The sequence below is a fragment of the Coffea arabica genome, chromosome 4c (genome assembly GCF_036785885.1).
Source record: "Coffea arabica cultivar ET-39 chromosome 4c, Coffea Arabica ET-39 HiFi, whole genome shotgun sequence".
Lineage (NCBI taxonomy): Eukaryota > Viridiplantae > Streptophyta > Magnoliopsida > Gentianales > Rubiaceae > Coffea > Coffea arabica.
The window spans coordinates 7141299-7213387 of record NC_092316.1 but is presented as its reverse complement, the minus strand read 5'-3'; the positions used below and the strand labels follow the sequence as shown (position 1 = coordinate 7213387).

Here is a 72089-nt window from a genome sequence, read left to right as displayed (position 1 = left end):
TTTGTCCCGCCAGTAAACATTTCATTTACATCACCACTGGAGCGTGGGTTTGTCCCGCCAGTAAGCATTTCATTTTCATTACTACTGGAGTTGGGTTTGTCCCGTCAGTAAGCATTTCATTTTCATTACTACTGGAGCTGGGTTTGTCCCGCCGGTAAGCATTTCATTTTCATCGCCACTAGCTGTGGGTCAGTCCCACTAGTGCGCATTTTCATTTACTCAGTCGCTAGCCGTGGGTCAGTCCCACTAGTGTGCATTTTCATTTTACTCAGCCACTAGCCGTGGGTCAGTCCCACTAGTGAGCATTTCATTTTCGTTAAGCCACTAGTCGTGGGTCAGTCCCACTAGTGCGCATTTCATTTTGTATCGCCACTAGCCGTGGGTCAGTCCCACTAGTGCGCGTTTTATTTTGCACAGCCACTAGCCGTGGGTCAGTCCCACTAGTGAGCATTTTCTTTTTGCACCGCCACTAGCCGTGGGTCAGTCCCACTAATGAGCACTCCATGATTTTATTTTATTCGGGCCAGTCCCATGATTTTCGTTCTGTTCGGGTCAGTCCCGTTTAAATTCTGTTCGGGTCAGTCCCGTTTAAATTCTTGTTCGGATTAGTCCCGTTTAAATTCTTGTTCGGGTCAGTCCCATTTAAATTTCTGTTCGGGTCAGTCCCGTTTTAAATTTCCTGTTCAGGTCTATCCCGTTTTAAATTTCCTGTTCGGGTCTATCCCGTTTTAAATTTCCTATTCAGGTCAGTCCCGTTTTAAATTTCTTGTTCAGATAGTCCATTAAAAATTTCTCGTCCCAGTTAATCTCATCAAAAGGGGTCAGTCCCCATCGTTCGAGTCGTTCACAGCCAAATAACACAGGTAAGTATTTGGTGTCTACTTCTTTGTCTCAAATTTTTCCAAAACTCAGACAAAAAGGGGCAAACTGTAGACACCAAATTTTTGATTTTTTGACTTTATTTGTTTAATTAATTTAATCTTAGCTTTATTTGTTTCAATTTTAGGGTTTTCATTTATTATTATTTTATTATTATTGTTATTTATTTTATTTTTTGTTCTAGTGTATTTTTTGGCTTCACATTAAATTTCAGAAAAAACAAAAGAAAAAGAGAAAAGGAAAAAGAAAAAAGGTGAAAATGACAAGTGGGACTGCATGCACTTGGACAAGTGTCTTTTCTATGTTTTAGACAACTAAACACCTAAGGGGTGAGGTGTTAGAGACATTTGGGAAGTTAAGGAATTTTTGAGGGTCAAAGTAGAATTTTGTGAGGGCTAAAAAATAAAAACAAGGGGAAACGGAAGAAAAAGGCGAGAGAGAGTAGAGAAAAATTCAGGAGGGCGGCGGATGAAAAAATGAAAGGGCCGCAAGAGAGAAAAGGGAAGAGGTTTTCGTCTGGGGGAAGCTGGGCCGAACAACAAAAAAAGAAAACTGGGGAAAACTTGGGCAGCTTGGCGGCTGAGGGTCAAAAACTGAGAGCAAGAAAATAGAAAAGGCTCGGGCTGAAAAAAAGAGGGGACGGCCAAAAAAGCTTGGGATGGAAAAAAAACCATTTTTAAACTATAATTTTGAGTCAAATCGTCGCATTCTCAAACCCCCATTTAGACCCATTTTTCTTTTAAATCACAATTCATTTTTCAATCACAAATTGAATCAAAAAATACATTTTTTAAACCATTTATTTATTTATCAAAAAATGGGGCGCGATAAGTTGATCCCTTCGGGATAAATTGCCTACCATCTGGCATTTATCACATGCCTTACAAAACAAGTAAGCATCCTTAAATAAGGTAGACCAATAAAATCCACTCTCCAACACTTTTCTAGCAGTCCGTTTAGGTCCAAAATGACCCCCACATGCAAAAGAGTGACAGAAAGTCAATATAGATTGGAATTCACCTTCACTTACACATCGCCTCATTATTTGGTCAGCACCTTGTTTCCACAGATAGGGATCATCCCAGACATAGTACTTTGCATCGCTTTTTAGTTTGTCCTTTTTTGCCTTGGGCCAACCTGCGGGCAATTTGTCAGTAACCAAATAATTCACAATATCTGCAAACCAAGGAGGAGATGAATTGATAGAAAGTAAATGCTCTTCAGGAAAAGAGTCCCTTAATGGTAATTCTTCCTCCGCTACCAGTATTCGACTTAGGTGGTCAGCTACTAGATTCTCCGCTCCTTTTTTGTCTCTGATTTCCAAGTCAAATTCCTGCAGGAGCAATATCCATCTTATCAAGCGGGGTTTAGCGTCCTTCTTGGTCAGTAGGTACCTCAAAGCTGCATGGTCAGAATACACAATTACTTGAGCACCTAACAAATAAGGTCTAAACTTTTCTAAAGCAAAAATAACAGCTAAGAGTTCTTTCTCTGTAGTAGAGTAATTGAGTTGGGTGCCATTTAAAGCTCTAGAGGCATAAAATATTGCGTGCGCCGCTTTCTCCACCCTTTGTCCCAAAACTGCTCCCACGGAGTAGTCGCTGGCATTACACATAATTTCGAATGGGCGATTCCAATCAGGAGGTTGGATGATAGGTGGAAAAGTGAGTAATTTCTTCAACTTCTCGAACGCTTCTTTGCACTCCTCGTTGAATTCAAAACTGACATCCTTTTGCAAAAGCCTAAAAAGTGGTGTCCCGATCTTTGAGAAATCCTTGATAAATCTGCGATAGAAACCTGCATGTCCTAGAAAAGAATGAACTTTCCGTACAGTTACGGGGTAAGGTAAAGCAGATATCACATCTATTTTAGGTTTATCAACATCAATTCCTCTAAATGACACTACATGTCCTAGAACTATCCCGTGCTCAACCATGAAGTGACATTTTTCCCAATTGAGCACTAGGTTAGTCTCGATGCATCTCTTTAAAATTAATGTCAGGTTATCTAAGCAATCATCAAAACTATCACCATAGACACTGAAGTCATCCATGAATACCTCAATTATTCTCTCCACATACTCAGAAAAAATGCTAATCATGCACTTCTGGAATGTTGCAGGGGCATTACACAATCCAAAAGGCATCCTTCGATAGGCAAAAGTGTCAAAGGGGCAAGTGAAAGTTGTTTTCTCTTGATCCTCTGGCGCAATTGCTATCTGAAAATAACCAGAGAAATCATCTAAAAAACAATCATAGGCACGACAAGCTAACCTTTCAACCATTTGATCGATGAATGGAAAGGGAAAATGATCCTTCTTGGTCACTGCGTTCAATTTACGGTAATCGATGCACTGGCGCCAACCCGTAGGCTTTCGAATTGGAACCAGGTCCCCTTCATGATTTTCTTCCGCAGTTACCCCTGCTTTCTTTGGCACCACTTGGACCGGACTCACCCATGGGCTGTCTGAGATAGAGATAATAATTCCTACGTCCAGAAGCTTGATTACCTCTTTCTTGACCACTTCCATCATGATGGGGTTCAATCTCCTTTGTGGTTGTCTTATCGGCCTAGCATCCTCTTCCAGGCGAATTCGATGCATGCACATGGACGGGCTTATACCCTTGATGTCCGCAATTGTCCAACCTATAGTTTCCTTATGCTCCCTTAAAACCCGTAGCAGCTTATCCTCCTCCGTGGGTGATAATTTGGATGAGATTATCACTGGTAACGTCTCTTTTTCACCTAAAAATGCATACTTTAAATGCTCGGACAGGGGTTTCAACTCCACTTCAGGTGCCTGCACGATAGAAGGTAATAGCTTTAGGTGTGGTTCAGACACAAATATAGGAGCAACATCATACCTTAGAGGACTTTGGCCTAGTGAATGCAAGGCTCCAACCATTCTTTGCAAACTGATGCCTAACTCCATTTCACAGGTTGCTTCCAGATCCAAATGTTTGGTGATTGCTACCTCTAGTTCATCCCTGCCATTAATCTCAAATACTTCTTGCACGAAAGGGTCAATTATACTCACAGCAAAAACAACATTAGAATGACACGGATATTTCATGGCCTCAAATATATTGAAATGAACTATTTTTCCATCAAATTCCATCGTTAGGGTGCCCTCACTAACATCAATTTTTGTACGAGCCGTGCTCAAGAAGGGCCTCCCCAACAAAATTGGTGATAGATTTGGAGAACGTTCATTACCCATATCAAGAATATAAAAATCAGCAGGGAACACTAAGTTGTTCACTTGTACTAACACATCTTTTATCACCCCATCAGGATAAGCATTAGTCCTATCAGTCAATTGAATTATAATGCCAGTTTCCTTTAAGGGACCCAAATTTAGAGAAGCATAAATAGCCTTGGGCATCACATTTATCGAGGCTCCTAAATCTAACATGGCATTCCTAATGCTAGTGTTCCCTATTTTACAAGGAATAGTGAACATACCTGGGTCTCCACACTTGGGTGGAAGTTTTCTTTAAAGCACTGCGGATACGTTCTCTCCCACAATTATCCTTTCATCTCCCCTCAATTTCTTCCTATTGATGCATAGGTCCTTCAAAAATTTGGTATACCGGGGTACTTGCTTAATTGTGTCAAATAAGGGGATATTTATCTCCACCTTTCTAAACATCTCCAGAATTTCCTTTTCCTTGTCTTGCTTTTTAGGCCTTTCCAACCTGCTCGGAAAAGGTGGTGGGTTAGGCTTAACTGGAACCACCGGGTTACGTATTACCTCTTTATTTGTGCCGGGAGTTCCTTCTTCCTCAAGCTCCTTCTCAATGCGGTCCTCATTCTTGTCCTTCGGAGCCACTGGTACTGGTCCTTCAACCTCTTTCCCACTTCTGAGGGTCATTGCACTTACATTCTTGGGATTCACCTCAGGTTGGGATGGAAGTTTTCCCTTCCCCTGGGAGTCTAGTCGGTTGACAATTGAGGCTAATTGACTCATTTGATTTTTCAAGTTTTGCATACGTGCTTTCATCTCTTGATTGCTGGCCTCAGTGTCCTGTTGAAATTTCATAGTATTAGAGGCTATGGTTTTAACCATGTCTTCTAGGGACATACCTGAGGCAGAGGAGGGTTGATTCCTTGTTTGATATTGTTGCTGGAAACCCTGCTGTCTATTGGGGATGAAGTTTTGTTGCTTATTTCCCCCATAGCTCAGATTTGGATGATCCCTCCAATCCGGATTATATGAGTTGGAATAGGGGTTATACTGTCTACGTGGCATGGGCATGTTACCAGCCATGTGTGCTTGCTCAGTTCACTCCTTTTGCAACTGTGGGCATGAGTCAGCGGTATGACCAATATTCGCACAAATCCCACACACTTTGGCCTGCTGTGCATTTCCTACAGCTATCTGTCGAATAAATGAGGTTAATTCAGATAACTGCTGTTGAATGGAAGATGAACTTACCTCGTTGACCTTTCTCGTAGGAACATCTGCTCTCGTACCAAACTGCTGGCAATTCTCTGCCATTCGCTCGATTAGGTCCCATGCCTCTTGGGTAGTCTTATTCACCAGTGCACCACCACTTGCTGCATCAATGATATTTCTATCGTTCAGCAGTAGTCCCTCGTAGAAATACTAAATGAGCAGTTGATCACTTATTTGGTGATGCGGGCATCGGGTACGCAGCCTGGTGAACCTCTCCCAATATTCATACAAGGATTCCCCGTGAAATTGCTTGATGCCACATATTTCCTTTCGTAAACTAGCAGCTCTGGATGCAGGGAAATATTTTTCAAAAAAAATTTTCTGCATCTCTGGCCACGTGGCGATAATGCCTGCAGGTAGACAGTATAACCAGTCCTTTGCCGAGTCCTTTAGAGAGAAAGGGAAGGCCCTTAATTTAATTTGTTCATCAGTTACTCCCGAAGGCTTCATACTCGAACACACCACATCAAATTCCTGCATGTGTTTGTGGGGTTCCTCTCCTGGCAGACCATGAAAAACAGGCAACAAATGTATCAAATCAGGTTTTAATTCAAAAGCTGCATTCTCACTAAGGCGAGGAAAAGTTATGCAAAGAGGTTGTTGGGTCAAGTTTGGAGCAGCCAACTCCCTTAATGTTTGTGTGTTTGCCATGGCGACGTTCTCTTAGTGCGAATCACTTGAAGTGTCACCAAACGAATCTGATGGTTCAACTTCGGGCTCAGATCTCTGAGATGCAGCACTGGAGTGCTCCTTTCTGAGCTGTCTGGTTTCCTTTCTCGTTCTACGCGCGATCTTCTCTACTTCAGGGTCAAAAATCAATTCACCTGTACGAGAAGACCTAGGCATACACTAGAAAAATACCAGAAAATTAGAGCAAAAATGAACTTAATAAAGAAACAAATAATAACGCCAGTCCCCGGCAACGGCGCCAAAAATTGACAGGGCGTCAAACCTGCGCAATAGTAATAATAATAATAACCTAAATACCACTAAAGAGCTGTCAATAATTAATCCTAGGTACTGGAGCAGGGACTCTAGGTGTGCAATGGGTTACTTGATTCACCCTGTTCCCGAAGAGTTTGCTGAATCCAATATACCAGAATTAATTAGTTGACAAAAATTACTGAATAGTAGACAGTGGCAAATAGGGTCGTCTCCTCAAGGACTGGAGATATTTGTCTCTTTTAAATGCTAATTAGTAAGGGGGGATTTCACCGAAATGAAACTAAAAATAATTAAATAATTTACTAAAAATGAACAAATAACTAGCACAAATTGAGCAGGAATTAAATCAAGACTAAATAAATTCTAGCCAAGGATGCAACTACTTGGGCACAGTCCATTTATCCGATCATTGATGCAAGAGAGGTTTACTTAATTCATTAATAGACTAGTTATAGCCATCGAGGAGCTCTAATGACCAATTTTTCCTTATTTTATAGATGACCAAGGTACGATCATTAATCACCCCTAACCAGAAAAGTATTCCTAGGTACGACCGTAGGAATTAATTTTCCAATTGCATTAATAACTAGCAAAACCTAGCCCTAATCAATAACACGCTACGAGATTTATTTAAATTAGATTACACGTTCCCCTAATGTGTAAACACACCAGTTGCCACTAATATTAATCAATTAAACAATTACGGATTTAATTGATTAAATTGGCAAGAGATTAATAAATCACATTGAATATCGGACCCTTGACATCCAATTAATAAAATAATCCCATGAAAATTCAAGCAGACAACGTGCAAATATTAATAAATAAAAGAACACGTGAAAACTAATTAGATCTCACAGATTTTCGGGACTGCGCCGTCGAGTTGACCCTTGACTAGATGGAAGGTTTAGCCACGCCGCATAATTAAATCACCACATAAATTAATAGATTGCAAAGGCATTGCGTTTTCTATTAAGAAGCAAGGAATAAAAGGTGTTTTTTCCGTTGGGGAATATTGTCGAACACCTGGCGTGTGTCAGAGGCCAGTCAGGAGAGAGAAAAGAAAAAACTAAAGACTAGGCTAAGAACTAAACTAAAAGGTGGTGTCTTCCTTCCCTACGTTATCCCTATTTAAGAAACAAAAGAAAGATAGACTAAAGCTATCTAGGTGGTCCCCACACATGTGGACAAAGCCTCCAAAGTACTTCTTCTTCCAAGTCTCTCTACGTTGCTTTCTTTGAAGAGCCCAAATGATTAAATGCCTTCCACTAACTTGTGGTCCCCCACCAATTCAAGGGCCCAAGAACTGAAACCCTTAGAAGTCTCCAATGTTTCATAAAGTCCCTCCTTTTTGATAGTTTTCTGCTTCATTCCTGAAATTAAGTCCAGATACTAAATATGAGTAAATATCAGCAATTAACACAATATTTATCAGGGATAAAAGGGAAAATAAATAATAAAATTACTAACAAATTATACCCTATCAATACCACTTGTCAGGCTACTGACTCCATGGATGGCCTTAGTCAGGCGTTGAGTTGGAGATTGGGGAAGAATTTGGCAGAGAAGGGAAGAGAGGAAAGAGGTCTGGGAAAGAGAGGGAAGATTAGAGAGAGAAAGTGAGAGGGGAAAGAAATGAATTTCTGTTATTTCATCTGATGCCTTCTTGGCCAATCGTACGCGTACAAATAAGCTGGACAACCGACTCAATGAAATTGTGTAACTAATTCTGTTACAGTGCCGCGACGTCGTTTTCATAGGTTCTAAACTATACGGCGCCGTTACACTTATTCTAGTACAATCAAACCTAATTTGCTCAAATAAATGCAAACGACAACGTTTTGGCTTCAATTGGGGAAATTATTGTGTTCCTGACAAACGACAAAGTTTTGGCTTCAATTGGGTTGTGTTCCTGACAGTGAGTGATAACAAGCAACAGCAAATTAGACACTCTAACCTACAAGACAAATTCCTCAAAAAAAAAAAATCCTACAAGACAAATATAGGACGGATAGAACTATGAGATTTGGACAAAATAATATTATTAACTAGCTAGTAAAAAAATAGTTTTCTCATTAAGTGGAGATTCAAAAACTAAATACTAATATTTATTTATTATCTAAATGAACATATTTAGGAACGCATAATGCAATGACAATGTGGCATGTTAAATAAGGAAGATTTAATGGGGTCAGATGTTTAACAAGAAACTCGTTATTCACTATGTATGATTCATTCCCACTTTTACTCTGGAAATTTTGCATGACTTGCTTCTAGGATAATGCTATAGTGACGATCATATTATCATAACTTGTGAATATTTTACATTAAAATACTCGTACAACTGCTTAATAGTGGTCCCAACATCCAAGATCGGGATCTTTAACGACAATTGCACAACTGTTCGTTCAGGTTATCAATATTCAAAGTAACATCAGATGGTAATATGGTAAATTTGGTAATAAAATTGGTAACTTATAAATGTGATATAAATTTACTCTTTAAATACCGAACATTACTACTTCTCCAACGAAACTTAGTACTTTATAATTAGTAAGTTTAATTGATAGTGTGTTAATTGTTGATTATTTTATTATTAATTTCCCCTTTGTCCTTGCCAAATATTGTTTTAATTATTAATATTTACTTATATTTGGTATCTGGACTTAATTTCAGGAAATGGAGCAGAAAACTACAAAAAAGGAGATATTTTCTGGAGAAAATAGAGACTTCTAAATACTCCACAGACCTGGCCCACATTGCTGAGAAGAATCGGACGTTCATTTCCCTTTTTCTTTTGCTGACTAAGAGTCCTACCAAGAGAAAACGTAATACAAGGAATTTGGCAGGGCTTTCTTCTTGCACTTTGACTCTCATTGGTGCGGGGACCACGGATAAGAAGCATGAGTCATTTGGACTCTAGGAAAAGAAACGTACAAAGCTTGTGAAATGGAATTGGACTTTGAATTTGGTGGGGGGACCACTAGAGATAGCATTAGACTTCCTTTTGGCTTTAAAAAGGGAGAAACGTACGAGAGGTTTGGGGATCAATAGTTTTAGTTTAGGCTTTTAGCATAGTTTTAGTTTTCTTTTCTTAGCTCTTTCGCATGGTTGTTCTCCATTAATGGAGGACTAACCTCTTAATTCTAGTCAAGGGGACAACTGAAGACTTGATTCAACAATTACTGTGAGATCGAAGTTATTTTAATCGCTTCCTCATTTATTGGTATTTATGTGTTTCCTGTTTTTAATTGTTTTAGTCCTTATGTATGATTGATTAGTGCGCAATAATTAATTATTCATATAGGCTATTTTGCTAAATAGAGGTAATTGAATCCATAATTGTTCGTTATCTCTATCTTAGTAGCAACTGGCGTAATTGGATTTATGTCAGGGGAGCATACGATCTAACTTAAACAAACCCTCGTAGCGTGTTTGTTAGTTAGGATTGGGCCTTTCTAATTATTAATGCAATCTAGAAATTAAATCCTACGGTCGTACCTAGGGTTGTTTTTGGGTTAGAGAAATAGTTAACGGTCGTACCTTAACTATCGAGAAATTAAGGAAATGTTGGTTATTTATCGCGTGCATGACAACTATAACTAATCTATTAATAAATGTGGAATTATCTGTGAATCAATGATCAGTGTCTGAACCATTTCTGAAGTGTACCCTTGGCTAGAGTTTTCCCTTAATTATTTCTCTTAATCAATTATTTTCTGCAGTTAATTTATTTAGTTAGCATTTAATCCAAAACCCCCCATACTTTGAACTCTAGAAGAAACGAATTATCCCCAGTCCCTGTGGATTCGACCCTACTCACCGCTATATACAAAATCTGTATTTTTTTCGAGTAGGTATTTATTATTGTACAGGTTCGGCACCTGTCATTAATTCAAATAATAGTAAGTTTTTGTTGAAAAATGATAAGTTTTACAAATAAAATGGTAAATTGGTGAATTGTCCAAATTTACTACTTTATTTCATAAATTTACCATTTTACTTAAGAAAGTTACAATAATTATAATTAGTAAGTTGAATTCAAATAATGGTAAGTTTTTGTTGAAAAATGGTAAGTTTTACAAATAAAATGGTAAATTGGTGAATTGTTCAAACTTACTGCTTTATTTCACAAACTTACCATTTTACTTAAGAAAGTTACAACAATTATAATTAGTAAGTTTAACTCAAATAATGGTGAGTTTTTGTTAAAAAAATGGTAAGTTTTACAAATAAAATGGTAAATTAATGAATTGTCCAAACTTACTACTTTATTTCGCAAACTTACCATTTTACTTACGAAAGCTACAACAATTATAATTTGTAAGTTTAATTCAAATAACAGTACGCTTTTGTTAAAAATGATAATTTTTACAAATAAATTGGTAAATTTGATGAATGATTAAAGTTACTACAAATTTAGTGAACAAACTTACCATTTTAATTAAAAAACTTACATAGAATTTATAATTATTATTTTAATGGAATCCGAAAAGATGTTAAAGGATCAAAATTGTCGCTAATGGTGAGTAACTTAGACGACTACCAGTAACTAGCATTATTTTAGTATTCCAGTGGCAGCAGCATACAACGACATTTGATGTACACTTAGATGATTAATAATAGAGTGAGTGGCTCAACAAAATTTGTTAAATATTGCCCAAGAGTTATCGAATTATGATCAGCCTTCTGAAATTAAGTTCAAGTTCGTGGACTCAGCAGCAAAATCTAGCACCACAAGTTTGTACCAGCTTGGTCATATTCTCACCATTCCCTTAACATGCTATGCAGACATAGAAGAATTGGGGAAAATGAAGAAAGAAAGTGTACGGTCTAATAGTGCCCTTTGATAAACGAGTGCTTGACTGCTATCAAGACAAACCATCAAGACACTTGACTGTTATCTTCGGGCCATTACTTAGTGCCCCTTCATAAACAGAACCAAATCCAACTTCCCCAAGTTTTTTGCTAAAATCTTCTGACATTGCTTTCAAGTTCTCACGAGAATATCTTGCAGGCATTCCTGATAACTTGTTCAAAAAGTCCCCCTCAATTTCTTCGGATACCCTGAAATTTTTGCTTACAAAAAACCAGGCAAGAGCCGATTAAACGCATATCACCCCAGAAAAAAGGCCCCAAATGTAGAGGCCAGTATAACTGTTTTACGCCTTGATGCTTTGACAGAAGCATTTTGTGCCTTAACAAGAAGAGTTGTGTTATAGGTTGATCCGCCAAAATTCTCATTGGTAATAATAGGAAAAACTTCATTTAGCAATAAGCAACGTCCGTTGCTTCTTAAATGTTTAAGCCACGGATCTGTATAGGAAAACGCAGCTGCTTTGCATGAACAGTTACTTAGACACCTACTTTTGCACTCCTCCATGATGGTGTGCATTTTGTCCAAGCCACTTTTAACTGCAAAACTAGTTTGAAATGCAAAGTATGATGCATTCTTTAGCTCCAAAAGGCTATGATCGTGGACGTGATCACTAGAAATTGGAGTGAGCAGAGAACATCCAAGTTCTGGTTGTCAAAAATTTATTTGGCTCTCGTGGGCATTTGTTGCTTCAATACAACCACGTTGCCTCTTCGTACAGACCCCATAGTTGCCACACACCGTAGGGTATCCACAATCATCGGCATATGTGTTCAAAAGATCAATTACCTCCGTAAATCCCACAGTTCCCCACTGGCATACCTTTAATTGCCCATCAGGCCCAACCACTGTACCCGTGCCAATGAGCAACACGGCCCCAGAGGCATGGTTAACCCACGAAGCGGGAAGATGGGCAGTTGCAATATAATTTCTTTTTCGGATCATTCAGAGATGATGAGGACGACAGAAGCAGACTAGCAAGAAAAAAAGGCAAAACATAATCTCTGCTCTACAACCATCATTGCTTGACTTAAGCTGGTTGTTCTGGCTTATGAGCTTGCATAAAGAATATACGGAAGCAAGGTTTGCCTTTGCTCAAAGTACAAACTGAGCCAATTTAGGATAGACAATCTCTTTCTTCATCATATTATGTGAATTCTCTGTTTGGCCGTCATCTGCGGTGATCTTTATTTTTCAGCTGGTTGACGCGTGCTTGTTTCTCACCGTATACTTGGCTTGTGCTTGACTTCTCCCGTGTTTACTTTGAATAATAGAGAAATGCATGTTTGGCTTTTCAAATTCTTAGTTGAATAAGTGTTATTAATAAATTCTTCCATTTTATTATAAAAAAGGGATAATTTCAGAAACCTCCCTTGAGGTTTTTAACAATTTCACTTAGCTCTTCCCAATTTTAGAAAATTACACTAACCTCCCTTGGTTCAATAAAATGACTACAATACCCTCTACTTAATAGATAATTTACTACGTATGTGGGATACAAAAACCAAACCAAAAGTAAAAGAAAATATAAAAACCTACAATAACTCGTCATCATCTCCAACCCTACTTTAATTAACTACAGTTTCTTTTCTCTTTCCCTCCCTTTTTTTCTACCTCTTATGATTCTCTCTTTCCTACCGATAATCCCACCGTCTCTTCCACTCATCAACTACAATACCATACAAACCTACCCGAAGTGTTTATTTCTTGTCTATTTCTCTTTTTTCGTAGTACTTAACTATCAACCTCCTTGTTTATTTCTTCTCGTATAATAATTTGCATCTATTAAAGAATCAAAATTTCCAAATTATAAATTGAGGGTGCAAATGAAAATTTCATGGTCAAATTAGCGGAGATGATGAAGATGGTTGTGAGAGAGAGAAAAAAAATGAAATTGATGGGCTATGGTTGGAAGAGAAAAAGGGATGACTCTGAGTTATGCTATTATGTCTATTACGCACTAGATCATTTAGTTTGATTTTTGTTTGAGTTACAAGTATTGGTGGTGGTTTGTCATAAAGATTAGTTTCTCTATTCCTAATGCCATTGGAGTATGGGGTTACTTTTGGTATAAACATCAATAGTGGTTGGCTAGATCTTTTATTCAAGGAAGGTGATATGCGATAGGTGTTGGATTCATAATTTGAGGTGTGAGATTAGCCAATAAACAAAATATAGTGTTAATTTGGGGCAAGAAACTTTTGAAGGTATTTTAGTTGTTGGTGGTGGTTATGGTCTATTTGTAAAGTGATTCGGGTAGAATTTGGGATTTTGATGATGCCAAAATTGATAGAATTTGGGGATTAAGTTGGAATACGATTTTGGTAAAATTTGGAATTTTAGTGATACCAAAATTGATAGAATTTGGGAATTAAATTGGAGTTTGCTTGAACGGTTGATGAGATTTTGGGTTTACAATTATCGTGAAAGCATAGCAAATTTGGATAAAAGTGTTGGTTACTTTTTTTTTGGTTAAATTGATCACTAAATCTTCTTTCACTTTCTTTTGATGTTATGATATTGCACAAGGGTATTTTATGATACTTAAGTATAATTCTAGCCTAATGGGTCTATAATGTTACTTAAATAGTAAAAGCAATGAAGGTCAGTATAATTTTTTAAAATTGGGAGAAGCTGAGTAAAATTGTCAGAAATCTCAAGGAAGGTTTCTGAAATTATCCCAAAAAAAATTCTTAGTTGAAAGACTGGGCAATTGCGATAGTTGCCATAACACCGTATGGATTGGGTTGGATAAATGCCTTTTGAAACAGAGAAAGTTCTTAGAAGCCCTTCATTCCTTTATTCCTCATTCATACAAGTACCGGGAAAACAAAAAAAAAAAAATTTTTTGACGAAATATCCCATGGTAGGAGTCAAGTCAACCAAAAGAAAAGGATGCGTAACTTGAGCATTTATAGGTCATGTAATTCTTCAAATGGTATTCCACTTTATCTTTTTGAGTTGCAAATTAACTAGCTTTTCAATTCTGCAAAAGCACCTTTTTCATAGCGAGATGATATTAATCACAGTTAATTTCATCACCAGAATCTAGCATCCTAAGCAGACATGCTACACTTGATGGCAGAAATTTAAATCTCAGAAAATAAAACAAACTTTTAAATATTAAAAATTTTCATCCCCCAAATTAGACATAATTGGGTATGCATTTGCAAGTTGCAATAGCCAATAAGGTTTGTTATAATTGTATCAAGAGCAAATTGTGTAGCAAGTCAACGTTATGAAGGATAACGAATATATATGCCTTTTACTGTTGTAAGCTAAGATGGAATAGTTAGTGGATTTCCTACCGACTTTTTTAGCTTCAATCAATACTTCCTACTACATTTTAATTTCTAAATAAGAAATGGCCGAATAGTACAATAATTTTCCCAAGATATTATTTGACAAGAAAACCAGGTAAAAGTAACAAAATCATGCTTCAAAAACCTCAAAAACTAAACCACAAAGCATCAATTGTGACAACATCTCTTGGGTGCATATGCCGTTTTTCCGCATTCAATGATCAATCCATCACGCCTTCTTGAATGCAACCTTGAAAGGATCATGATCACTCAGAGCCAAACTCTCTTGCTATTCTGGAAATAGAATAGGCTGTTTGGATAGTAGATTACTCGGAGCTACTCGGAGAAAAAGGGTGTTTGAAAGGATCATGATTACTCAGAGCCAAACTCTCTTATGGTTTTTAACTAAGATTATAACTTTTAAATATTAAACTAAAAAATAGTAGAGATTGTTTAACTGATTTAGGGCTTGCCTTTTGTGATTTTGCATAGAAAAGAATTTCTAATTTTCCTTTTCTTCTACCACTTTTCTCAACCACTTCCACGAAATTACTCTAATGAAAAGACCATCTCTTTAGTTTTTAAACCAAGGGAAAAAATCCTTAAGAACATACTTGTTTTTCTATTTCTCTCCTCTGTGCTTCTTTCATTTTGCCCGAGCCTTTCTTGTATATGATTGAAATTTGGTTATGTCAAATCCAGTCAATCACAAAATTGAGCCAATTGGTGTAGCAAATTCGCAGCATTTTATATCTTCCACAATACTATTTATGCTGTTAGCAGATAATTCTGTTAATTAGTTGATTTGTGCCTTAATTACTTAATTCTTAGATTCTATTTCTAATCTAAGATAATATGTTGGGGTATATGAGTAATTTCAAGCTAAGTGATGTGAGCAAATGAGTCTTTTATTCTACTAAAGGAGATCAGTATAACTTTTCATAACTCAAGGAATGCCAGTGAAATTGTTAGAAACTTCACGAGAGGTTTCTGAAATTAACCCTTCTTGATTCCATATTGTCAACCTTACGAAGAATAAAGAATGGGCCCATGAGGCCATGACCTGTTGGAAGATGATAGTTACTGGGTTTCCTAACCAACTTTTCTTTTTTTTGCTTCAATGCTTCCCACTATATATTTAATTTCTAAAAGGCACCCGAGTAATTCAAAATTTTGGACATTTTCTGTAGTTACAATTATTGCCTTATTATGAATTTAAGAAACAAGGAAGAGCAAGCAACTTCAGATAGTTTACTTGCATATTTTATACATCAACAAAAGCACTTGAATGCTTTCTTATTACATGGTTTTTCCCATTTTTCCAGGGAGGCTTCTTTATCACCAGTGTTTTATACCTAAAACTAGGGAGGGACAGCCCCCGCGACGCGCGGGAATTTGGTGCTTGTGATTCAAGATAATTAATAATTATCGTCAATTCATTTGATCAATTTATCCTTTTTAGGGTCATTTGACCAATTTACCCTTTTTAGGGTCACCTGGTCGATTTTGACAATTCATTTGATCAATTTACCCTTTTTTAGGGTCATTTGACCAATTTACCCTTTTTAGGGTCACCTGGTCAATTTTGAATAAATCGTCAATTCATTTGACCAATTTACCCTTTTCAGGGTCATTTGACCAATTTACCCTTTTTAGGGTCATCCGGTCGATTTTGAATAAATTGTCAATTCATTTGACCAATTTACCCTTTTTAGGGTCATTCGGCCGATTTGTGAATAAATCACTAATTCAATTTCATTCATTTGGCCGATTTACCCATTTTTAGGGCAACCGAGCCGATTTTGAATAAATCAAGTTTCGTTCAATCTATTTGATCAATTTACCCTTTTTAGGGTGATCTGATTAATTTTGGATAAGTTAAATTTCATTCAATTCATTTGACCTGTTTCCCTTTTTAGGGTAATCCGGTCGATTTTTAATAAATTGTCAATTTCATTTGACCAATTAGAATTTCAATGTCGAATTTCAAAATGGAAAACCTAGTCGATTTTGAGAAAAACATCCATTGCATCCAGCCATTTTGATCAGTTGGAGTTTTGACCCGTGCTTCACTGAGAAAAGTTGTCAAAACGAATTCCAATTTCTTCGATAGGAAGTTCGTCAAGGTCAAACCCGTGCGTTTTTGCAAGTTCTTGTATCGAATAAAAGTGATCAATCTCTTCGGACGAGGTCCTCATTTTGACAAACGTCTCTTCTCATTCCAATGGGCCAAATTTTTCAAATTATTTTTTACTCCATAAGCTGATTGGATCCGTCAGGTATTGTATAGTGCTTGCTCTGGAGGATTGCATTTTCATGCTAGGCCTACCCTTGGCATAAAAGGGTTCCCCCATAGGACATGCATACCGATTTTATATTCTTTCTTACTAATTCAGGGTATTTTTCTTTTGTCTTCCCCCTTCCCTGCATTCATAAAAATACTTCAATAAATGGAAAATATTTTTCTATATCTGATGGCACTTCCGATCTAATAAAGTGTCAAAACTGCAAGTGTTATTTGATTCTTGGGTAGATCCTACAATGAAAACATAAATGATCTATCTAGAAGCTCTATGCTAAAGCCTCTGAGAGATTTTGTAATTATTTTCCAAAAGGAAATTCTGTTTTGTTAATACATTTTGTTCCAAAAGAAAAGGAGATGAAAAGTGTATATGTGGAGCCCTTTACAAGTTTCTCTTTTCTCATTTGTATCATAATTGAATGAGGAATTTTGTTTCAAACTTTTTCAACAATAAAATTTTTGGACAATTATTGTTTTGTGTATATTTATGTACATTTCATTCTTTATTCTTACTCATTGGAGATTTCATGATGAATTTTGAGAAATAAAACTAAATTGAGATTTTTTCAACCTCCAGCCTGAAAATTCACAAGTGTATGCTTCCTAAAATCCTTACACTCGATTGGTGATCCGAGTCATATAATAAGAGTGCTCAGAAAAAGGTGAATGGTCACTCCAAAGGCCTCATGAGATACATTTTCTCATTCACTGTACAATTCACTGTACAATTCATATTTTGCCCATTTCATTAAACCCCAAAAGAAAATCAGTCACATTGATTGATAAATTACAAATTGGGGCCATCCTTGCTTGAAAAATGCCTATTGGTTTAACCAGATTCAATTCACATCTAAGTGAATGCAAAAATGTGCATTATTCTTGTTTGTTTTGAAAATTTGGAATGATACTTCGAGCATTCGTTTCTCTACCTATACACATTTTATCATTTGCTCTCCCATTTGAGCTTTTGAAAGAATAATTTCGTTTCAATTAAGAGCCCTAATGATTACTACCCTTCATTGGAAAATTTTCAAATATCAAAAGAGGAATGGATTTTCAATGACCATTTCGTTACTTTGGTTGTCATGAGGTGTAAGAATGATACTTTGGCCGTCATTTCTACAATCTAAACACTGATCATCCCTTGCATCCTCATTTGAGCTAAAAATTGATGGTTCTTTTCGAGTGCACATATGATCGCACTCCGCATTGGGGAGGGAGATTGCAGAATTTTTCCAAAAAGGGGAAAAGCAAAAATGCTAGAATAAGGAGGGAACCGCAAATTGGGAAATTTGATTCCACTTGGGTTTCAATTTTGAAAAAAAGGAAGAAAGGGAAGAGTTTTGTTCGCGTAGATCGCCTACGTTTCACCAATATGGACGAACAAGGGTCTTCCTCAGTCATTTAATTTAGATATATGCAAGAAATTTCCCATCAATGGAAGTTTCCTTTCAGAGTTATTGTAAGGAACGGAATACAAGTCAGGCCATCTTCTTTTCCAATCGGACATTCTATCCCTAGTTATCCCTTTTGAGCTTTCAGAATAAGTTATTTCGTTTGGCAACCCCAGAGAATCGCCAACCCCACACTGGGGCAAGTTTGAAAAAGAAAGAAAAGTCCCAAGAGGTAAAAAGTGATAAAGCAACAAAATCAAAAGGGAAAAAGAAAACATCGGTTAAGCATAAACTGGGGCAAAATTTTGCAAAAATTCAAAAGAATGGCAAAAGGCCGAAAAATCAAAAGAAGAAAGAAAATGAAAGAGAAAAAGCCTCAATTGAGCATAAATTGGGGCAAATTCTGATTTAACCGTAAAATAGGGTTGGCGTAACAATGCGATCTCAGATTCTTTAAACCACTCTTGAAATCTGCCTTCAAGCCTTAACTTTTCTAAACACCCCACCAGACCCCATTACAAAAGCCGAAAGTCCTGACTTCTGTTCTTTGCAATGGTCCTGTCAAAAAAATTTCTGATGCCGGAAAATTTTAGCTGTATTTCTAAATTGCTTGGGTATGGGGTTGACGCTACTCACCATGTGAAAACCCATCAGCTCGAGGGAAAAGAAAAGAAGCGAAAGAAAAGCAAGAAAAGAAAATGCAGAAAAATTCGACGCTGAAATCCCCAGTGAATGATAAGAAAAATGCAATCAAAGTCTGAGATCTTTGAGTTCCAACGTAGGGGCAATTTTGAGAAAAGTGCGATCTTCGGTGCAATGTCCTTAAAATCTTATTTCTTTAGCTATCGTTTTTAAACCACATTACAAGCTAACAAAGTCCATCGTTGACTTATTCCTTCATGACAATCCAAAGTGAGTATTATGCTCATAAGAAATCCATCAGTCATTTGTGATCATAAGGGTATAACCAGTCTTCGCATGTTTAGCTATCGTTCTTACCCATTTGTTGCAAACTTAAAACTTATATGTTGACTCAATTTTCTTAAGAAATGAGGGTGACAAACTATTTGCTTTCACTAAGATGTGGCATTGAATAGATTACATACAACTGGGGCACAAAAATGAAACAAATTCTGACCTCCCATTTCCTTAGCCATTTCAAAAATAAAGTCACTTGATTGGTCCTGAAAAGATGAGTCAACCAGAAGTGGTGACTCGTTACCCCAAGCACCAATGCAAAAAGTGAGGAAAAAATCTTCTTGAATTTGGTGTTATTTCGAGGAATTCATCATGAAATTTCTGCATGAGTTCAAACTTGACGTTTAAAGTTTCTTCACATTGTTGTATTTGTGCACTCTTTTCTAAATTTTAGAAAGTGCAGTTTTTCTTTGTTCAAATAAATGGGAAATCATCTGAAATAAATTTTTGCAATTAAGGGAGCCCACACTGGGGCAAAATTTTATTTGTGAGATTTCGTGAAATAAGCCCATACTGGGGCAATTTTTTTTTTTTTTTGTAATACATTTGAGATTTTTGTCCAAAAATCAAATAATAACATTTTTCGAAACAATCCTGCAGCTCTTTTCATGGAATTTAAGTGCATGTCATGCTTTGTTAAGCCCCCCTGTGCAGGTATTCATGGTTCAAAATGACGAAAAGCATCCAGTGAGGCGGAAGGCCGATACTACAAAGAGAAACAAGAAGGAGGAGGAAAATGGACTTGACACTGGAGCAAATTATCTTTTGAAAAAAAATCAAAAAAAGCAAAAATCAAAAAATCAAAAAATCAAAAATCAAATCAAGTTCATCACGGCAAGCTCGGGTTTTATCCCACTGACCGCTTTGATTTTCGGCAAGCTCGGGTTTTATCCCACTGACCGCTTTTATCCTCGGCAGAACTGGGTTCTATCCCGCTGACAGCTTATATCACGTTGGAACTGGGTTTTATACCGCCAACCTCGGCAGAACTGGGTTCTATCCCGCTGACCGCTTATCACGTTGGAACTGGATTTTATCCCGCCAACCTCGGCAGAACTGGGTTCTATCCCGCTGACCGCTTACATCACGTTGGAACTGGGTTTTATCCCGCCAACCTCGGCAGAACTGGGTTCTATCCCGCTGACCGCTTATATCACGTTGGAACTGGGTTTTATCCCGCCAACCTCGGCAGAACTGGGTTCTATCCCACTGAACAATTCATTACACTGGGGCAAATTTTTGGATAATTTTCCAAACACGTCTTATACAGCTTTTTCAAACATACCAACATTTCATTTACATCGCTACTGGAGCGTGGGTTTGTCCCGCCAGTAAACATTTCATTTACATCACCACTGGAGCGTGGGTTTGTCCCGCCAGTAAGCATTTCATTTTCATTACTACTGGAGTTGGGTTTGTCCCGTCAGTAAGCATTTCATTTTCATTACTACTGGAGCTGGGTTTGTCCCGCCGGTAAGCATTTCATTTTCATCGCCACTAGCTGTGGGTCAGTCCCACTAGTGCGCATTTTCATTTACTCAGTCGCTAGCCGTGGGTCAGTCCCACTAGTGTGCATTTTCATTTTACTCAGCCACTAGCCGTGGGTCAGTCCCACTAGTGAGCATTTCATTTTCGTTAAGCCACTAGTCGTGGGTCAGTCCCACTAGTGCGCATTTCATTTTGTATCGCCACTAGCCGTGGGTCAGTCCCACTAGTGCGCGTTTTATTTTGCACAGCCACTAGCCGTGGGTCAGTCCCACTAGTGAGCATTTTCTTTTTGCACCGCCACTAGCCGTGGGTCAGTCCCACTAATGAGCACTCCATGATTTTATTTTATTCGGGCCAGTCCCATGATTTTCGTTCTGTTCGGGTCAGTCCCGTTTAAATTCTGTTCGGGTCAGTCCCGTTTAAATTCTTGTTCGGATTAGTCCCGTTTAAATTCTTGTTCGGGTCAGTCCCATTTAAATTTCTGTTCGGGTCAGTCCCGTTTTAAATTTCCTGTTCAGGTCTATCCCGTTTTAAATTTCCTGTTCGGGTCTATCCCGTTTTAAATTTCCTATTCAGGTCAGTCCCGTTTTAAATTTCTTGTTCAGATAGTCCATTAAAAATTTCTCGTCCCAGTTAATCTCATCAAAAGGGGTCAGTCCCCATCGTTCGAGTCGTTCACAGCCAAATAACACAGGTAAGTATTTGGTGTCTACTTCTTTGTCTCAAATTTTTCCAAAACTCAGACAAAAAGGGGCAAACTGTAGACACCAAATTTTTGATTTTTTGACTTTATTTGTTTAATTAATTTAATCTTAGCTTTATTTGTTTCAATTTTAGGGTTTTCATTTATTATTATTTTATTATTATTGTTATTTATTTTATTTTTTGTTCTAGTGTATTTTTTGGCTTCACATTAAATTTCAGAAAAAACAAAAGAAAAAGAGAAAAGGAAAAAGAAAAAAGGTGAAAATGACAAGTGGGACTGCATGCACTTGGACAAGTGTCTTTTCTATGTTTTAGACAACTAAACACCTAAGGGGTGAGGTGTTAGAGACATTTGGGAAGTTAAGGAATTTTTGAGGGTCAAAGTAGAATTTTGTGAGGGCTAAAAAATAAAAACAAGGGGAAACGGAAGAAAAAGGCGAGAGAGAGTAGAGAAAAATTCAGGAGGGCGGCGGATGAAAAAATGAAAGGGCCGCAAGAGAGAAAAGGGAAGAGGTTTTCGTCTGGGGGAAGCTGGGCCGAACAACAAAAAAAGAAAACTGGGGAAAACTTGGGCAGCTTGGCGGCTGAGGGTCAAAAACTGAGAGCAAGAAAATAGAAAAGGCTCGGGCTGAAAAAAAGAGGGGACGGCCAAAAAAGCTTGGGATGGAAAAAAAACCATTTTTAAACTATAATTTTGAGTCAAATCGTCGCATTCTCAAACCCCCATTTAGACCCATTTTTCTTTTAAATCACAATTCATTTTTCAATCACAAATTGAATCAAAAAATACATTTTTTAAACCATTTATTTATTTATCAAAAAATGGGGCGCGATAAGTTGATCCCTTCGGGATAAATTGCCTACCATCTGGCATTTATCACATGCCTTACAAAACAAGTAAGCATCCTTAAATAAGGTAGACCAATAAAATCCACTCTCCAACACTTTTCTAGCAGTCCGTTTAGGTCCAAAATGACCCCCACATGCAAAAGAGTGACAGAAAGTCAATATAGATTGGAATTCACCTTCACTTACACATCGCCTCATTATTTGGTCAGCACCTTGTTTCCACAGATAGGGATCATCCCAGACATAGTACTTTGCATCGCTTTTTAGTTTGTCCTTTTTTGCCTTGGGCCAACCTGCGGGCAATTTGTCAGTAACCAAATAATTCACAATATCTGCAAACCAAGGAGGAGATGAATTGATAGAAAGTAAATGCTCTTCAGGAAAAGAGTCCCTTAATGGTAATTCTTCCTCCGCTACCAGTATTCGACTTAGGTGGTCAGCTACTAGATTCTCCGCTCCTTTTTTGTCTCTGATTTCCAAGTCAAATTCCTGCAGGAGCAATATCCATCTTATCAAGCGGGGTTTAGCGTCCTTCTTGGTCAGTAGGTACCTCAAAGCTGCATGGTCAGAATACACAATTACTTGAGCACCTAACAAATAAGGTCTAAACTTTTCTAAAGCAAAAATAACAGCTAAGAGTTCTTTCTCTGTAGTAGAGTAATTGAGTTGGGTGCCATTTAAAGCTCTAGAGGCATAAAATATTGCGTGCGCCGCTTTCTCCACCCTTTGTCCCAAAACTGCTCCCACGGAGTAGTCGCTGGCATTACACATAATTTCGAATGGGCGATTCCAATCAGGAGGTTGGATGATAGGTGGAAAAGTGAGTAATTTCTTCAACTTCTCGAACGCTTCTTTGCACTCCTCGTTGAATTCAAAACTGACATCCTTTTGCAAAAGCCTAAAAAGTGGTGTCCCGATCTTTGAGAAATCCTTGATAAATCTGCGATAGAAACCTGCATGTCCTAGAAAAGAATGAACTTTCCGTACAGTTACGGGGTAAGGTAAAGCAGATATCACATCTATTTTAGGTTTATCAACATCAATTCCTCTAAATGACACTACATGTCCTAGAACTATCCCGTGCTCAACCATGAAGTGACATTTTTCCCAATTGAGCACTAGGTTAGTCTCGATGCATCTCTTTAAAATTAATGTCAGGTTATCTAAGCAATCATCAAAACTATCACCATAGACACTGAAGTCATCCATGAATACCTCAATTATTCTCTCCACATACTCAGAAAAAATGCTAATCATGCACTTCTGGAATGTTGCAGGGGCATTACACAATCCAAAAGGCATCCTTCGATAGGCAAAAGTGTCAAAGGGGCAAGTGAAAGTTGTTTTCTCTTGATCCTCTGGCGCAATTGCTATCTGAAAATAACCAGAGAAATCATCTAAAAAACAATCATAGGCACGACAAGCTAACCTTTCAACCATTTGATCGATGAATGGAAAGGGAAAATGATCCTTCTTGGTCACTGCGTTCAATTTACGGTAATCGATGCACTGGCGCCAACCCGTAGGCTTTCGAATTGGAACCAGGTCCCCTTCATGATTTTCTTCCGCAGTTACCCCTGCTTTCTTTGGCACCACTTGGACCGGACTCACCCATGGGCTGTCTGAGATAGAGATAATAATTCCTACGTCCAGAAGCTTGATTACCTCTTTCTTGACCACTTCCATCATGATGGGGTTCAATCTCCTTTGTGGTTGTCTTATCGGCCTAGCATCCTCTTCCAGGCGAATTCGATGCATGCACATGGACGGGCTTATACCCTTGATGTCCGCAATTGTCCAACCTATAGTTTCCTTATGCTCCCTTAAAACCCGTAGCAGCTTATCCTCCTCCGTGGGTGATAATTTGGATGAGATTATCACTGGTAACGTCTCTTTTTCACCTAAAAATGCATACTTTAAATGCTCGGACAGGGGTTTCAACTCCACTTCAGGTGCCTGCACGATAGAAGGTAATAGCTTTAGGTGTGGTTCAGACACAAATATAGGAGCAACATCATACCTTAGAGGACTTTGGCCTAGTGAATGCAAGGCTCCAACCATTCTTTGCAAACTGATGCCTAACTCCATTTCACAGGTTGCTTCCAGATCCAAATGTTTGGTGATTGCTACCTCTAGTTCATCCCTGCCATTAATCTCAAATACTTCTTGCACGAAAGGGTCAATTATACTCACAGCAAAAACAGCATTAGAATGACACGGATATTTCATGGCCTCAAATATATTGAAATGAACTATTTTTCCATCAAATTCCATCGTTAGGGTGCCCTCACTAACATCAATTTTTGTACGAGCCGTGCTCAAGAAGGGCCTCCCCAACAAAATTGGTGATGGATTTGGAGAACGTTCATTACCCATATCAAGAATATAAAAATCAGCAGGGAACACTAAGTTGTTCACTTGTACTAACACATCTTTTATCACCCCATCAGGATAAGCATTAGTCCTATCAGTCAATTGAATTATAATGCCAGTTTCCTTTAAGGGACCCAAATTTAGAGAAGCATAAATAGCCTTGGGCATCACATTTATCGAGGCTCCTAAATCTAACATGGCATTCCTAATGCTAGTGTTCCCTATTTTACAAGGAATAGTGAACATACCTGGGTCTCCACACTTGGGTGGAAGTTTTCTTTAAAGCACTGCGGATACGTTCTCTCCCACAATTATCCTTTCATCTCCCCTCAATTTCTTCCTATTGATGCATAGGTCCTTCAAAAATTTGGTATACCGGGGTACTTGCTTAATTGTGTCAAATAAGGGGATATTTATCTCCACCTTTCTAAACATCTCCAGAATTTTCTTTTCCTTGTCTTGCTTTTTAGGCCTTTCCAACCTGCTCGGAAAAGGTGGTGGGTTAGGCTTAACTGGAACCACCGGGTTACGTATTACCTCTTTATTTGTGCCGGGAGTTCCTTCTTCCTCAAGCTCCTTCTCAATGCGGTCCTCATTCTTGTCCTTCGGAGCCACTGGTACTGGTCCTTCAACCTCTTTCCCACTTCTGAGGGTCATTGCACTTACATTCTTGGGATTCACCTCAGGTTGGGATGGAAGTTTTCCCTTCCCCTGGGAGTCTAGTCGGTTGACAATTGAGGCTAATTGACTCATTTGATTTTTCAAGTTTTGCATACGTGCTTTCATCTCTTGATTGCTGGCCTCAGTGTCCTGTTGAAATTTCATAGTATTAGAGGCTATGGTTTTAACCATGTCTTCTAGGGACATACCTGAGGCAGAGGAGGGTTGATTCCTTGTTTGATATTGTTGCTGGAAACCCTGCTGTCTATTGGGGATGAAGTTTTGTTGCTTATTTCCCCCATAGCTCAGATTTGGATGATCCCTCCAATCCGGATTATATGAGTTGGAATAGGGGTCATACTGTCTACGTGGCATGGGCATGTTACCAGCCATGTGTGCTTGCTCAGTTCACTCCTTTTGCAACTGTGGGCATGAGTCAGCGGTATGACCAATATTCGCACAAATCCCACACACTTTGGCCTGCTGTGCATTTCCTACAGCTATCTGTCGAATAAATGAGGTTAATTCAGATAACTGCTGTTGAATGGAAGATGAACTTACCTCGTTGACCTTTCTCGTAGGAACATCTGCTCTCGTACCAAACTGCTGGCAATTCTCTGCCATTCGCTCGATTAGGTCCCATGCCTCTTGGGTAGTCTTATTCACCAGTGCACCACCACTTGCTGCATCAATGATATTTCTATCGTTCAGCAGTAGTCCCTCGTAGAAATACTAAATGAGCAGTTGATCACTTATTTGGTGATGCGGGCATCGGGTACGCAGCCTGGTGAACCTCTCCCAATATTCATACAAGGATTCCCCGTGAAATTGCTTGATGCCACATATTTCCTTTCGTAAACTAGCAGCTCTGGATGCAGGGAAATATTTTTCAAAAAAAATTTTCTGCATCTCTGGCCACGTGGCGATAATGCCTGCAGGTAGACAGTATAACCAGTCCTTTGCCGAGTCCTTTAGAGAGAAAGGGAAGGCCCTTAATTTAATTTGTTCATCAGTTACTCCCGAAGGCTTCATACTCGAACACACCACATCAAATTCCTGCATGTGTTTGTGGGGTTCCTCTCCTGGCAGACCATGAAAAACAGGCAACAAATGTATCAAATCAGGTTTTAATTCAAAAGCTGCATTCTCACTAAGGCGAGGAAAAGTTATGCAAAGAGGTTGTTGGGTCAAGTTTGGAGCAGCCAACTCCCTTAATGTTTGTGTGTTTGCCATGGCGACGTTCTCTTAGTGCGAATCACTTGAAGTGTCACCAAACGAATCTGATGGTTCAACTTCGGGCTCAGATCTCTGAGATGCAGCACTGGAGTGCTCCTTTCTGAGCTGTCTGGTTTCCTTTCTCGTTCTACGCGCGATCTTCTCTACTTCAGGGTCAAAAATCAATTCACCTGTACGAGAAGACCTAGGCATACACTAGAAAAATACCAGAAAATTAGAGCAAAAATGAACTTAATAAAGAAACAAATAATAACGCCAGTCCCCGGCAACGGCGCCAAAAATTGACAGGGCGTCAAACCTGCGCAATAGTAATAATAATAATAACCTAAATACCACTAAAGAGCTGTCAATAATTAATCCTAGGTACTGGAGCAGGGACTCTAGGTGTGCAATGGGTTACTTGATTCACCCTGTTCCCGAAGAGTTTGCTGAATCCAATATACCAGAATTAATTAGTTGACAAAAATTACTGAATAGTAGACAGTGGCAAATAGGGTCGTCTCCTCAAGGACTGGAGATATTTGTCTCTTTTAAATGCTAATTAGTAAGGGGGGATTTCACCGAAATGAAACTAAAAATAATTAAATAATTTACTAAAAATGAACAAATAACTAGCACAAATTGAGCAGGAATTAAATCAAGACTAAATAAATTCTAGCCAAGGATGCAACTACTTGGGCACAGTCCATTTATCCGATCATTGATGCAAGAGAGGTTTACTTAATTCATTAATAGACTAGTTATAGCCATCGAGGAGCTCTAATGACCAATTTTTCCTTATTTTATAGATGACCAAGGTACGATCATTAATCACCCCTAACCAGAAAAGTATTCCTAGGTACGACCGTAGGAATTAATTTTCCAATTGCATTAATAACTAGCAAAACCTAGCCCTAATCAATAACACGCTACGAGATTTATTTAAATTAGATTACACGTTCCCCTAATGTGTAAACACACCAGTTGCCACTAATATTAATCAATTAAACAATTACGGATTTAATTGATTAAATTGGCAAGAGATTAATAAATCACATTGAATATCGGACCCTTGACATCCAATTAATAAAATAATCCCATGAAAATTCAAGCAGACAACGTGCAAATATTAATAAATAAAAGAACACGTGAAAACTAATTAGATCTCACAGATTTTCGGGACTGCGCCGTCGAGTTGACCCTTGACTAGATGGAAGGTTTAGCCACGCCGCATAATTAAATCACCACATAAATTAATAGATTGCAAAGGCATTGCGTTTTCTATTAAGAAGCAAGGAATAAAAGGTGTTTTTTCCGTTGGGGAATATTGTCGAACACCTGGCGTGTGTCAGAGGCCAGTCAGGAGAGAGAAAAGAAAAAACTAAAGACTAGGCTAAGAACTAAACTAAAAGGTGGTGTCTTCCTTCCCTACGTTATCCCTATTTAAGAAACAAAAGAAAGATAGACTAAAGCTATCTAGGTGGTCCCCACACATGTGGACAAAGCCTCCAAAGTACTTCTTCTTCCAAGTCTCTCTACGTTGCTTTCTTTGAAGAGCCCAAATGATTAAATGCCTTCCACTAACTTGTGGTCCCCCACCAATTCAAGGGCCCAAGAACTGAAACCCTTAGAAGTCTCCAATGTTTCATAAAGTCCCTCCTTTTTGATAGTTTTCTGCTTCATTCCTGAAATTAAGTCCAGATACTAAATATGAGTAAATATCAGCAATTAACACAATATTTATCAGGGATAAAAGGGAAAATAAATAATAAAATTACTAACAAATTATACCCTATCAATACCACTTGTCAGGCTACTGACTCCATGGATGGCCTTAGTCAGGCGTTGAGTTGGAGATTGGGGAAGAATTTGGCAGAGAAGGGAAGAGAGGAAAGAGGTCTGGGAAAGAGAGGGAAGATTAGAGAGAGAAAGTGAGAGGGAAAGAAATGAATTTCTGTTATTTCATCTGATGCCTTCTTGGCCAATCGTACGCGTACAAATAAGCTGGACAACCGACTCAATGAAATTGTGTAACTAATTCTGTTACAGTGCCGCGACGTCGTTTTCATAGGTTCTAAACTATACGGCGCCGTTACACTTATTCTAGTACAATCAAACCTAATTTGCTCAAATAAATGCAAACGACAACGTTTTGGCTTCAATTGGGGAAATTATTGTGTTCCTGACAAACGACAAAGTTTTGGCTTCAATTGGGTTGTGTTCCTGACAGTGAGTGATAACAAGCAACAGCAAATTAGACACTCTAACCTACAAGACAAATTCCTCAAAAAAAAAAATCCTACAAGACAAATATAGGACGGATAGAACTATGAGATTTGGACAAAATAATATTATTAACTAGCTAGTAAAAAAATAGTTTTCTCATTAAGTGGAGATTCAAAAACTAAATACTAATATTTATTTATTATCTAAATGAACATATTTAGGAACGCATAATGCAATGACAATGTGGCATGTTAAATAAGGAAGATTTAATGGGGTCAGATGTTTAACAAGAAACTCGTTATTCACTATGTATGATTCATTCCCACTTTTACTCTGGAAATTTTGCATGACTTGCTTCTAGGATAATGCTATAGTGACGATCATATTATCATAACTTGTGAATATTTTACATTAAAATACTCGTACAACTGCTTAATAGTGGTCCCAACATCCAAGATCGGGATCTTTAACGACAATTGCACAACTGTTCGTTCAGGTTATCAATATTCAAAGTAACATCAGATGGTAATATGGTAAATTTGGTAATAAAATTGGTAACTTATAAATGTGATATAAATTTACTCTTTAAATACCGAACATTACTACTTCTCCAACGAAACTTAGTACTTTATAATTAGTAAGTTTAATTGATAGTGTGTTAATTGTTGATTATTTTATTATTAATTTCCCCTTTGTCCTTGCCAAATATTGTTTTAATTATTAATATTTACTTATATTTGGTATCTGGACTTAATTTCAGGAAATGGAGCAGAAAACTACAAAAAAGGAGATATTTTCTGGAGAAAATAGAGACTTCTAAATACTCCACAGACCTGGCCCACATTGCTGAGAAGAATCGGACGTTCATTTCCCTTTTTCTTTTGCTGACTAAGAGTCCTACCAAGAGAAAACGTAATACAAGGAATTTGGCAGGGCTTTCTTCTTGCACTTTGACTCTCATTGGTGCGGGGACCACGGATAAGAAGCATGAGTCATTTGGACTCTAGGAAAAGAAACGTACAAAGCTTGTGAAATGGAATTGGACTTTGAATTTGGTGGGGGGACCACTAGAGATAGCATTAGACTTCCTTTTGGCTTTAAAAAGGGAGAAACGTACGAGAGGTTTGGGGATCAATAGTTTTAGTTTAGGCTTTTAGCATAGTTTTAGTTTTCTTTTCTTAGCTCTTTCGCATGGTTGTTCTCCATTAATGGAGGACTAACCTCTTAATTCTAGTCAAGGGGACAACTAAAGACTTGATTCAACAATTACTGTGAGATCGAAGTTATTTTAATCGCTTCCTCATTTATTGGTATTTATGTGTTTCCTGTTTTTAATTGTTTTAGTCCTTATGTATGATTGATTAGTGCGCAATAATTAATTATTCATATAGGCTATTTTGCTAAATAGAGGTAATTGAATCCATAATTGTTCGTTATCTCTATCTTAGTAGCAACTGGCGTAATTGGATTTATGTCAGGGGAGCATACGATCTAACTTAAACAAACCCTCGTAGCGTGTTTGTTAGTTAGGATTGGGCCTTTCTAATTATTAATGCAATCTAGAAATTAAATCCTACGGTCATACCTAGGGTTGTTTTTGGGTTAGAGAAATAGTTAACGGTCGTACCTTAACTATCGAGAAATTAAGGAAATGTTGGTTATTTATCGCGTGCATGACAACTATAACTAATCTATTAATAAATGTGGAATTATCTGTGAATCAATGATCAGTGTCTGAACCATTTCTGAAGTGTACCCTTGGCTAGAGTTTTCCCTTAATTATTTCTCTTAATCAATTATTTTCTGCAGTTAATTTATTTAGTTAGCATTTAATCCAAAACCCCCCATACTTTGAACTCTAGAAGAAACGAATTATCCCCAGTCCCTGTGGATTCGACCCTACTCACCGCTATATACAAAATCTGTATTTTTTTCGAGTAGGTATTTATTATTGTACAGGTTCGGCACCTGTCATTAATTCAAATAATAGTAAGTTTTTGTTGAAAAATGATAAGTTTTACAAATAAAATGGTAAATTGGTGAATTGTCCAAATTTACTACTTTATTTCATAAATTTACCATTTTACTTAAGAAAGTTACAATAATTATAATTAGTAAGTTGAATTCAAATAATGGTAAGTTTTTGTTGAAAAATGGTAAGTTTTACAAATAAAATGGTAAATTGGTGAATTGTTCAAACTTACTGCTTTATTTCACAAACTTACCATTTTACTTAAGAAAGTTACAACAATTATAATTAGTAAGTTTAACTCAAATAATGGTGAGTTTTTGTTAAAAAAATGGTAAGTTTTACAAATAAAATGGTAAATTAATGAATTGTCCAAACTTACTACTTTATTTCGCAAACTTACCATTTTACTTACGAAAGCTACAACAATTATAATTTGTAAGTTTAATTCAAATAACAGTACGCTTTTGTTAAAAATGATAATTTTTACAAATAAATTGGTAAATTTGATGAATGATTAAAGTTACTACAAATTTAGTGAACAAACTTACCATTTTAATTAAAAAACTTACATAGAATTTATAATTATTATTTTAATGGAATCCGAAAAGATGTTAAAGGATCAAAATTGTCGCTAATGGTGAGTAACTTAGACGACTACCAGTAACTAGCATTATTTTAGTATTCCAGTGGCAGCAGCATACAACGACATTTGATGTACACTTAGATGATTAATAATAGAGTGAGTGGCTCAACAAAATTTGTTAAATATTGCCCAAGAGTTATCGAATTATGATCAGCCTTCTGAAATTAAGTTCAAGTTCGTGGACTCAGCAGCAAAATCTAGCACCACAAGTTTGTACCAGCTTGGTCATATTCTCACCATTCCCTTAACATGCTATGCAGACATAGAAGAATTGGGGAAAATGAAGAAAGAAAGTGTACGGTCTAATAGTGCCCTTTGATAAACGAGTGCTTGACTGCTATCAAGACAAACCATCAAGACACTTGACTGTTATCTTCGGGCCATTACTTAGTGCCCCTTCATAAACAGAACCAAATCCAACTTCCCCAAGTTTTTTGCTAAAATCTTCTGACATTGCTTTCAAGTTCTCACGAGAATATCTTGCAGGCATTCCTGATAACTTGTTCAAAAAGTCCCCCTCAATTTCTTCGGATACCCTGAAATTTTTGCTTACAAAAAACCAGGCAAGAGCCGATTAAACGCATATCACCCCAGAAAAAAGGCCCCAAATGTAGAGGCCAGTATAACTGTTTTACGCCTTGATGCTTTGACAGAAGCATTTTGTGCCTTAACAAGAAGAGTTGTGTTATAGGTTGATCCGCCAAAATTCTCATTGGTAATAATAGGAAAAACTTCATTTAGCAATAAGCAACGTCCGTTGCTTCTTAAATGTTTAAGCCACGGATCTGTATAGGAAAACGCAGCTGCTTTGCATGAACAGTTACTTAGACACCTACTTTTGCACTCCTCCATGATGGTGTGCATTTTGTCCAAGCCACTTTTAACTGCAAAACTAGTTTGAAATGCAAAGTATGATGCATTCTTTAGCTCCAAAAGGCTATGATCGTGGACGTGATCACTAGAAATTGGAGTGAGCAGAGAACATCCAAGTTCTGGTTGTCAAAAATTTATTTGGCTCTCGTGGGCATTTGTTGCTTCAATACAACCACGTTGCCTCTTCGTACAGACCCCATAGTTGCCACACACCGTAGGGTATCCACAATCATCGGCATATGTGTTCAAAAGATCAATTACCTCCGTAAATCCCACAGTTCCCCACTGGCATACCTTTAATTGCCCATCAGGCCCAACCACTGTACCCGTGCCAATGAGCAACACGGCCCCAGAGGCATGGTTAACCCACGAAGCGGGAAGATGGGCAGTTGCAATATAATTTCTTTTTCGGATCATTCAGAGATGATGAGGACGACAGAAGCAGACTAGCAAGAAAAAAAGGCAAAACATAATCTCTGCTCTACAACCATCATTGCTTGACTTAAGCTGGTTGTTCTGGCTTATGAGCTTGCATAAAGAATATACGGAAGCAAGGTTTGCCTTTGCTCAAAGTACAAACTGAGCCAATTTAGGATAGACAATCTCTTTCTTCATCATATTATGTGAATTCTCTGTTTGGCCGTCATCTGCGGTGATCTTTATTTTTCAGCTGGTTGACGCGTGCTTGTTTCTCACCGTATACTTGGCTTGTGCTTGACTTCTCCCGTGTTTACTTTGAATAATAGAGAAATGCATGTTTGGCTTTTCAAATTCTTAGTTGAATAAGTGTTATTAATAAATTCTTCCATTTTATTATAAAAAAGGGATAATTTCAGAAACCTCCCTTGAGGTTTTTAACAATTTCACTTAGCTCTTCCCAATTTTAGAAAATTACACTAACCTCCCTTGGTTCAATAAAATGACTACAATACCCTCTACTTAATAGATAATTTACTACGTATGTGGGATACAAAAACCAAACCAAAAGTAAAAGAAAATATAAAAACCTACAATAACTCGTCATCATCTCCAACCCTACTTTAATTAACTACAGTTTCTTTTCTCTTTCCCTCCCTTTTTTTCTACCTCTTATGATTCTCTCTTTCCTACCGATAATCCCACCGTCTCTTCCACTCATCAACTACAATACCATACAAACCTACCCGAAGTGTTTATTTCTTGTCTATTTCTCTTTTTTCGTAGTACTTAACTATCAACCTCCTTGTTTATTTCTTCTCGTATAATAATTTGCATCTATTAAAGAATCAAAATTTCCAAATTATAAATTGAGGGTGCAAATGAAAATTTCATGGTCAAATTAGCGGAGATGATGAAGATGGTTGTGAGAGAGAGAAAAAAAATGAAATTGATGGGCTATGGTTGGAAGAGAAAAAGGGATGACTCTGAGTTATGCTATTATGTCTATTACGCACTAGATCATTTAGTTTGATTTTTGTTTGAGTTACAAGTATTGGTGGTGGTTTGTCATAAAGATTAGTTTCTCTATTCCTAATGCCATTGGAGTATGGGGTTACTTTTGGTATAAACATCAATAGTGGTTGGCTAGATCTTTTATTCAAGGAAGGTGATATGCGATAGGTGTTGGATTCATAATTTGAGGTGTGAGATTAGCCAATAAACAAAATATAGTGTTAATTTGGGGCAAGAAACTTTTGAAGGTATTTTAGTTGTTGGTGGTGGTTATGGTCTATTTGTAAAGTGATTCGGGTAGAATTTGGGATTTTGATGATGCCAAAATTGATAGAATTTGGGGATTAAGTTGGAATACGATTTTGGTAAAATTTGGAATTTTAGTGATACCAAAATTGATAGAATTTGGGAATTAAATTGGAGTTTGCTTGAACGGTTGATGAGATTTTGGGTTTACAATTATCGTGAAAGCATAGCAAATTTGGATAAAAGTGTTGGTTACTTTTTTTTTGGTTAAATTGATCACTAAATCTTCTTTCACTTTCTTTTGATGTTATGATATTGCACAAGGGTATTTTATGATACTTAAGTATAATTCTAGCCTAATGGGTCTATAATGTTACTTAAATAGTAAAAGCAATGAAGGTCAGTATAATTTTTTAAAATTGGGAGAAGCTGAGTAAAATTGTCAGAAATCTCAAGGAAGGTTTCTGAAATTATCCCAAAAAAAATTCTTAGTTGAAAGACTGGGCAATTGCGATAGTTGCCATAACACCGTATGGATTGGGTTGGATAAATGCCTTTTGAAACAGAGAAAGTTCTTAGAAGCCCTTCATTCCTTTATTCCTCATTCATACAAGTACCGGGAAAACAAAAAAAAAAAAATTTTTTGACGAAATATCCCATGGTAGGAGTCAAGTCAACCAAAAGAAAAGGATGCGTAACTTGAGCATTTATAGGTCATGTAATTCTTCAAATGGTATTCCACTTTATCTTTTTGAGTTGCAAATTAACTAGCTTTTCAATTCTGCAAAAGCACCTTTTTCATAGCGAGATGATATTAATCACAGTTAATTTCATCACCAGAATCTAGCATCCTAAGCAGACATGCTACACTTGATGGCAGAAATTTAAATCTCAGAAAATAAAACAAACTTTTAAATATTAAAAATTTTCATCCCCCAAATTAGACATAATTGGGTATGCATTTGCAAGTTGCAATAGCCAATAAGGTTTGTTATAATTGTATCAAGAGCAAATTGTGTAGCAAGTCAACGTTATGAAGGATAACGAATATATATGCCTTTTACTGTTGTAAGCTAAGATGGAATAGTTAGTGGATTTCCTACCGACTTTTTTAGCTTCAATCAATACTTCCTACTACATTTTAATTTCTAAATAAGAAATGGCCGAATAGTACAATAATTTTCCCAAGATATTATTTGACAAGAAAACCAGGTAAAAGTAACAAAATCATGCTTCAAAAACCTCAAAAACTAAACCACAAAGCATCAATTGTGACAACATCTCTTGGGTGCATATGCCGTTTTTCCGCATTCAATGATCAATCCATCACGCCTTCTTGAATGCAACCTTGAAAGGATCATGATCACTCAGAGCCAAACTCTCTTGCTATTCTGGAAATAGAATAGGCTGTTTGGATAGTAGATTACTCGGAGCTACTCGGAGAAAAAGGGTGTTTGAAAAGATCATGATTACTCAGAGCCAAACTCTCTTATGGTTTTTAACTAAGATTATAACTTTTAAATATTAAACTAAAAAATAGTAGAGATTGTTTAACTGATTTAGGGCTTGCCTTTTGTGATTTTGCATAGAAAAGAATTTCTAATTTTCCTTTTCTTCTACCACTTTTCTCAACCACTTCCACGAAATTACTCTAATGAAAAGACCATCTCTTTAGTTTTTAAACCAAGGGAAAAAATCCTTAAGAACATACTTGTTTTTCTATTTCTCTCCTCTGTGCTTCTTTCATTTTGCCCGAGCCTTTCTTGTATATGATTGAAATTTGGTTATGTCAAATCCAGTCAATCACAAAATTGAGCCAATTGGTGTAGCAAATTCGCAGCATTTTATATCTTCCACAATACTATTTATGCTGTTAGCAGATAATTCTGTTAATTAGTTGATTTGTGCCTTAATTACTTAATTCTTAGATTCTATTTCTAATCTAAGATAATATGTTGGGGTATATGAGTAATTTCAAGCTAAGTGATGTGAGCAAATGAGTCTTTTATTCTACTAAAGGAGATCAGTATAACTTTTCATAACTCAAGGAATGCCAGTGAAATTGTTAGAAACTTCACGAGAGGTTTCTGAAATTAACCCTTCTTGATTCCATATTGTCAACCTTACGAAGAATAAAGAATGGGCCCATGAGGCCATGACCTGTTGGAAGATGATAGTTACTGGGTTTCCTAACCAACTTTTCTTTTTTTTGCTTCAATGCTTCCCACTATATATTTAATTTCTAAAAGGCACCCGAGTAATTCAAAATTTTGGACATTTTCTGTAGTTACAATTATTGCCTTATTATGAATTTAAGAAACAAGGAAGAGCAAGCAACTTCAGATAGTTTACTTGCATATTTTATACATCAACAAAAGCACTTGAATGCTTTCTTATTACATGGTTTTTCCCATTTTTCCAGGGAGGCTTCTTTATCACCAGTGTTTTATACCTAAAACTAGGGAGGGACAGCCCCCGCGACGCGCGGGAATTTGGTGCTTGTGATTCAAGATAATTAATAATTATTGTTTAATATTTTGTAGTATAGGAACTGAAGTCTGATGTTTTATCGTGTGATTTTAATAGAAAAATGATAAGTTACATAGTGAGTCAGTAAAAATAATGTGCAATAAAACATCCTTATCATTATACTATATAAGAATCCGTTGTGATCAAAGGTTATGTTTGAATTTCAACTGCAAAGATAAAGGTAGTTTGAAAATGTAAAAATGTTTGAAGTGCAATTGAAAAGTATCCAAATGTCTCTTCTAAAACTTATCCAAGATGATAAAATATTTTAAAGTATCAATTGGACCCTTCATCTCTCAAATCTATATATATTCGTGAAAGATCCCTCAAGCAATGCTTCTGATTTCTCCCTCGACTTAAACTCAACCTGAATTATCAAGTCAAGTTTATCCATCAATCATTTTGCGTCCAATCTAATCTAAAATAATTTTATTTTTCACTAACTATTTATATAATTTGGTGGGTATAATACGACTTAATCACATGTTTCTTACAGAGATAATAATATCCAAAAATGATAGATAGATAAGAAACTTAAGTGGTATTTTTCAAAATTTTGTAGAAACTATTCAGATTTGATGTTTTTTGCTAGGGGCATTTCTTTATAATCTCATAAATAAGTTCAAATCTGCATAATTGTTAAAGATCTAAATGAAACTATCTTGATTATAAAAAATTGGTGCAAATAATATTCTCTAAATTTGAAATTGTAGAAAATGGTAAGTAAAATTAGAAGAAATTCCTCATACGAATTCGAATTGCAAATTATAGGTAGAAACTGCTTAATGATATTTTTCAATGTTTACTTGTATAAGTATCCAATATAACATCTCTACTTAATTGACTCGTTTGAACTATGGATAATAGTTGCTTCAATCAAATCAAGAAACATTATTTATCATTGTACAACATACAATTACGAGTAAATGAATTAATACAATGCAATCAAAATGGTGCTGTAGTTAAAGCATTTAAACTCATCAAGTTCCATTACAAATTCTTTTACATGGTATAAAAAAGCAAATTTTTTGTATTTGAAACTATATAAACAGTATAATACAAGAACGAGATCATAACATGGAAAGCAAATAGAGTGCAAATGACATCTTAGTACTATGTAAGATGATTAATTTTCTTTTTTAGTTTCAATGAAGTACAAAATTCTAAGCTAATAAATTTTACAATCATAAAATTCTCAATTAAAATAAACACAAGCTGAATTTCAAATCATATTACATGGAAAAATAACTACTTGAACCATAACTGCTGGAATGTAGTTAACAGATCCCTGGAGTCAAGAATAATATGAGAAAGTTCATGAGAAATAAGGTTATTTGACTTAAATAAAGAGATAATACTTTGGCTGAGGAGGAAAAGATGATAAAATTGCTTTTCTGATTATTTTAGAAAGTGACAACATTATCTCAAATTATACTTTGACCAGAGACAGAATCTCTGGGATCTACTAAGAAAAACAATACAATTAGTCAGTTTTTGGAATTAGAAGTATCAAAAGGCAAACTATATGGAGTTTTTGAATAAATCAATCATCAGAAAAAAAAACTACAATCGAAGAAGACAAACCCAAAGAACTCACCTCAATTTAAAGGAAACCGAAAAAGAAGAAAGGGTATTGGCTAAACATGGGGACATAAATATGATAATGATTGTTCAGATAATAATTAAGTTAATTAATTGTAATTAAAAATCCAATTATGTAATCATCCAATTAATTCCTTAACAGATGAGAAAGGTTTCAGGACATTGGAAGGCTTGGATGTTAGTATAATAAATGATTAAAAGGACATTTATGTAATTCTATCAAAATACAAGCTTTATTCAGTTGTACTTGATACTCAACTTGATACTAAACATTGTAACATACCAAACCTGCCCCGAACCTTAAATGTCTGAAAGGTTATGAAAGTAATTATAGTGAAATTAAAGCTATAATGACTTGTACTCAATGTTCCAATTACTTTTCAAATACTCTCACATTCTCAAAATAGCCTCACCCGGTTGAAATCTAGTTCTAAACTCGTTCTTATATAGTATAAGGATCTCATCTTTATGCCTTCTTGAATACGACCCTGAGTGGATAATCAGTTGTGAGATGCAAACGTCTTTTGCCATTCTGGTACTCTATGCCAACATCTTTGCAAATAACTCTACAATAGCTGCATACCGCGGGACAATAAACCAGCTTGTAATCCTGATAGCCAAATTTTTCAATCTTGAACCAGCTGCTTAAAGTCTTAGGACCAGGATTTCCAACAACGCCACCGATGTTGACAAAGCTGTCACCGGATGGATAAACATAATTATCAATGCTCCAAACTGGAGATTGGCCACAGGTTTCTGGATAAGCAAATTTGATGTTTAAATCTGTGGAGACTCGAACCACACCTTTTTTCGGGTTCACAGGCAAAAATGCCAAGGGGATGCCATTTTTTTGCTCAGACGTTTCTTGAAACACAGCCGCTGGGCAAGTGTTCTTGCCAATGCCGGATAGTGTAAGACCTCCGCCTCTGAATTTGTCAAAGACATTGGCTGCTGGTAATATGTAGTAGTGGCGGTCAGTTCGCAGCATCTTTCCAGCTACATCGCGCACTGGCTCGGGTGCTTCAGCAGCTGAAGTAAAGGAGGAGTTTGTGGAAACGGAAATGGAAAAGACAAGGAATGAAAGGATAAAGAGTAGTGATGCCTTCATCATTAGTAGCACTTCTTAGCTTATCACTTAACAAGTAATGATTTGAGTGTTTGATGATGTAGAAAATGGCTCCTACCTTCTGCTTATATAGCTACTGCCTGTTCAAAAAAAATTCAGGTTGCATGTACTGTACCTACGACAATGGAGCTGTGGGCTGCCTGAAACTGATTTTCCGAACACAGTTTCTTCCATTCCAGTTTTGATTGGACGGAATTTAACTCGTTTTATTGCTTTAAGCTAATGAATTCTGTCCAATTTGTCAAAGAAACAGGTAGATTCAGAAACAATACAAAGCTACGGGCGGGCTTTAACTACTGTTTTAACTCCTTCAGGATCATTTTTTTTATATTTCTTCAGGTCAGCCACAAGTACGTACTCAGGATTAACATCTTCGCTGGCCTAAAGTCAATTGGAGTAATATTCTTGTGTAATTATTTAAGTAATAATATGCAAATCTATCTTTTAAACTGGTCCAAATCTTAATACTTCAGCCAATAGTACTGTGGAACGCGTCCCAAGGAGCTGCATTTAGTCAAAGAAGTTGGTCCTTGGTGCATGTTTTTCGGCTTCACAACTTACTGCTTTACTCTTTCTTTCTTTCTTTTTCTTTTTTTTTTTTTTGGGGAACCCCCGGTAGTTTTTTTGTTTGTTTGGATTTGGGGGGGGGGGGGGGGGGGGGGGGGGGGGGGGGGGGGCGTGGAGGTCCTTGGTGTGGGTTGGAATTGCTTCATTATTGTTTTTGAAGTAATTTTAAACTAAATTTGACCCCTACATATTTTAGTGTTTGATGTTTAATTTCTCAATCTCTCTCAACGGTTTGTGCTGCAGGCTAACTTCATCTCTTATTCCTGATTCTAAAATGGAATCAAAAAATTAGATTTTACAAAAAAAAGAAAAAAACAATGGGGGATACATTTATTAATATTAATATTAATAGAATTATCTTTCTATTTATTAATATTAATAGAATTATCAAGAAGAAAGAGATTAATACATTTGATTGTTTTCTTGATACTAAAAAGGTGAAGAGCTATTCCAAATTTTTTATTATTTTTATTATACAAAGAGGGGGATATTTTCTTTTAAAATTTTTTAACTTAATAAGTTGGTTAAATGGTGGGATAAATTGCCTAAAAAATAATTCTATGGAGTAAGTTGATAATAAGACTATAGTTTACGGGGATAAAGTGATAATAACTTTATGGGTTAAACATGTCTTTTCACTTTAATTAACAAACTTCGTTAAATTTGACCGTTAATTTTGGAGGTAAAGTGACTAAAAAATAACGTTAAAAGAAGAAATTGATAATGACTCATAATGTTAAAAGGATAAAATGATAGTAACCCTAAGAGTTACCATGCACGAGATATGCGATATGTAACACTAACACATATGCTACGAAACTAGTACTTAAGAAAAAAGCACTTAGAATTCTTCCTTATTACATGGTTTTCCCCCATTTTCCAGGGAGATTTCCTTATTACCAGCAATACAGAGAATACATCCAAGAAAATCAACTGATCTCGAATCTCATGATTTTCATGCCTGCTTGAATACGACCCTGAGTGGATAATCGATCAGAAACAAACGTCTTTCCCCATTCTGGTACAATATGCCAACATCTTTGCAAATAACATCACAATAGCTGCAGACTGTGGGACAATAAACAAGCTTGTAGTCATAGCCAAATTTTTGAATTTTGAACCAGCTGCCTAAAGTCGCAGGACCAGGATTTCCAACAACTCCACCGATGGATACAAAACTATCAGCCGATGGGTCAACATAATTATCAACCCTCCAAACTGGAGATTCGCCACAGGTTTCTGGATAAGCAAATTCGATGTTTAAATCTGTCGAGATACGAACAACACCATTTCTCGGTTTCACAGGCGAAAATGTCACAGGGATGCCATTTCTTTGCGCAGACAATTCTTGAAACACACCTACTGGGCAAGTGTCATTGCCAATGCTCGATAATGTAAGCCCTCCACCTCTGAACCTACCGCGGACATTGGCAGGTAATATGTAATAGTAGAGGTCAGTTCGAAGCACATTTCCAGCAACATCGAGCACCGGCTCGGGTTCAGCAGCTGAAGCGAAGGAGGAGACTGTGGAAATGAAAAATGGAAGGAATGAAATCAAGAAGAGTAGAGATATCTTCATTGCTAGTACTTCTTAGCTTATCAATCAACCAAGAAAAGATTGCAGTGTTTGAGGATGTGGAAAATGGCTACAATCTTCTGCTTAAATAGCTGATGCCAGTCCAAATGGGTTAAGTATGTCATGTACTATAAAAACACTGGAGGGTGTGGGCTGCCCGAAATTGATTTTCCGAATACATTTGTTACATTTCCATTTTCATTGGATAGATTTTGACTGATTTTATCGCTCTGAACTGATTAATTCTATCAACTTTGTATAAACAAACAGGTAGATTCAAAACCAATTAAAAGCTACAGGCGGGCTTTAGCCACCGTTTGAACTTGTTCAGGGATGGATTGCAGTCTTTTAGGTCAGCCAGCACTCAGGAGTAAGATCTTCATTGCCTAAATGTCGCAGTAATATTACTGTGAACAAGAAGTATGCCAATTTATCTTTTAAGCCGGTCCATATCTTAGTACTTCGGCCAATTGTAACATGTGGAGTGCGTTTGCATCAAGTCAAAGAAATTGATACTTGGTGCACTTCGTTTTCGGCTTCAGAAGTCTTAACCTTTTTGCCAGTGCGATTGGAACCACTTCATGTTGTATTTTTTAGTGATGTAAATAATGCAAAAACTGGTCTACTAAACGAAATAAACACGTGTTCAAATTAAAAACATAAATTTTAGAATTTAATCTTCGAAACGAAATGAATGTCATTTCTCAATCTCTATTTTAGTTGTCACGATGCCTGCAAACTATAGGGCATTAAACAAGCTTACATCAAAGCAATGTTGGTTGTTAAACTCGGATCAGATAGCGACTCAGCTAAACTATTAGGTCAGGAATTAACTGCTCAAATCGGTCGAATCTTTCTTGAAAAAATTTGTCAGCGTTAGCATGATGTCATAATTATTTTTTATTTTATAATTTTCAGAAATATTGAAATTAAGCTCTTGGTTATATTCTTTTAATCATACAAAATTTGCCAAAAATATTAGACTTGCAATCAAATATACACCTAATAATTATGTATAAAAATGTAAATTCATAGCTAAAATATGTCCATTCTCGAAAACTACTTGAAAAACTAAATTAAAACAAATTAATGCAAACTAGAATCACTGGTACTAAACTGATAAGATGATAGGGATGAAAACATATTGATTTAGAGATCATTCATGAAAGCGAGTAATTTTGGTATTTTCACTAACTGGATGGCGTTTTCTTATTCCTCTTAATAAATAAAAGTGTTAAAATTTGGGTAAATCAAATTATGTTTGGAAAAAAACAAGAAAGAAAAATTTGAGAAACGGGTCAATCAGTCAAATTGGGTCATTAGTTAACCGATTTTTAATGATTTTGAATAATTTTTTATCAAAACGATTTTGTACTCAAACCAGTTCAAAAAGAAAGCTGGTTTACAATCGGACCGACCATACCAGTCAGTCCAGTCTGAATTTAACAATACTGGATCAAAGCCCAAAATCTTGTCAATCTTCAGCCAACTTCTGTAATAAATATGATTTGGGTCGGTCCATGTGATATGGTATTGGACCTGGTTTTCCTTTCTATCCTTGCCACCTATTTTAGGAATACTGTCGACAGCTGAAGAATCAAAATGATCAATATGGATAGACGTTACAAGTTTTGTTGAGAACATAATTATTGTTTAGGTCTATTGAGATCCGAATTGGACATTTCTTGTAGTTTACTAAAGTAGAGTTGCAAACGAATCGATTCAGTTCAAATTGCAACCTAATCAAATCGAGTTTCGATTCAATTTTACAAATTTGAGTTCAACGAACTCTCAATGTAACACTGAACTCGAGTTCAACCTCATATTCAAGTCGAATAGCGTTCGAACTCGAGTCTACTCGAGCTTTCAAAAATAAAATATAATTATTTTATTTTTTAATAAATAAATAAAATGGCAATTTTTTCTTTAATAAATAATAAAATAGTAGGGATATATATGTAATTTTACTAATAAAATAAAAAATAATATGTATACATATATAAAATATCAAGCGGCTCGTGATCTAACGTGCTAAGTTTTTCTAAGCTCGAGCTCGAGCTTGAGCTCGAATTCAATTCGAGTTCAATGTTATCCGTGCTCGAATCGAGGTTTGATCGAACCGAATTACTAGCACGAATGAGCGGCTTGACTTATTTGCAATCCTACCTGGAGAATTTGCCACTAGGAGAGCTGGTTGGCTCACCCGTTGAGTCTTGGATAACCTCGAGTGGGTTACTTTTATCCCCAAGATAACATGACTTTTTAAAAATTTATATTTTAAACTAATTTTTAAATTATCTTTTAGAGTACATTTCAAAAATTTTATTGTATTTAAAAAAATTAGTTTTTGAAAAATAATCCCATCCAAACAGTGGTGGGCAAGTTTGTATGAGTTAATGATGCAACGTGAGTGATAACAAGCAACAACAAATTAGACACACCAGCCTACAAGACAAATTCCTCAAAAACAAAAAAAAAAAAAAAAAAGCCTACAAGACAAATATTAGACGGATAGAACTATGAGATTTGGACAAAATAATATTATTAACTAGCTAGTAAAAAAATAGTTTTCTCATTAAGTGGAGATTCAAAAACTAAATACTAATAGTTATTTATTATCTAAATGAACATACTTAGGAACGCATACTGCAATGATAAGGTGGCATGTTAAATAAGGAAGATTTAATGGGGGTCAGATGTTTAACAAGAAACTCGTTATTCACTATGTATGATTCATTCCCACTTTTACTCCGGAAAGTAACATTAGATGGTAATATGGTAAATTTGGTAATAAAATTGGCAACTTATAAGTGTGATATGAAATTTACTCTTTAAATATCCAACATTACTACTGCTCCAACGAAACTTAGTACTTTATAATTAGTAAGTTTAATTCAAATAATAGTAAGTTTTTGTTGAAAAATGATAAGTTTTACAAATAAAATGGTAAATTGGTGAATTGTCCAAACTTACTGCTTTATTTCACAAACTTACCATTTTACTTAAGAAAGTTACAACAATTATAATTAGTAAGTTTAACTCAAATAATGGTGAGTTTTTGTTAAAAAAAATGGTAAGTTTTACAAATAAAATGGTAAAGTGGTAAATTGTCCAAACTTACTACTTTATTTCACAAACTTACCATTTTACTTAAGAAAGTTACAACAATTATAATTAGTAAGTTTAATTCAAATAATGGTGAGTTTTTGTTAAAAAAATGGTAAGTTTTACAAATAAAATGGTAAATTAATGAATTGTCCAAACTTACTACTTTATTTTGCAAACTTACCATTTTACTTATGAAAGCTACAACAATTATAATTTGTAAGTTTAATTCAAATAACGGTAAGCTTTTGTTAAAAAATGATAATTTTTACAAATAAATTGGTGATTTACAACATCGTTGGTGGTCGAAGTGTCCCATTTTATAAGGGTTTAGGGATTTAAGTGTCCCATTTTATAAGTTTAGGGACTTAAGTGGGAGGTATTTATAAGTTTAGGGACTTAAGTGTTCCATTTTGAAATTTAGGGACCGAAATGGATAATCGTCCAAAGTTTGGGGGGACAAAGTGGTATTAACCCCTTCAAAAACCTCCAAAACTAAACCGCAAAGCATCAAATTGTGACAACATCTCTTCGGTGCACATGCCGTTTTTCTGCATTCAATGATCAATCCATCATGCCTTCTTGAATGCAACATTGGAAGGATCATGATCACGCAGAGCGAAACTCTCTTGCCGTTCTGGAAAAGAATAAGGTGTTTGGATAGTAGATTACTTGGAGCTACTCGGAGTAAAAAGGTGTTTGAAGGAATCATGATCACTTGGAGCCAAACTCTCTTATGTGTTTGTATAATAGATTATTTGAAATAATTTTGTGAAAAAATAATGTAGCTTTTTTTTTTTACATGATGTATGTGAGATAAAAGGGTGGGTATTGATGATGCAAGCAAATCAGTGTGTGTAAATAAGGTGTAAATAATATGTAATCTAAACAAACTAGGCCAATGTCTTTGCAATTCACTTATGAAGGATAACTGCCTTTTGAGACAAAAAATTTCTTAGCAATCCTTCATTCTTAATAGGGATAATTTTAGAAACCTTTCCTGAGATTTCTAACAATTTCACTAACTGCTTCTAAAATTTGAAAAATCACACCAACCTCTTTTCTTCTAATTTTAGAAATTAGGGTTCGCCATTTGTGATTTTGCACAGAAAAGAATTTCTAATTTTGCCTTTCTTCTTCCTCTTTTCTCAACCACTTACACGAAATTACTCTGATGAAAAGACCATCTTTAGTTTTTAAACCAAGGGAAAAATCCTTAAGAACATATTTGTTTTTCTATTTTTTTCCTCCGTGCTTCTTTTGTTTTGATCGAGTCTTTCTTGTGTACGATTGAAATGTGATCATGCCAAGTCCTATAAATCACAAAATGAAGCCAATTGGTATAGCAAATTCGCACCATTTTATATCTTCCACAATACAATTTATGCTGTTCGCAGATAATTCTGTTAATTAGTTGATTGTGCCATAATTACTTAATTCTTAGATTATAGTTTCTAATCTCAGATAACGTGTTTGGGTTCATGAGTAATTTCATGCTAAGTGATGTCAGCAAATGTGCCCCTTATTCTACCACGAGAGATCAGTGTAATTTTTCATACCTCAAGAGAGGTCAGTGAAATTATTAAAAATCTCAAGGGAAGTTTCTGAAATTATCCCTTCTTAATTCCATACAGTCAACCTTATGAAGAATAAAGAATGGGCCCATGAGGCAATAACGCGTTGGAATATGATCTTCATTTTTTAACTCTTGTAAGCGGCAATGGAATAGTTACTGGATTTCCTAACGAACCTTTTTTATTTTTATTTTTTTGCTTCGATACTTCCCACAATATATTTAATTTCTAAAAGGCACCCAAGTAATACAAAATTTTTCTCAAGAAATTATCGAACAAGAATTGAGTAGGAAACCAAATAAGTAGCAAAATAATGTTTCAAGAACCTTACAATAGTGATAACTTTCATATTTAGTCACTAAAGTAATAAAAACCTATACTTTTCGGCTGCAAAATGTATGTTCCAATTAATTGAATGCCACTTTCGGCTAAATATAAACTTTAATGGCCAAAATAAAAAAATTTTAAATAGTTTAGTGATAATTTTGAACATTTTCTGTAGTTATAATTATTGCCTTATTATGAACTTACGAAACAAGAAAGAGCAAGCAACTTCAGATAGTTTACTTGCACATTTTATACATCAACAAAAGCACTTGAATGCTTCCTTATTACATGGTTTTTTCCCATTTTTCCAGGGAGGCTTCTTTATTACCAGTGTTTTATGTATGCAAGTATGTAACGCATTTAAAATCTCATCTTTATGCCTGCTTGAACACGACCCTGAGTGGATAATCAGTCGTGAGATGCAAACGTCTTTTGCCATTCTGGTACTCTATGCCAACATCTTTGCAAATAACTTTACAATAGCTGCATACCGCGGGACAATAGACGAGCTTGTAATCCTGATAGCCAAATTTTTCAATCTTGAACCAGCTGCTTAAAGTCTTAGGACCAGGATTTCCAACAACGCCACCGATGTTGACAAAGCTGTCACCGGATGGATAAACATAATTATCAATGCTCCAAACTGGAGATTGGCCACAGGTTTCTGGATAAGCAAATTTGATGTTTAAATCTGTGGAGACTCGAACCACACCTTTTTTCGGGTTCACAGGCAAAAATGCCAAGGGGATGCCATTTTTTTGCTCAGACGTTTCTTGAAACACAGCCGCTGGGCAAGTGTTCTTGCCAATGCCGGATAGTGTTAGACCTCCGCCTCTGAATTTGTCAAAGACATTGGCTGCTGGTAATATGTAGTAGTGGCGGTCAGTTCGCAGAATCTTTCCAGCTACATCGCGCACTGGCTCGGGTGCTTCAGCAGCTGAAGTAAAGGAGGAGTTTGTGGAAACGGAAATGGAAAAGACAAGGAATGAAAGGATAAAGAGTAGTGATGCCTTCATCATTAGTAGCACTTCTTAGCTTATCACTTAACAAGTAATGATTTGAGTGTTTGATGATGTAGAAAATGGCTCCTACCTTCTGCTTATATAGCTACTGCCTGTTCAAAAAAAATTCAGGTTGCATGTACTGTATCTACGACAATGGAGCTGTGGGCTGCCTGAAACTGATTTTCCGAACACAGTTTCTTCCATTCCAGTTTTGATTGGACGGAATTTAACTCGTTTTATTGCTTTAAGCTAATGAATTCTGTCCAATTTGTCAAAGAAACAGGTAGATTCAGAAACAATACAAAGCTACGGGCGGGCTTTAACTACTGTTTTAACTCCTTCAGGATCATTTTTTTTATATTTCTTCAGGTCAGCCACAAGTACGTACTCAGGATTAACATCTTCGCTGGCCTAAAGTCAATTGGAGTAATATTCTTGTGTAATTATTTAAGTAATAATATGCAAATCTATCTTTTAAACTGGTCCAAATCTTAATACTTCAGCCAATAGTACTGTGGAACGCGTCCCAAGGAGCTGCATTTAGTCAAAGAAGTTGGTCCTTGGTGCATGTTTTTCGGCTTCACAACTTACTGCTTTACTCTTTCTTTCTTTCTTTTTCTTTTTTTTTTTTTTGGGGAACCCCCGGTAGTTTTTTTGTTTGTTTGGATTTGGGGGGGGGGGGGGGGGGGGGGCGTGGAGGTCCTTGGTGTGGGTTGGAATTGCTTCATTATTGTTTTTGAAGTAATTTTAAACTAAATTTGACCCCTACATATTTTAGTGTTTGATGTTTAATTTCTCAATCTCTCTCAACGGTTTGTGCTGCAGGCTAACTTCATCTCTTATTCCTGATTCTAAAATGGAATCAAAAAATTAGATTTTACAAAAAAAAGAAAAAAACAATGGGGGATACATTTATTAATATTAATATTAATAGAATTATCTTTCTATTTATTAATATTAATAGAATTATCAAGAAGAAAGAGATTAATACATTTGATTGTTTTCTTGATACTAAAAAGGTGAAGAGCTATTCCAAATTTTTTATTATTTTTATTATACAAAGAGGGGGATATTTTCTTTTAAAATTTTTTAACTTAATAAGTTGGTTAAATGGTGGGATAAATTGCCTAAAAAATAATTCTATGGAGTAAGTTGATAATAAGACTATAGTTTACGGGGATAAAGTGATAATAACTTTATGGGTTAAACATGTCTTTTCACTTTAATTAACAAACTTCGTTAAATTTGACCGTTAATTTTGGAGGTAAAGTGACTAAAAAATAACGTTAAAAGAAGAAATTGATAATGACTCATAATGTTAAAAGGATAAAATGATAGTAACCCTAAGAGTTACCATGCACGAGATATGCGATATGTAACACTAACACATATGCTACGAAACTAGTACTTAAGAAAAAAGCACTTAGAATTCTTCCTTATTACATGGTTTTCCCCCATTTTCCAGGGAGATTTCCTTATTACCAGCAATACAGAGAATACATCCAAGAAAATCAACTGATCTCGAATCTCATGATTTTCATGCCTGCTTGAATACGACCCTGAGTGGATAATCGATCAGAAACAAACGTCTTTCCCCATTCTGGTACAATATGCCAACATCTTTGCAAATAACATCACAATAGCTGCAGACTGTGGGACAATAAACAAGCTTGTAGTCATAGCCAAATTTTTGAATTTTGAACCAGCTGCCTAAAGTCGCAGGACCAGGATTTCCAACAACTCCACCGATGGATACAAAACTATCAGCCGATGGGTCAACATAATTATCAACCCTCCAAACTGGAGATTCGCCACAGGTTTCTGGATAAGCAAATTCGATGTTTAAATCTGTCGAGATACGAACAACACCATTTCTCGGTTTCACAGGCGAAAATGTCACAGGGATGCCATTTCTTTGCGCAGACAATTCTTGAAACACACCTACTGGGCAAGTGTCATTGCCAATGCTCGATAATGTAAGCCCTCCACCTCTGAACCTACCGCGGACATTGGCAGGTAATATGTAATAGTAGAGGTCAGTTCGAAGCACATTTCCAGCAACATCGAGCACCGGCTCGGGTTCAGCAGCTGAAGCGAAGGAGGAGACTGTGGAAATGAAAAATGGAAGGAATGAAATCAAGAAGAGTAGAGATATCTTCATTGCTAGTACTTCTTAGCTTATCAATCAACCAAGAAAAGATTGCAGTGTTTGAGGATGTGGAAAATGGCTACAATCTTCTGCTTAAATAGCTGATGCCAGTCCAAATGGGTTAAGTATGTCATGTACTATAAAAACACTGGAGGGTGTGGGCTGCCCGAAATTGATTTTCCGAATACATTTGTTACATTTCCATTTTCATTGGATAGATTTTGACTGATTTTATCGCTCTGAACTGATTAATTCTATCAACTTTGTATAAACAAACAGGTAGATTCAAAACCAATTAAAAGCTACAGGCGGGCTTTAGCCACCGTTTGAACTTGTTCAGGGATGGATTGCAGTCTTTTAGGTCAGCCAGCACTCAGGAGTAAGATCTTCATTGCCTAAATGTCGCAGTAATATTACTGTGAACAAGAAGTATGCCAATTTATCTTTTAAGCCGGTCCATATCTTAGTACTTCGGCCAATTGTAACATGTGGAGTGCGTTTGCATCAAGTCAAAGAAATTGATACTTGGTGCACTTCGTTTTCGGCTTCAGAAGTCTTAACCTTTTTGCCAGTGCGATTGGAACCACTTCATGTTGTATTTTTTAGTGATGTAAATAATGCAAAAACTGGTCTACTAAACGAAATAAACACGTGTTCAAATTAAAAACATAAATTTTAGAATTTAATCTTCGAAACGAAATGAATGTCATTTCTCAATCTCTATTTTAGTTGTCACGATGCCTGCAAACTATAGGGCATTAAACAAGCTTACATCAAAGCAATGTTGGTTGTTAAACTCGGATCAGATAGCGACTCAGCTAAACTATTAGGTCAGGAATTAACTGCTCAAATCGGTCGAATCTTTCTTGAAAAAATTTGTCAGCGTTAGCATGATGTCATAATTATTTTTTATTTTATAATTTTCAGAAATATTGAAATTAAGCTCTTGGTTATATTCTTTTAATCATACAAAATTTGCCAAAAATATTAGACTTGCAATCAAATATACACCTAATAATTATGTATAAAAATGTAAATTCATAGCTAAAATATGTCCATTCTCGAAAACTACTTGAAAAACTAAATTAAAACAAATTAATGCAAACTAGAATCACTGGTACTAAACTGATAAGATGATAGGGATGAAAACATATTGATTTAGAGATCATTCATGAAAGCGAGTAATTTTGGTATTTTCACTAACTGGATGGCGTTTTCTTATTCCTCTTAATAAATAAAAGTGTTAAAATTTGGGTAAATCAAATTATGTTTGGAAAAAAACAAGAAAGAAAAATTTGAGAAACGGGTCAATCAGTCAAATTGGGTCATTAGTTAACCGATTTTTAATGATTTTGAATAATTTTTTATCAAAACGATTTTGTACTCAAACCAGTTCAAAAAGAAAGCTGGTTTACAATCGGACCGACCATACCAGTCAGTCCAGTCTGAATTTAACAATACTGGATCAAAGCCCAAAATCTTGTCAATCTTCAGCCAACTTCTGTAATAAATATGATTTGGGTCGGTCCATGTGATATGGTATTGGACCTGGTTTTCCTTTCTATCCTTGCCACCTATTTTAGGAATACTGTCGACAGCTGAAGAATCAAAATGATCAATATGGATAGACGTTACAAGTTTTGTTGAGAACATAATTATTGTTTAGGTCTATTGAGATCCGAATTGGACATTTCTTGTAGTTTACTAAAGTAGAGTTGCAAACGAATCGATTCAGTTCAAATTGCAACCTAATCAAATCGAGTTTCGATTCAATTTTACAAATTTGAGTTCAACGAACTCTCAATGTAACACTGAACTCGAGTTCAACCTCATATTCAAGTCGAATAGCGTTCGAACTCGAGTCTACTCGAGCTTTCAAAAATAAAATATAATTATTTTATTTTTTAATAAATAAATAAAATGGCAATTTTTTCTTTAATAAATAATAAAATAGTAGGGATATATATGTAATTTTACTAATAAAATAAAAAATAATATGTATACATATATAAAATATCAAGCGGCTCGTGATCTAACGTGCTAAGTTTTTCTAAGCTCGAGCTCGAGCTTGAGCTCGAATTCAATTCGAGTTCAATGTTATCCGTGCTCGAATCGAGGTTTGATCGAACCGAATTACTAGCACGAATGAGCGGCTTGACTTATTTGCAATCCTACCTGGAGAATTTGCCACTAGGAGAGCTGGTTGGCTCACCCGTTGAGTCTTGGATAACCTCGAGTGGGTTACTTTTATCCCCAAGATAACATGACTTTTTAAAAATTTATATTTTAAACTAATTTTTAAATTATCTTTTAGAGTACATTTCAAAAATTTTATTGTATTTAAAAAAATTAGTTTTTGAAAAATAATCCCATCCAAACAGTGGTGGGCAAGTTTGTATGAGTTAATGATGCAACGTGAGTGATAACAAGCAACAACAAATTAGACACACCAGCCTACAAGACAAATTCCTCAAAAACAAAAAAAAAAAAAAAAAAGCCTACAAGACAAATATTAGACGGATAGAACTATGAGATTTGGACAAAATAATATTATTAACTAGCTAGTAAAAAAATAGTTTTCTCATTAAGTGGAGATTCAAAAACTAAATACTAATAGTTATTTATTATCTAAATGAACATACTTAGGAACGCATACTGCAATGATAAGGTGGCATGTTAAATAAGGAAGATTTAATGGGGGTCAGATGTTTAACAAGAAACTCGTTATTCACTATGTATGATTCATTCCCACTTTTACTCCGGAAAGTAACATTAGATGGTAATATGGTAAATTTGGTAATAAAATTGGCAACTTATAAGTGTGATATGAAATTTACTCTTTAAATATCCAACATTACTACTGCTCCAACGAAACTTAGTACTTTATAATTAGTAAGTTTAATTCAAATAATAGTAAGTTTTTGTTGAAAAATGATAAGTTTTACAAATAAAATGGTAAATTGGTGAATTGTCCAAACTTACTGCTTTATTTCACAAACTTACCATTTTACTTAAGAAAGTTACAACAATTATAATTAGTAAGTTTAACTCAAATAATGGTGAGTTTTTGTTAAAAAAAATGGTAAGTTTTACAAATAAAATGGTAAAGTGGTAAATTGTCCAAACTTACTACTTTATTTCACAAACTTACCATTTTACTTAAGAAAGTTACAACAATTATAATTAGTAAGTTTAATTCAAATAATGGTGAGTTTTTGTTAAAAAAATGGTAAGTTTTACAAATAAAATGGTAAATTAATGAATTGTCCAAACTTACTACTTTATTTTGCAAACTTACCATTTTACTTATGAAAGCTACAACAATTATAATTTGTAAGTTTAATTCAAATAACGGTAAGCTTTTGTTAAAAAATGATAATTTTTACAAATAAATTGGTGATTTACAACATCGTTGGTGGTCGAAGTGTCCCATTTTATAAGGGTTTAGGGATTTAAGTGTCCCATTTTATAAGTTTAGGGACTTAAGTGGGAGGTATTTATAAGTTTAGGGACTTAAGTGTTCCATTTTGAAATTTAGGGACCGAAATGGATAATCGTCCAAAGTTTGGGGGGACAAAGTGGTATTAACCCCTTCAAAAACCTCCAAAACTAAACCGCAAAGCATCAAATTGTGACAACATCTCTTCGGTGCACATGCCGTTTTTCTGCATTCAATGATCAATCCATCATGCCTTCTTGAATGCAACATTGGAAGGATCATGATCACGCAGAGCGAAACTCTCTTGCCGTTCTGGAAAAGAATAAGGTGTTTGGATAGTAGATTACTTGGAGCTACTCGGAGTAAAAAGGTGTTTGAAGGAATCATGATCACTTGGAGCCAAACTCTCTTATGTGTTTGTATAATAGATTATTTGAAATAATTTTGTGAAAAAATAATGTAGCTTTTTTTTTTTACATGATGTATGTGAGATAAAAGGGTGGGTATTGATGATGCAAGCAAATCAGTGTGTGTAAATAAGGTGTAAATAATATGTAATCTAAACAAACTAGGCCAATGTCTTTGCAATTCACTTATGAAGGATAACTGCCTTTTGAGACAAAAAATTTCTTAGCAATCCTTCATTCTTAATAGGGATAATTTTAGAAACCTTTCCTGAGATTTCTAACAATTTCACTAACTGCTTCTAAAATTTGAAAAATCACACCAACCTCTTTTCTTCTAATTTTAGAAATTAGGGTTCGCCATTTGTGATTTTGCACAGAAAAGAATTTCTAATTTTGCCTTTCTTCTTCCTCTTTTCTCAACCACTTACACGAAATTACTCTGATGAAAAGACCATCTTTAGTTTTTAAACCAAGGGAAAAATCCTTAAGAACATATTTGTTTTTCTATTTTTTTCCTCCGTGCTTCTTTTGTTTTGATCGAGTCTTTCTTGTGTACGATTGAAATGTGATCATGCCAAGTCCTATAAATCACAAAATGAAGCCAATTGGTATAGCAAATTCGCACCATTTTATATCTTCCACAATACAATTTATGCTGTTCGCAGATAATTCTGTTAATTAGTTGATTGTGCCATAATTACTTAATTCTTAGATTATAGTTTCTAATCTCAGATAACGTGTTTGGGTTCATGAGTAATTTCATGCTAAGTGATGTCAGCAAATGTGCCCCTTATTCTACCACGAGAGATCAGTGTAATTTTTCATACCTCAAGAGAGGTCAGTGAAATTATTAAAAATCTCAAGGGAAGTTTCTGAAATTATCCCTTCTTAATTCCATACAGTCAACCTTATGAAGAATAAAGAATGGGCCCATGAGGCAATAACGCGTTGGAATATGATCTTCATTTTTTAACTCTTGTAAGCGGCAATGGAATAGTTACTGGATTTCCTAACGAACCTTTTTTATTTTTATTTTTTTGCTTCGATACTTCCCACAATATATTTAATTTCTAAAAGGCACCCAAGTAATACAAAATTTTTCTCAAGAAATTATCGAACAAGAATTGAGTAGGAAACCAAATAAGTAGCAAAATAATGTTTCAAGAACCTTACAATAGTGATAACTTTCATATTTAGTCACTAAAGTAATAAAAACCTATACTTTTCGGCTGCAAAATGTATGTTCCAATTAATTGAATGCCACTTTCGGCTAAATATAAACTTTAATGGCCAAAATAAAAAAATTTTAAATAGTTTAGTGATAATTTTGAACATTTTCTGTAGTTATAATTATTGCCTTATTATGAACTTACGAAACAAGAAAGAGCAAGCAACTTCAGATAGTTTACTTGCACATTTTATACATCAACAAAAGCACTTGAATGCTTCCTTATTACATGGTTTTTTCCCATTTTTCCAGGGAGGCTTCTTTATTACCAGTGTTTTATGTATGCAAGTATGTAACGCATTTAAAATCTCATCTTTATGCCTGCTTGAACACGACCCTGAGTGGATAATCAGTCGTGAGATGCAAACGTCTTTTGCCATTCTGGTACTCTATGCCAACATCTTTGCAAATAACTTTACAATAGCTGCATACCGCGGGACAATAGACGAGCTTGTAATCCTGATAGCCAAATTTTTCAATCTTGAACCAGCTGCTTAAAGTCTTAGGACCAGGATTTCCAACAACGCCACCGATGTTGACAAAGCTGTCACCGGATGGATAAACATAATTATCAATGCTCCAAACTGGAGATTGGCCACAGGTTTCTGGATAAGCAAATTTGATGTTTAAATCTGTGGAGACTCGAACCACACCTTTTTTCGGGTTCACAGGCAAAAATGCCAAGGGGATGCCATTTTTTTGCTCAGACGTTTCTTGAAACACAGCCGCTGGGCAAGTGTTCTTGCCAATGCCGGATAGTGTTAGACCTCCGCCTCTGAATTTGTCAAAGACATTGGCTGCTGGTAATATGTAGTAGTGGCGGTCAGTTCGCAGAATCTTTCCAGCTACATCGCGCACTGGCTCGGGTGCTTCAGCAGCTGAAGTAAAGGAGGAGTTTGTGGAAACGGAAATGGAAAAGACAAGGAATGAAAGGATAAAGAGTAGTGATGCCTTCATCATTAGTAGCACTTCTTAGCTTATCACTTAACAAGTAATGATTTGAGTGTTTGATGATGTAGAAAATGGCTCCTACCTTCTGCTTATATAGCTACTGCCTGTTCAAAAAAAATTCAGGTTGCATGTACTGTATCTACGACAATGGAGCTGTGGGCTGCCTGAAACTGATTTTCCGAACACAGTTTCTTCCATTCCAGTTTTGATTGGACGGAATTTAACTCGTTTTATTGCTTTAAGCTAATGAATTCTGTCCAATTTGTCAAAGAAACAGGTAGATTCAGAAACAATACAAAGCTACGGGCGGGCTTTAACTACTGTTTTAACTCCTTCAGGATCATTTTTTTTATATTTCTTCAGGTCAGCCACAAGTACGTACTCAGGATTAACATCTTCGCTGGCCTAAAGTCAATTGGAGTAATATTCTTGTGTAATTATTTAAGTAATAATATGCAAATCTATCTTTTAAACTGGTCCAAATCTTAGTACTTCAGCCAATAGTACTGTGGAACGCGTCCCAAGGAGGCGCATTCCAGTTGTTTTTCGGCTTCACAACTTACTGCTTTACTCTTTCTTCTTTCTTTCTTTCTTTCTTTTTTATTTGGGGACCCCCCGGGAGTTGTTGGGGTGTGGGGAGGGGGGGGTGGAAGACCCTTGATATGGATTGGAATTTCTTCATTATTGTTTTTGAAGTAATTTTAAATTAAATTTGACCACCAACATATTTTAGTGTTTGATGTTTGATGGTTAACTTCATCTCTTATTCCTGATTCTAAAAGTGCTCAAATTGGAATGCCACGTTCTCAGACGACATTACTTGGCTTTCTTCGTAAATTAAGTTTTTTCACAACATTTGTGCAAAAAATTAATCTTTCCTATATTGATATTATACACACTAACTGGTGTTCAAGAATGTAAATGAAAATTCACTCTTTAAGTGGAAAAAAAGAAAAAAAAAAGTCAAAACTACCAGAATTAAGTACTGGAAAGAAATAACATGTTATGGGAAGCAGAACTCTTTCTTTGAATATTTGTACTTTGTGGAAAAATTATATTTCACCCCAAAAAGAGAAGAAAGAAAGAAAGGAACATATGATTTGAAGCGAAATGAAAATTGTAAATTATATTTCACTCGCTTTACTTATCGTTAAAAAATAACATAGCTAATAAGAGTTACAATGCATGAGATATGCCATATGTAACATTAACACATGCTACGAAACTAGTACTTAAAAGAAAAAAAAAAAAAAAAAAAAGCACTTAGAATGCTTCCTTATTACCAGTATTATTTTATACTTTTTGTTACTAGCTTGTAGCATTACATAGAATACATCCAAGAAAATCAACTGATCTCGAATCTCATGATTTTCATGCCTGCTTGAATACGACCCTGAGTGGATAATCGATCAGAAACAACCGTCTTTCCCCATTCTGGTACAATATGCCAACATCTTTGCAAATAACATCACAATAGCTGCAGACTGCGGGACAATAAACAAGCTTGTAGTCATAGCCTAATTTTTGAATTTTGAACCAACTGCCTAAAGTCGCAGGACCAGGATTTCCAACAACTCCACCGATGGATACAATGCTATCAGCCGATGGATCAAGATAATTATCAACCCTCCAAACTGGAGATTCGCCACAGGTTTCTGGATAAGCAAATTGGATGTTTAAATCTGTCGAGATACGAACGACACCATCTTTCGGTTTCAATGGCGAAAATGTCAAGGGGATGCCATTTCTTTGCTCAGACAATTCTTGAAACACGCCAACTGGGCAAGTGTCATTGCCAATGCTCGATAATGTAAGCCCTCCACCTCTGAACCTACCGCGGACATTGGCGGGTAATATGTAGTAGTAGAGGTCAGTTCGAAGCACATTTCCAGCAACATCGAGCACCGGCTCGGGTTCAGCAGCTGAAGCGAAGGAGGAGACTGTGGAAATGAAAAATGGAAGGAATGAAATCAAGAAGAGTAGAGATATCTTCATTGCTAGTACTTCTTAGCTTATCAATCAACCAAGAAAAGATTGCAGTGTTTGAGGATGTGGAAAATGGCTACAATCTTCTGCTTAAATAGCTGATGCCAGTCCAAATGGGTTAAGTATGTCATGTACTATAAAAACACTGGAGGGTGTGGGCTGCCTGAAATTGATTTTCCGAATACATTTGTTACATTTCCATTTTCATTGGATAGATTTTGACTGATTTTATCGCTCTGAACTGATTAATTCTATCAACTTTGTATAAACAAACAGGTAGATTCGAAACCAATTAAAAGCTACGGCCGGGCTTTAGCTACCGTTTGAACTTGATCAGGGATGGATTGTAGTCTTTTAGGTCAGCCAGCACTTAGGAGCAAGATTTTCATTGCCTAAATGTTGCAGTAATATTACTGTGAATAAGAAGTATGCCAATTTATCTTTTAAGCTGGTCCAAATCTTAGTACTTCGGCCAATTGTAACATGTGGAGTGCGTTTGCATCAAGCCAAAGAAATTGATCCTTGGTGCACTTCCTTTTCGGCTTCAAAAGTCTTTAACTTTTTTGCCAGTGGGGTTGGAACTACTTCATGTTGCATTTTTTAGGGCTAATTTCTTAGATTATACGTTAAAAAAAAATAATCCGTCAAATGCACCTCTGACAGTGGGTGTTTCTTGTTCTATAGCGGCTGTGCTGATTCAGCACGGCCGCATAATAAAAAATTCCACCGTCTGCACAAAATTCAGTTTTGCAGCAGTGTCAGGTGCGGAGCAAACAGACTGCTGGTCTGCGCAAATGTCTGGCGCGGACGTGCTCAGTCAACACGTCCGTGCCTGAGGAAACAAACAGCACGTCCGCGCCTGAGGAAACAGACTTCTAGTCTGCGGGATTATAATTCCCTTCTAAATAGTAAAGGGATTATAATTGTACATATGCTACCATTCATGACTTAGGAGTGTATTAAAAGGAGTCTTTTTTTTTTTTTAGGGGTTAAGTAGTATCTTGGAAGCTACGTTGACTTAATTTACGTTGTATGACATTATTATTGTTTATTGAACACGCCAGACTACAAATTGGCACTCTCCCATAATTACTCTTCTCTTTTAACTACTCTCTCTCTCTCTCCTTTTTCTTTTTTTGAAGAAACTACTCTCTCTTTTGATTAGGCATGTTAATAGGTACAAGCTGAGTGTAATCTCTTTTATCCAAATCTAGATCTATTAAATTTGATTAAATCCAAACCCAAATCCAAACTGTTATGGGTCTAAAAAGCAAATTCAGACTCAAACCTTATAATATCCAACGGATATTCGTTATGTTTTTCTAAACATACTAAAATAAAAAATTATTAAAACATGTAGTGTTCAAAAATAATATAAATATCATCCAATTTTTACTTTCAAATAATAAAATTAATATTCAAGAAGTGAAGTGCAATATTATGAACTAAATTAACTACTTCTATTTATTTTCAAAGTTTTATATCAATGTCCAATATTATTTTATATATTTACTAGTATATATGTATAGATACGCACACACACTAGTATTTAATTATATATACATGGGTTTGGATTTTGGTATGGAATTACAGGGTCTGGTCTGAGTTTAAGAAATTAAATCAAAATGCAATCCAATTATATTGGATTTGGGTAAGATCCGACCCAATAATATGACTAGTCTCAAAATCGACTTACTATGACAACATCAAATCAACATATATAAGAGCCGTTTAGGTTGCTATTTTCTAGGATTTATGGGAAAAAAATAAATTTATTATAACGACATGATATATGTAAAGTAAAAAGGTAATTGAAAAAGTATATTCACAAAAAATATAAAAATATTTTAAAAATGACAATTCAAATAATGTCTTTCTAAATTGCCATTACGTACAAACTAGATTAGTAAAAGGATAAATGTGTAAACAAAATCTTATGCCAGTAATCTTGTAAAAAATAAAATAGATATGTCATTTTTGACAAAAAAAAAAATTAAGCCTTTGAATTTGGATGGATAAAGGGAAAACACCAAACAATAGGATAAAAATAAAAATAAAAAAGGTATCACAATTGACATCAATTAATAACTCTACGAAACCTTTAAACCAAAAAGTACTGGGAATAGCGAAATAAAAAAAAAGGATATACAAGATATATCTCATCTTTATCACTGAGTGTTTTTTTTTCCTGCTTGATTGATTATAAGTTATAACTACAGAGCGAAGACGACCTATACTACTACAGTACTACTTCGAGAATGACGTCAAGGTTTATCTCTAATTCGATCCGATATTTCATATATTTTTTTTTAAAAAAAAAGAAAGTAATACGGAAGCATTCATTCATGCCCACCTCGCAATCAATCAAAAAAAGGTTCCAAAAAAAAAAAAAAAGAACATTAATCAGGTACTGCTCATAATTACAACAGTAATGATTTTGTTTGTTCTCATAAAGCATGGTCAAACATGGCTGACTGACAAAATGAGATGAGATGCTCTTGGGAGGTGGGGTTGTTTTCTAATCTATCCGCATGCGCAGATCAGAAGTCTGTTTCCTCATACGCGGACGTGCCCAGTCAGCACGTCCGCACCTGACATTTGCGCAGACCATCAGTCTGTTTGCTGAGGTGCGGACGTGCTGACTGGGCACGTCCGCACCTGACACTGCTGCGAAACTGATTTTTTTGCAGACGGTGGAATTTTTTATTATGCGGCCGTGCTGATTATAGAACAAGAAACACCCAATGTCAGAGGTGCATTTGATGGATTGTTTTTTTTTTTAACGTATAATCTAAGAAATTAGCCATTTTTTAGTGATGTAAATAATGCAAAAACTGGTCTCCTAAAAGAAATAAACACAAGTGTTCAAATTAAAAACATAAATTTTAAAATTTAATCTTCAAAAAAAGCCATAATTTCTCAGTCTCTATTTTAGTTTTGGCGATGCTTGCAAACTGTAGGACATTAAACAAGCTTACATCAAAGCAATATTGTTAAACTCGGACCAGATAGCAACTCGACCAAACTATTAGATCAGGGGTTAATTGGTCAGATCTATCGAACCTTTCCCAAAAAAAACTCACTGACTTCAACATGATGTTATAACCGTTTTTTATTTTTATAAGTTTTAGAAATATTGAAATTAAGTTCTTGGTTATATTCGACTAATCATACAAAATGTTCCAAAAATATTAAACTTGCAATCAAATATACACTTAATAATTGTATATAAAAATGTAAATTCATGACTAAAATATGTCCATTCTCCAAAATTACTTGAAAAACTAAATTAAAACAAATTAATGAAAATTGGAATCACTTGTGCTAAACTGATAAGATGATAGGGATGAAAACATCTTGATTTAAAGATCATTCATGAAAGCTAGTGATTTTGGTATTTTCACTAATTGGATGGCGTTTTCTTATTCCTATTAATAAATAAAAATGATAATTTAGGTAACTCAAATTATGTTTTGAAAAAAAAATAAAAAAAGAAAAGTTTGAGAAACGGTTCAACCAATTAAATCGTTTCACTGGTTTAGCCAATTTTTGACAATTGTGACTGATTTTTGATCAAAATGATTTTGTACTGCAAAGCAATTCGAAAAGAATGCCGATTTGCAGTTGGACCGATAGTACCAAATAGTCCGGTCCGAGTCTTACAATGGTGCATCAAAGCCCAAACTCTTGTCAATCTTGAGCCAACTTCCGTAATAAATATGATTTGGGTCCGGCAATGTGATGTGGTATTGGACCTGGTTTTCCTTCTATCCTTCCTACCCATTTTAGGAATAATGTCGACATTTGAAGAATCAAAACGATCAATACGGACAGATGTTACAAGTTTTGGTGAGAACATAATTATTGTTTAGATCTATTGAAGTCCGAATTGCACATTTCTTGTAGTTCACTGCAGTAGAGCTGCAAACGAATTGAATCGAGTTGAGTTTTAGCCTAATCGAATTGAGTTTCGATTCAATTTTACTAAATTCGAACTCGATAAACTCTTAATGTAAAGTTGAACTCAAGTTCGATATCAAATTCAAGTCGAGTCACGTTCGAACTCGAATCTACTCGAGCTTTAAAAAATAAAAAAAATAATTATTTTAATTTTTTAAAAAATAAATAAAATAGCAATTTTTCCTTTAATAAATAATAAAATATTATAAATATATATGTAATTTTACTAATAAAATAAAAAATAATATATATATACATATATAAAATATCGAGCGGCTCATGATTTAACGAGGTAAATTTTTCTATGTTCGTACTCGAGGTCGAATTCAATTCAAATTTAATGTTGTCCGAACTTGAATCGAGTTTTGATCGAACTGAATTACGAGCGCGCGGGAGTTACTTGACTCATTTGCAATCCTACCGGAGAAATTGCCACGGGGAGACCTGGTAGGCTTACCCGTTGAGTCTTGGAGAATATCCAGTGGGCTACTTTTATCCCCAAGATAACATGACTGGACATTATCAAGCGGGCTAGTTTTGTACGAGTGTTAATGATGCAACGCAAGTGATAACATGCAGCAACAAATTAGACACACTAGCTTACAAGGCAAATTCCTCAAAAAAAAAAAAAAAAAAAAAAAAAAGCCTACAAGACAAATATTGGACGGATAGAACTATGAGATTTCGACAAAATAATATTATTAAGTAGCTAGCAAAAAAAAAATAGTTTTCTCATTAAGTGGAGATTCAAAAACTAAATACTAATATTTATTTATTATCTAAATGAACATATTTAGGAACGCATAATGCAATGACAAGATGGCATGTTAAATAAGTTAGATTTAATGGGGGTCAGATGTTTAACAAGAAACTCGTTATTGACTATGTATGATTCATTCCCACTTTTACTCTGGAAATTTTGCATGACTGGATATGAACTTAGTCAATGGTTATAGCATAACACTAATGTCACTGCTAATGTCTGTCGAAGTCTTAATTAATGAGGAATTATACTATCATTCATTAGTAATTTAAATAGCTGCTAACATTAGTGAATTTCATATTTCATATACTTCGATCGGATAGTCCAAAGTTACTTATTAGTAATTTTCGTAATTCAAGAGATGCAGGTTCTTGAATGGCCGCACAGTCTAAATTGCCCTGCTTCTCAACACTCTACCTTTCCTTCTTTTTTTACTACTTTTATGTAAAAAGATTTGTCCTGTTTTAACATATGGACTTAAATTAGGCCATCATAAATCATTATGCTGATTAAAAAACAGATTGTACTAATCATAGATTTAAAAAAAAATTCGCTATTCTTGTACTCATTTTGATCGAGCTTGTAGCTCCTAGAAAACCAGCGTACCAAAATATTTTCTTTCTATTTGATCATACGATACTTTCTAATTCTTTTAGTAAAAAAAAAGAACAAGAAAAAAAAGAGGGAGTGATAGATTATAATTTTATTATTAATTTCCCCTATTACCTGACCTGATGTGGATTAATTATTAGATTCTACTCACTTTTTATAATTTACATTTTTTTCAGGGAGTAGAATGAAAATACCACAACCAAGGCCAATTTGACAATCATCAGAAAAGAATTCAAATGGAAGGCACTCAGGACATTTTTGAAACAAGGAGACACAAATTCTTTTTGGTAATTTGGTCGAGGACAGCAAAAGAAAAAAAAAAAAAAAAAAAAGCAAGCTTGGGCAATCTTCGTGGGCCTACGGATTGGAGCCGCCGCACGGAAGTAGTATGCATTAGATAGGAACTAGAAGTTGCAGAGGATTAGCACTCCTTTCGTTTTGGACTTTTCCTTTTTGCTTTTGAATAGTTTTGTTCTTTGTATGGAGGACAAAAGGGAAGGCAATTGATCACTTTCCGTAGCGTTGCCTTTTTCCTTTGACTTCCCAGCGAATTAACTCCTCTTGATAGGAGACAATGTCCGTGAATAGTATTTCTGAATTATCGAGTGGGTTCCTTTCATTCGGGATAAACTAAATTCCCTTTTTCTAGTTAAAGAACAACGGAGGTTTTGATTCATTTAAAAATTGTGAGATCGATTTAATTTTATCTTTTCTATTTATTTATTGGTATTCGCATATTCTTTGATTACAGCGCTTACGATTGTTCAATTAATTGATTTTCTTGGATCCGGATAATTAGTTAATTGGGTAGTTTATTATCAATTGGGGCATTAAATCCGTAATTATTTAATTACCTTAAAATAATGACAACTGACATGATTAGATTTGTATCAGGGGAATACATGGGCTAACATAAAATAACCCTGGTAGTGCGTTATTTGGTTAGAATAGGGTTTCTCTAATACGTAAGGCAATTGGGGAATTAAATCTTATGGGCGTACCTAGAATTATTTTTCAATTAGAGTAGTGATTAACGGACGTACCTTAGTCACCGACACAGTAAGGAAGGGTTGACTGTCATCGCTTGTTTGGCAGTTATAACATATTTATTGATAAACAATTGGAATTGACTTTGCATCGATGATAATTAGGTGAACTATTGTTGAAGTTATTTCTTGGCTAGATCCTTAATTATCACCCATTTGATTTTAGTAATTTGTTATTTAATTTTTAGTAGTTTCTTAGATTTTATTTGAATTTCTTTGATTGTCACCTTCTGCACAAAAACACCCATTTGTTACTGTGAATTTGAAAAGAAACAGTTACACCCAGTCCCTGTGGATTCAACCCTGTGAATTATTTTTCAATTAGAGTAGTGATTAACGGACGTACCTTAGTCACCGACACAGTAAGGAAGGGTTGACTGTCATCGCTTGTTTGGCAATTATAACATATTTATTGATAAACAATTGGAATTGACTTTGCATCGATGATAATTAGGTGAACTATTGTTGAAGTTATTTCTTGGCTAGATCTTTAATTATCACCCATTTGATTTTAGTAATTTGTTATTTAATTTTTAGTAGTTTCTTAGATTTTATTTGAATTTCTTTGATTGTCACCTTCTGCACAAAAACACCCATTTGTTACTGTGAATTTGAAAAGAAACAGTTACACCCAGTCCCTGTGGATTCAACCCTGTTTACCACTATCTAAATAAAGATTAACTTTAATTGAGCAGATTTTTATTATTGCACAAGCCCGACACCTGTCAGAAAGAGAAAAAAGATAACGATAAAGATGATTAAGAATAACCACCCTTTACAAAAGAAAAAATGGGCAAAATCCTATGTATGGTTTCTTTATGACTTGTAGCTAAATCATGTTTTCCTTACAATATATAAGAGGTACTTTTGCCTTACTGTTCAAGGCCAGTTTCATCTGCTCTTTCAAGCCCTTACCCGTCATTTTGCCCTCCATCCGGTGTTGCTTATATATTTTCTCCTCCTCTTACGCAGGACAATTTTGTGTGTAAGAAGTGGAGATTTTTTACCTTCATATTACGCTTTTGCCCTTGGTCTACTTATTATTCCTTTGTTTACCCTCAATAAATTCTTTTTTTTATAGTGCTGTGAGTGTTATGAAATTGGGTTTTTTTGTCAATTCCTTTGACAAGATTGCTGGGTTACATCAATAAACAGTAATCTCAACCTCCAATTTACACTTTCCTCCTTAAAGATGCCTTTCTCGTGGATTATAAGATTTTAGCTTGAGGTCATCATTGGAAAGTAAATTTTATGCCCCCACTTGCATGAATCTGCTGTTCCCAATGCCATATTAAGCACAATGGTATACAGTAATACAGATTAGTCATGCGCATATGTCCTGATCTCCGTCAATTTGCTTTGTTCTATTTGCTTTCATCTCCCACTGCTTTGCTTCCTTTGCATTGCCGCTGCTGGTACTCATCCTTTTACTTCCTTCTGTTTTATATTTTATATTATATTTCCTCATTTTTGTTCCACCAAATCTGGATAATGATCCCGCACATTATTACGCACCTGAACACGATTACGCTCCGTCTGCGCAAAACACTAATCTTAAACTTATAATAAACTTTTACCATCCACTAACAAATTACGTTTGACCAAACTAACTTATAAAACTCAATGCTCAGTTCAAAACAAAACAATACTATACACATGTGAACAAAGATTCCAACCATACAAAAAAAAAAAAAAAACAACAAAAAGCTGCAGCTTCACAGACATCTTTTACATAAAATAATTTCTGCAACTCACAATTAGCTACATAAATAAACAACATTTTCCCATGTTTTACTTCAGAAAATTTAACCCAAGTAACTTTCCCATGTTTTACTACCCATCTTTCCACACAAGCATTTTCCTAATACTTAAAACAAAACAGGCCAACCCCCAGGCACCACCCGCGCCTCGCGCGGGAAAAACAACCTAGTATACTATATATGCAGACCAATACCTTTGCGTCACCTCCCAAGGTCTTGATGGAGGAAGGCACAAACCACCGCCTAACATTTTATTTATCCATGATCTTTCAATCTCTACTTCTTGGCTTTCCTCATTGTAGAATAATGCAAAGTTGTGGATCCAATTAATGGATTCCAAGCTCGAACTAGTAGTAATTTTTTTAATATCGGACTGTGTATAAATTAATGACTTGATAATCAAGGCTGAGAGGGGACCCCAAAGTCACAAATCCCTTCTTTGATTTTTTATATTCAACAAAACTGGATCGCGTATAATGGAAGTTGGGACCACCGCATCTCTCCCTGAGGTGGCCACGTGATTCGGGAGGCGGGCGATGTGGTAGGCAGACATTTTTTATCACGTGACTTTCCCCGTCTTCCACGGACTATCGGCCACGTGTACCCCTAACTTAGTAGTACGAGTATTATTTTAGTCTCCATCTCTCACTCCTCAGCTTTGATTTGATTAAATAAAGTAAGGAGAGCGAGAGCTTCTGTATTATCCTAATCCCAAGGCACAATGAAGGGAAATTGATTGTTAACTGATCCCTAAATTGATACCCTAAGCAGGGAATGTCCTTGTTACAGGGAAGTTTCTTAAATTGATTGTTTATTAATCATCTTTTGAAACAACGCATCAAGTCTCACTCACTTGATCAAATGATTGCATCTCCGGGTACTAGCCTCCAATTGTTTTTTTATTACACAAAAATTTTTACATTCTTCGTGAATATATTTTTAATTATTTTTTTACTTGACATACATCAAATCGTTATAATACATTTTTTTTTAATAAAAACTCTTAAAATAGCAATTCAAACAGACTACTAAAGAAAATTATTTACTAGTGCTTGTAGACTCAACCTATGAAATTACTCCCTCCATCCCACTTTAACAGTCCTGTTTTCCTTTTTCGTCTGTCACAAATCGTAGTCTACTCTCCAATTGAAGAATGTAATTGTCTTTTAATTTCTCTAAAATACCCTTATTTAATGTAAGTTGTTATTACTTCAAACTACCTTATTTAATATAGATTGTTAGTAATGAATATAACCTACCCCATTTAATGCATTTAGATTTTCCAAAACAAAAGATATATGAAAAGCCAACTTTATTTAATGTAAGATATTTTAGAAAAATACTCCCTCCGTTCCTTATTAGATGTCCTAATCCATTGTTTCTTTTTATCTGTCATTTTATGATATCAAGAAAGCATTTATGAACTTTTTTCCAAATTTACCCTTGCTTACCCTTTCAACTTTCTTGAATTGGAACTCTAAATAATTAAATGCAGTATTTGTAGCATTAACAATAAAAGTAGTTGAAGAGATGAAGAGAGATAAAGGGTAATTTTGAGAAGTAAAGTTAAACTTTTGTTGACTTTTAGAAAATAACCAACTTTCTTAATCTAAGAGAATTAGTTATTCAGGCCATCTAATAAGGAACAGAGGGAGTAGTAATCTAAATTTGTTTTTTCAAGAAAATTAATTATTTTTTCTTAAACTGTGTGAAAAAAAAAAACTATAACTATCAAAATGGGATCGAGAGGGAGTGTTACACTTGCTATGATTTCAACACGGAAATGATTTATAGTAATTATTAGTAGAATCATGTAATTGCCTTCACAGGGATCTATTGAGAATTATTATATAGTAGTAGCAGTACAAATTAGATAAAGCGGTGGAATTTTGACATGTTGTTTTCGAAGTCAAGGTAAAATGTTCGTAACAAAAAGCTTGGCGACTAGCTACATCAAAGTTGTTGAACTTGGCCGCCGTGCTGAACTGATATATTGCTTAAACAATTTGTGAACAAGATTGCATGATCTTGGGTGTGTGCGGGAACAAGTCTTCCCCATTAGTTGTTTCCTCACGAGCTATTATTGCTTAAAAGTAGAACATCAAGGAAAAAAGCTAATATACAAGTACCGTTCATGAACCTAATGTGCTGTCTTAATGTATTGGAACCTAATACTTTCATTGTCATTTGTTTTTCAAAGTCAGGTTAGTGCATATAAACATACATAAATATAATAGCTGTTGAAGTTGCCGTTTGTACGTTTCCAAGCTTACTTATTGCTTGCCAAATATATTGATATCTTATGGTTGCTTAAACAATCAAAAGTCTCGACTGATATGCCTGGATAAAGAGTAATGTTGAGTGGCTTTCCTGTATCTTCTCATTGAATAATTTTGTGTTTCTTCGTGCTAATACCCTCTCAAATCAAGAGTGACAACTAATCAACAATGCCAAGCAGATGAACAAGTCCCCAAAGACAATCTTTACCACTTTGCAGTGGGGTAGATTTTTCTTTGCTGAATTAAGTTTGTATACACCGAAAGTGTACGTTAAGAGTTTTTATGCTAGCAGACATAGATGTATGTCACGAGAACAGAAAAATAAATTTTTAAATTGAATTAAAATTACGCGACATGCATTAGTAATTTAAATAGCTGCTAACATTAGTGATTTTCATATTTCGTATACTTCGATCGGATAGCCCAAAGTTACTTATTAGTAATTTTCGTAATTCAAGAGATGCAGGTTCTTGAATGGCCGCACGGTCTAAATTGCCCTGCTTCTCAACACTCTGCCTTTCCTTCTGTTTTTTCTACTTTTATGTAAAAAGATTTGCCCTGTTTTAACATATGGACTTAAATTAGGTCATCATAAATCATTATGCTGATTAAAAAGCAGACAGTACTGATCATAGATTTAAAAAAAAATTCGCTATTCTTGTACTCATTTTGATCGAGCTTGTAGCTCTAGTAAATATAATCATGAAAATTGAGATTTTTTTTAAAGTACTGTTAAGTGTTTGAGCGTGTCATTTTTTTCCCTGTTATAGAATAGATCCACTCATTTGACCATCATCTCAAAAGCATTTAGTGACATAATGGACCCGGTCTACGAGAGACCCTCTCCATAGTTAAACTTAAAGAAGGATGCATGCTCCGATGACTGCTTGGTATTTTTCTTTTTTTTTTGGGTCAGACGTCAACATTTACATCTACTCCAATACCATAGGAGAAGGGAACATGCCTAGTGAATCATTGAGAATTCAAAAACCACCTCCGGATCAAACGGCTATCCTAAGGCACCCATTGGATTTGAGAAGTCAAGAAATCCTTTTCTTGTTTGATGCTGATAAATGGATTTGATCCCTCAACCAGCACCTCGAGAGGGACTTGAAAGGCACTCCCAGTGGCCACTGGTTATGTGCTTGTTTGAATTGTAGAACTCGTGTTTTCACAATCCTTTACGCTTTCTCAATTAATATGAGAATTAGAAGCCCAGGGAATGACATATGAACAGCAGTACCAGAATCCTATCAAAATCCATCATTCATTTTAGATATTAATTTGTAGATACACTTGGTACACTCATCAAAATGAACCATGTTGCTGATACTAGCGGAACCGGTATACTAGCAAATTATTTGTCTAGTAGTCATTCAGAAAAAGTAAATCATGATCACTTGAAAATACACATTGAATCTTTCCATCTACCTGGGTCCGGATAAAGTTGAAGGCAACAGCGGACTGGCAATATGAAAAGCTTCTCTTCCTTGATCACCAGCTGCCCCTGTTTCAACTGCTGATGGCTTTGTGAAGTCATAATCCAGATTGGTTTCAGGTGCCACCAGACCATCAAGGACTTTAACCACTAATGACATTGAAGGCCTCTTGGTGAAATTGCTCTGCAGACACCATGCAGCAATCTGCATCATCTCCACAGCTTCCAGAACGTGGACCTGCATGTCCAAATTATTTTTGTCAACCATGTCTTCAAGTCTTGCTTCTTCTGCTCTTCTCTTGAAGACACTCAGCAAGTGCCTGTCTTCCTCGATCTGAGACCAATCCAAATTCTTCCGCCCACAAAGGATTTCCAACATCACGATGCCAAAGCTGTACACATCCACTTTTTCTGTGATCACGGAGCTCAACCATTCAGGGGCCAAATACCCGGGTGTTCCTCTCATCCTTGTAATAACTCTGCTCTGATCCTTTTCAACCAGCTTTGACAATCCAAAATCAGCAACTTTTGCATTGAAGTTTTGATCTAAGAGGATGTTCTGGGGCTTGATGTCAAAATGAATTATTTTATGACTGCAGTCTTCATGGAGATAAGCTAATCCCTTAGCAATGTCTCTTATGATTCTTCTCCTTGCACTCCATGGAAGAGATTGTTTCTCCTTTCCACCATAGATCCATTTATCCAAAGATCCATTAGCCATGTACTCATAAACCAAAAGGCGGTGTGATTTCTCAAAACAAAAACCAATAAGTTTTACCAAGTTAACATGGTGGATACTACCAATTATCTGCACTTCCGCTATAAAGGAGTCCTTCAGTTGAGCGAAACCATCAAGACATTTGACTGCTATCTTCGTACCATTACTTAGTGCCCCTTCATAAACAGAACCAAATCCTCCTTCGCCAAGTTTTTTGCTAAAATCTTCTGTCACAGCTTTCAAGTTCTCATAAGAGTATCTTGCAAGCATTCCTGGTACCTTGCTCAGAAAATCCCCCTCAGTTTCATTGGATTCCCTGAATACTCTCATTAAAAGAACCAGACAAGAACCGACTACACATACCACACCAAACAAAGCGCCAACTGTTGATGCCAGTATAACTGTTTTACGCCTTGACTTATTGACATGGGTATTTTGCACCTTAACAAGGAGAATTGTATCATCAACTGATCTTTCATTGTTGCTAATAGAAAATACTTCATTTAATAATAAGCAATAGCCCTTGCTTTCTAAATCTCTATGCAGTTGATCTGTATAATAAAACACAGCAGCTTTGCATGAACAGTTACTCATACACTTACTTTTGCATTCCTCCATTAGCGTTTCTATTTTATCTGAGCTTTGATGAAATGCAAAGTAAGATGTATTCTTTAGTTCCAGAAGGGTATGATCTTGGGAGTGATCACAGGAAATTGGAGTGACCAGTGAACATCCAAGATTAGGTTGTCTGGATTTTATTTCGTTGAAGTATCTCTCTTGGCCATTGGTTGTTTCAATACAACCACATTGACCCCTTGAACAGATTCCGTAGTTGCCACACACCATAGGGTAATCACAATCATTAAGAAAAGTCAAAAGATCAACAACTTCTGTAAATTCATCGGCTGCTCCCCACTGATATAACTTTAAATGCCCATCAGGCTCAAACCTTATGAATTGAGCTACTGATGCAAGAGGAATCGTGAAACCATTGAAGCTGCCGTTTCTGAACTCACAATATGGATACGTAAGGCCGGACAGGTAATATATTTGAGGTGGATCAGACTCTGTATAAGCTGAAAAGCTAGCAGAGCCAACAGCAAGAGAAAGCCGACCTTTACTCCAATTGGATGCTGAAACACTAGCCGTCAGCCTCTGCCCACCAGCCAGCTTCTGTCCCAGAAGTAACGAGTCGGTGGGATGATCAAAAGACTGCCAAATGGGTTCATTGTTGGGCCCAAACAGTACGAGGTTTCCCATTTCTGTCAAGTTTAAGCCTGAAACAGACTTTCCTCTCGTATTGCTGGACCATATTAAGGTGCCGTCAGAATTTGCCAAGACCAGATCTCCGTCTTCCTTAAGTTGCAACATTGCATTACTTTGAACAGGATTATTCCTGTTAGCAGACCAGACCAATTTGGGGGACTGCAGATAATTATCAGTGTTAGGTGTATATTGGGAAATTAGGACTCCAAAGAGGCATTGATCTTCTACCTTGTTACAATAGAAGCCGCACACATACCTTGGCCCATCACTTCCTCTCAGGAGGATGGGTAACACTAACACTGTTGTCTCATCCGTGCCATTGATCTCCTGGGACTTGGAGGCCTGGTTGATCCACGAAGCAGGAAGATAGGCAGTTGAATTATAATTTCCTTTTTGGGCATTCAGAGATGATAAGGAAGACAGAAGCAGACTAGCAAGAAAAATGGCATAACGTAAGAATCTCTGCTCTACTACCATAGCTTGCTTAGAAAGGTTGTTCTAGCTTTGGAGCATAATGTGGTAACATTTGTCTTCGCTTAAAAATACAAGCCAAGCCCAGCTAGGATGGACGGTCTTCTTCATCATATGTGAATTCTCTATTTGGCTGTCACTTGTCTTCGTCTTCATTTTTCAGCTGGTTTGCTACTTATTTCCCTCCCACCCATGGTTCAAAGTCATGGATGCGGTCGTGGTTGCGGTCGCGGTTTGGACCATTCCACATCGGTCTCGGCATATCGGTCGCGGTCTCGGCGAGACGTGAATTTGTGAAATATTTAATATTCTAAAAATTGTAAAAAATATGATAAATAAAAATAATTAAAAAATTAGTAAAAATAATAAAAATTCAAGTTGACTCGGGAT

General features: G+C 35.8%; 7 protein-coding genes across 8 annotated transcripts; all 7 read right to left on the bottom strand.

The window, feature by feature from the left end:
• Positions 1–38413: 38413 nt before the first annotated feature.
• LOC113739499 (kunitz trypsin inhibitor 5-like) lies at positions 38414–39094 on the bottom strand. Its single transcript, XM_027266722.2, has one exon. The coding sequence runs from the start codon at positions 39056–39058 to the stop codon at positions 38414–38416; it is 645 nt and encodes a 214-aa protein (XP_027122523.1). The 5' UTR covers positions 39059–39094.
• Positions 39095–40595: 1501 nt separating this feature from the next.
• On the bottom strand, positions 40596–41219 carry LOC113738855 (kunitz trypsin inhibitor 5-like). Its single transcript, XM_027266133.1, has one exon. The coding sequence runs from the start codon at positions 41217–41219 to the stop codon at positions 40596–40598; it is 624 nt and encodes a 207-aa protein (XP_027121934.1).
• A 5211-nt stretch (positions 41220–46430) lies between these two features.
• Positions 46431–47269, bottom strand: LOC140004893 (kunitz trypsin inhibitor 5-like). Its single transcript, XM_072045045.1, has one exon. It carries the CDS (start codon positions 47239–47241, stop codon positions 46597–46599), a length of 645 nt encoding a protein of 214 aa, XP_071901146.1. The 5' UTR covers positions 47242–47269; the 3' UTR covers positions 46431–46596.
• Positions 47270–48763: 1494 nt separating this feature from the next.
• On the bottom strand, positions 48764–49387 carry LOC140004653 (kunitz trypsin inhibitor 5-like). The gene has a single exon (XM_072044777.1). It carries the CDS (start codon positions 49385–49387, stop codon positions 48764–48766), a length of 624 nt encoding a protein of 207 aa, XP_071900878.1.
• A 5211-nt stretch (positions 49388–54598) lies between these two features.
• Positions 54599–55437, bottom strand: LOC113738819 (kunitz trypsin inhibitor 5-like). The gene has a single exon (XM_027266087.2). The coding sequence runs from the start codon at positions 55407–55409 to the stop codon at positions 54765–54767; it is 645 nt and encodes a 214-aa protein (XP_027121888.1). The 5' UTR covers positions 55410–55437; the 3' UTR covers positions 54599–54764.
• A 1334-nt stretch (positions 55438–56771) lies between these two features.
• On the bottom strand, positions 56772–57395 carry LOC113738854 (kunitz trypsin inhibitor 5-like). The gene has a single exon (XM_027266132.1). It carries the CDS (start codon positions 57393–57395, stop codon positions 56772–56774), a length of 624 nt encoding a protein of 207 aa, XP_027121933.1.
• Positions 57396–69054: 11659 nt separating this feature from the next.
• On the bottom strand, positions 69055–71815 carry LOC113739397 (G-type lectin S-receptor-like serine/threonine-protein kinase SD2-5). 2 transcript variants are annotated; one of them, XM_072045789.1, is made up of 2 exons: positions 71485–71625; positions 69055–71387 (listed from the first exon to the last, which is right to left on the bottom strand). In XM_072045789.1, exon 2 carries the CDS (start codon positions 71331–71333, stop codon positions 69234–69236), a length of 2100 nt encoding a protein of 699 aa, XP_071901890.1. In that variant the 5' UTR covers positions 71334–71387; positions 71485–71625; the 3' UTR covers positions 69055–69233. The 2 variants fall into 2 exon arrangements, with proteins under 2 accessions (XP_071901890.1, XP_071901889.1); XM_072045788.1 differs by having other exon boundaries at positions 69055–71815.
• Between the last annotated feature and the right edge of the window lie 274 nt (positions 71816–72089).

Coding starts and splice junctions, on each gene's coding strand:
- LOC113739499 (XM_027266722.2), bottom strand. CDS start 39,058: ATGATGAAGGCATCACTACTCTTTATCCTTTCATTCCTTGTCTTTTCC.
- LOC113738855 (XM_027266133.1), bottom strand. CDS start 41,219: ATGAAGATATCTCTACTCTTCTTGATTTCATTCCTTCCATTTTTCATT.
- LOC140004893 (XM_072045045.1), bottom strand. CDS start 47,241: ATGATGAAGGCATCACTACTCTTTATCCTTTCATTCCTTGTCTTTTCC.
- LOC140004653 (XM_072044777.1), bottom strand. CDS start 49,387: ATGAAGATATCTCTACTCTTCTTGATTTCATTCCTTCCATTTTTCATT.
- LOC113738819 (XM_027266087.2), bottom strand. CDS start 55,409: ATGATGAAGGCATCACTACTCTTTATCCTTTCATTCCTTGTCTTTTCC.
- LOC113738854 (XM_027266132.1), bottom strand. CDS start 57,395: ATGAAGATATCTCTACTCTTCTTGATTTCATTCCTTCCATTTTTCATT.
- LOC113739397 (XM_072045788.1), bottom strand. CDS start 71,705: ATGGTAGTAGAGCAGAGATTCTTACGTTATGCCATTTTTCTTGCTAGT.